At 47.0% G+C, this 67,957-nt stretch overlaps 11 protein-coding genes, 1 non-coding gene and 1 pseudogene across 19 annotated transcripts in view; 7 read left to right on the forward strand and 6 right to left on the reverse strand.

Annotated features, from left to right (window-relative positions):
* LOC101762833 overlaps positions 1 to 1,404 on the reverse strand; it is a 2,288-nt gene extending 884 nt beyond the window's left edge. For 2 of the 3 annotated variants that reach the window (XR_002676813.1, XM_012844688.2), the window contains exons 1-2: positions 428 to 1,403; positions 1 to 302 (exon numbers count right to left, since the gene is read on the reverse strand). The exon at positions 1 to 302 is cut by the window's left edge. Coding sequence is in view for 2 of the 3 variants with exons in the window: in XM_012844688.2 (XP_012700142.2) it covers positions 1 to 302; positions 428 to 1,040 (915 nt within the window). In the remaining variant the exon portion in view is untranslated. Of the gene's footprint in view, positions 303 to 427 lie in introns of all 3 variants that reach the window. The other variant, XM_012844689.2, reaches the window with a different exon arrangement.
* A 7,735-nt stretch (positions 1,405 to 9,139) lies between these two features.
* Positions 9,140 to 10,159, reverse strand: LOC101779320. The gene has a single exon (XM_004963250.1). The coding sequence runs from the start codon at positions 10,157 to 10,159 to the stop codon at positions 9,140 to 9,142; it is 1,020 nt and encodes a 339-aa protein (XP_004963307.1).
* A 2,561-nt stretch (positions 10,160 to 12,720) lies between these two features.
* On the reverse strand, positions 12,721 to 13,815 carry LOC101779710. Its single transcript, XM_004963251.3, has one exon. The coding sequence runs from the start codon at positions 13,424 to 13,426 to the stop codon at positions 12,944 to 12,946; it is 483 nt and encodes a 160-aa protein (XP_004963308.1). The 5' UTR covers positions 13,427 to 13,815; the 3' UTR covers positions 12,721 to 12,943.
* An 894-nt stretch (positions 13,816 to 14,709) lies between these two features.
* Positions 14,710 to 15,532, forward strand: LOC101780111 (glycine-rich cell wall structural protein-like). Its single transcript, XM_004963252.4, has one exon. The coding sequence runs from the start codon at positions 14,806 to 14,808 to the stop codon at positions 15,322 to 15,324; it is 519 nt and encodes a 172-aa protein (XP_004963309.1). The 5' UTR covers positions 14,710 to 14,805; the 3' UTR covers positions 15,325 to 15,532.
* A 4,357-nt stretch (positions 15,533 to 19,889) lies between these two features.
* LOC101780512 (tRNA dimethylallyltransferase 9) lies at positions 19,890 to 21,869 on the forward strand. The gene is made up of 2 exons (XM_004963253.4): positions 19,890 to 20,002; positions 20,160 to 21,869. Exon 2 carries the CDS (start codon positions 20,179 to 20,181, stop codon positions 21,529 to 21,531), a length of 1,353 nt encoding a protein of 450 aa, XP_004963310.1. The 5' UTR covers positions 19,890 to 20,002; positions 20,160 to 20,178; the 3' UTR covers positions 21,532 to 21,869.
* Positions 21,870 to 24,335: 2,466 nt separating this feature from the next.
* On the forward strand, positions 24,336 to 24,408 carry TRNAA-UGC. The gene has a single exon. It is a non-coding gene; the product is annotated as a tRNA-Ala (tRNA).
* Positions 24,409 to 27,005: 2,597 nt separating this feature from the next.
* Positions 27,006 to 28,475, reverse strand: LOC101781322 (VQ motif-containing protein 29). Its single transcript, XM_004963255.4, has one exon. It carries the CDS (start codon positions 27,777 to 27,779, stop codon positions 27,411 to 27,413), a length of 369 nt encoding a protein of 122 aa, XP_004963312.1. The 5' UTR covers positions 27,780 to 28,475; the 3' UTR covers positions 27,006 to 27,410.
* Positions 28,476 to 30,982: 2,507 nt separating this feature from the next.
* Positions 30,983 to 32,485, forward strand: LOC101780918. The gene has a single exon (XM_004963254.4). It carries the CDS (start codon positions 31,094 to 31,096, stop codon positions 32,315 to 32,317), a length of 1,224 nt encoding a protein of 407 aa, XP_004963311.1. The 5' UTR covers positions 30,983 to 31,093; the 3' UTR covers positions 32,318 to 32,485.
* A 1,098-nt stretch (positions 32,486 to 33,583) lies between these two features.
* Positions 33,584 to 35,969, forward strand: LOC101781718 (annotated as a pseudogene).
* Positions 35,970 to 37,197: 1,228 nt separating this feature from the next.
* On the reverse strand, positions 37,198 to 38,970 carry LOC101782114 (elongation of fatty acids protein 3-like). Its single transcript, XM_004963256.2, has one exon. The coding sequence runs from the start codon at positions 38,699 to 38,701 to the stop codon at positions 37,826 to 37,828; it is 876 nt and encodes a 291-aa protein (XP_004963313.1). The 5' UTR covers positions 38,702 to 38,970; the 3' UTR covers positions 37,198 to 37,825.
* Positions 38,971 to 43,866: 4,896 nt separating this feature from the next.
* Positions 43,867 to 46,570, forward strand: LOC101782523 (E3 ubiquitin-protein ligase RNF5). 3 transcript variants are annotated; one of them, XM_022825493.1, is made up of 3 exons: positions 43,867 to 44,080; positions 45,045 to 45,240; positions 45,473 to 46,570. In XM_022825493.1, exons 2-3 carry the CDS (start codon positions 45,195 to 45,197, stop codon positions 46,192 to 46,194), a joined length of 768 nt encoding a protein of 255 aa, XP_022681228.1. In that variant the 5' UTR covers positions 43,867 to 44,080; positions 45,045 to 45,194; the 3' UTR covers positions 46,195 to 46,570. The 3 variants fall into 3 exon arrangements, with proteins under 3 accessions (XP_022681228.1, XP_022681229.1, XP_004963315.1); XM_022825494.1 differs by having other exon boundaries at positions 45,045 to 45,236; XM_004963258.4 differs by lacking the exon at positions 45,045 to 45,240.
* A 335-nt stretch (positions 46,571 to 46,905) lies between these two features.
* LOC101783493 (ankyrin repeat and KH domain-containing protein 1) lies at positions 46,906 to 53,635 on the forward strand. 2 transcript variants are annotated; one of them, XM_004963260.3, is made up of 12 exons: positions 46,906 to 47,084; positions 47,182 to 47,253; positions 47,781 to 47,954; positions 48,076 to 48,204; positions 49,202 to 49,353; positions 49,686 to 49,772; positions 49,883 to 50,005; positions 50,553 to 50,705; positions 52,215 to 52,316; positions 52,728 to 52,898; positions 52,985 to 53,064; positions 53,238 to 53,635. In XM_004963260.3, the coding sequence occupies exons 1-12, from the start codon at positions 47,030 to 47,032 to the stop codon at positions 53,257 to 53,259; spliced, it is 1,320 nt and encodes a 439-aa protein (XP_004963317.1). In that variant the 5' UTR covers positions 46,906 to 47,029; the 3' UTR covers positions 53,260 to 53,635. The 2 variants fall into 2 exon arrangements, with proteins under 2 accessions (XP_004963317.1, XP_004963318.1); XM_004963261.3 differs by lacking the exon at positions 50,553 to 50,705.
* A 147-nt stretch (positions 53,636 to 53,782) lies between these two features.
* On the reverse strand, positions 53,783 to 59,016 carry LOC101784160 (BEL1-like homeodomain protein 7). Of its 3 annotated transcripts, none has more exons than XM_004963264.4 (6): positions 58,790 to 59,016; positions 57,349 to 57,425; positions 55,779 to 56,758; positions 55,202 to 55,578; positions 55,049 to 55,109; positions 53,783 to 54,764 (listed from the first exon to the last, which is right to left on the reverse strand). In XM_004963264.4, the coding sequence occupies exons 3-6, from the start codon at positions 56,634 to 56,636 to the stop codon at positions 54,117 to 54,119; spliced, it is 1,944 nt and encodes a 647-aa protein (XP_004963321.1). In that variant the 5' UTR covers positions 56,637 to 56,758; positions 57,349 to 57,425; positions 58,790 to 59,016; the 3' UTR covers positions 53,783 to 54,116. The 3 variants fall into 3 exon arrangements, with proteins under 3 accessions (XP_004963321.1, XP_004963319.1, XP_004963320.1); XM_004963262.4 differs by lacking the exon at positions 58,790 to 59,016 and adding an exon at positions 58,308 to 58,660; XM_004963263.4 differs by lacking the exon at positions 58,790 to 59,016 and adding an exon at positions 58,213 to 58,231.
* Between the last annotated feature and the right edge of the window lie 8,941 nt (positions 59,017 to 67,957).

Genomic DNA, 67,957 nt, shown 5'->3' on the forward strand with positions numbered 1-67,957 from the left:
ACATTCCCGCGCTGACGCGGACAGGTCGAGCGCCACCAGAGTCGGGATCCGGGAGATGTCGGCCGCGATCCTCTCCCAGCCGGAGACGGTGGCCCGCTCCATCTCCTCCAAGGAGGGCTCGCCGCTCTTCCTCTGCAACCTCTTCTTGCTGTTGCCCTCCACTTCCACCTCCAGTGCGCGAATCTTGCCGTTGCTGGTGGCGAAGAAGGTGGAGCACGGCGGGGTGGCGGCGCCGGGAAGGTCGTGGTCGGATGGCGGCGAGCTCGCTGAGGTCGACGCATTGTCGTCGCTGTCATCATCCCCTGTATCAGTTAAGGAAGAAAACAGAAGTGGGGTTACGAAGCAGGCCGGAGACGGCGGTAACTGGCAAGAAAATTACAGTGTTGCAGTGACAAATTTGTTGGTGGTAAAGAATCAGTGCGCTTACAATGGCTAAGCACGGGCGACTCCTCGTCGTCGGAGTGCAGGTCCAGCACGGAGACCGGGCTGAGCTGCCTCCCGCAGTCCTCCAGGGCGTCATCGCCGCCGTCGAGCCCAGGCTCACTAACGACGTCGCAGCGGTCGGCAATGTCTCCGGCGCGCGGCAGGCGGCGGAACCTCTGGCGCGCGCCGCACCTGAAACAGCCGGCGAGGTCCGCCCACTGCAGCAGAGCCTTCCTCGCGGTCTTGTAGCCACCGCCGCCGCCGTCGCTGACGCTTGGCCGCTTCCTGACGGCGCACAGCTCGCGCAGGCGGCGCCCGCAGGCCTGGACGGGCGAGCGGCGCTGCGGCGTCTTGAGGAGGAACGGCTCTTGCTGCTCCTGGAGCAGGTCCGAGAGCCGCCTGGCGCCGTAGCAGTTTGTGGCCATTGGCTTGGCTCTGGCCTGGGCCGGAGAAGGAAGGAAGGCGATGCAGAGAGCAGAGAGAAGCGCGCCTGCCTTTGTTGCAGGGGCACCTGTATCAGTGGGTAGCAGGACACGACGAGACAGAGACGATGATGCTTGCTCCCTCTCTCTCGCATGGCACAGGGAACACAAAAGTGCATGGAGCATTGGAGCCATGCATGGACTCGTCTCCTCTGGATGGCGACTCGACTCGACTGCTGTCTTCTCCTCCTCCCAGCCTACAAACACGTAAAGCTTGGTAGCAAAGCAAAAGGGTCTCTCCGCTGACTGGTGCTTCTGCAACTATATTCCACTGTGTGTGCGTGACAGAAGCGTGAATTGAGTTCCCCCTCCTAGGTTGGTGGTGGTAGTTGCAGCAGCAAAGGAAAAGCAAAAGGATTCATGAACTTTGGTCTGATGCTGATGGTGTATGCTCAACAGAGAGCAAGCCGGCCGGCACTTTGAGTGGAGTGGCGACCTCTGTTTCTTTTTTTTTTGTGTGTGTGTGTTGTGTTCTCCTATGCTGTATATACAATGCAAGTGATTAAACAGGCTTATGCAACGAACAGTCAGCGTTCAGGAGACGAGAGATTCAACAGAATTCTGGGTTCATCCGTACTACTACGAGCGAGCGAGTGATCGTCTCTGTAGACTGTAGCCTATCCGAGCAGCATCTGATCAGGGAAGGGAAGCAAAAGGCAACTAGTACTACTGAGACAGATGGGGCAGAGCAGACCCCGGCGGGGACGACAGCTTTTACAGATGGCCTGCTTCTCAGATCAGATCACAGACCATCGGGGCCAATGGCCACGCCTGCACCATGCTTGCTTCATGTCACTTGCAGTTGCAGCTACCATCAGTGAAGCAAGCCTATCACTGCTCTGTTTAGATATAGTGTGTGTATAATAATATTTATGAAAAAAAATTAAAATAATTTACAATTTGAAATGAAGGGAGTAGTTTAGTTTGCAGCTCTATAAATGAATCTGCTGCGGTTAATGAGTTGTGCACATTCAATTTTTTCTTCACAAACTTGTGCAGGCGCGGTGATGTTTGCTGCTGCTCGGCACTTGCTAGTGTTTGCTTCGTTCATCCTATCTTTTCCCCAAGCAGGCAAGGCAAGCAACGTTGGCTGCCGACTTGTCTAGTCGAATGACGAGAACGGTTCGCAGCCTGGCTGCAGAAATGAAGAGAATGAAGCAAATATTTGAATGGGCTGCTGGTTCTGAACGATCCTGCTGTACTCCGAGTAGCTGGTTTGCTGCAGTGCAAGATCTTTTCTCCACTCTCATGTCTATTCTGTCTGCCTGTCTGTCCACTGAACGAAACTGAAAGCAAGCAGCTTTCCTTCCTTGCAGCTGCACCAACCTTGGCAACCAGCTGCCAGGCTCGGAGGAACCATAGCAGAATAGCTGTGCAGTTCTAATGCATTATTAAAATAATCCAGTACATAGGCCTTGTTAACAAGTTCCCAATTTGGGAGTGGCAAAATTGACATTTTTCCATAAATGCGCAACTGTAGTATTTTGTTTGTATTTGTAAATTATTGTCCAAACATTGACTAATTAGGCTCAAAAGATTCGTCTCGCAAAGTACAACGAAACTGGGCAATTAGTTTTTGATTTCGTCTACATTTAGTACTCCATGCATATACATGTACCGCAAGTTTGATGTGATGGGGAATCTTCTTTTTACATAGTGTCAAAATTGGGAGTTTGGAGAAACTAAACATGGCCATATTGAGGTTTGTGGTGTCAGTGGCGACACCTGTGAAAAGTTACCAGGAAGTCAGGAACAAGAACTACTAGACCCTGCTCAATTTTGCACCTTTCTGATTGAATTTTAAGCGTGGCCACGCGAGGAGAGAGATCAATCCGGGCCAGGCCTGCCTAGGCTTTACTGTTAGATGGGCTTGTGGCCCAGGACGTAAATGCTACGAAGATATTTAGCAGCCCATACATAACATAACCGGTTGCAGACCCATATGGGCCTGGAAGAACCGACACTCATTCCTTCCTCTGCAACAAAGAAACATTTTGTACTGATTTTTGGCTGCCCCGTTGGAACACAGGAATGGAACGAAGCTAACTTGAGTGAGAAGTTGTCATATGAATCTGAGACAAATTCGTTTCCTCAAACTGCTTACCTATATATATTGATTGATGCTTTCAGCCTTGTTCAGATCGTCGGATTTCTCACCATTAATATCTCAATCTAATCCTTTTTTATTTGCAGGAGATTCCATATGCATGGTTCCTCCTCTTTTTTTTTTGGATGCGGACATATGCAAGAGCAATGTACGATTATTGCTAGGTTACAACGTAGTGTTAGCTCCACTAATTAGCTGCTTCACATATGTTACTGGGACAGTGGGACTAATTAATGAGAGAGCAACCTTTACCTGTGATGAAGCCACCAAGAGGAAGACTACAAGAAGAAAGCAACAAGAATTAATGGCATCTCAGGATCCACCTGAAACTGCTTGTTACCGGTAGCTATTATATTATATCCCATTATTGCTCAAGAGCATGTAGTTAATTAATGAGTGCATCATATCTATATATGCGCAGACATCATCTTACAACATGGATGATGGTAGTTTCTGCAGGTAAAACATATAACCCACAACCCGTCGCGCTATAAAAAACCACACGTCGCTCTCCTAACATCCCGTGTCTAGCAATATTGTGGTCAGTGGAAGCTGCATGCATGACTGGAAAAAAAGACTACATTTATCTTAAAATTCTCGTAACTTTTGAATGAGATTTTCGTTTCAAATTTTGTTTGTACCTTTGTATTCTACATGGCCAGACAAACAAAACTAGACCCCACTTGCATATGTTTTGAGAACATTTTATATTAGTAGCAACTTATGTGTAAATGTGTGATAAGGGTTATCAAAGAAGTTGCTACTATGTTTATCACAGAAATATGCTAAAGTTATCACATGGTATGCATATTAGTTGCTGTCTCAAAACTATATTAAATATGTTACCTGGTATGCACATAAGTTGCGATCGTAAAAACTATATAATAAACCTTTTACATAGTACCAAATACGCATAACTTGCTATTAGCATAAATATACTAAATTCGTTACATAGTATGCACATTGCTTATATAAATTATATCAACTATGTAAGTGTATGTAACAACTTGTGTGCATACAGTATAATAACTTATCTAATATGTCCAGCGGTAACTTATGTAGAGACCAATATAGGTAAATGATATGAAGGTAAAATTTATTTGTGTAGCAACTTATGTATAAGAAGTTTGCATATAAGTCGGTACACACTTAATATATAGGTAGCTACTCCACACTTAGTATAAGTTGCTAGTATATAAAAAATATTTCAAAATATATCGATCATGAGTCTTGTTTTGTAGATCTCAACATAAGGAACACAATAGTGCAAACCAAATTGAAAATGGACGCTTCACAGAGAAGTTATCGTATTTTTTAAGGCTAAATAAGAAAAAGATTATGGACCATAGTAGCCCACGTTACATAATACTAGACCACAGTAAGCCGCGTCAATCGCACGCTCATGCATACCGCGATCCGCGTGTGGTCAGCCCAACCCCTTAGCATGTACTTAACTACATGCTGCGGATCGCGTGTGGTCGCGCGCTAGCAATCTGGCGCGACCGGTCAGCTAATACAGTTGCAAATCCAACACTAGTACCAGTTCAATATTGCATCACACACGTGGGCCACCCATGTCAGACTCACCGGCGGTTTAAGGAATCAACCAAAGGCCGGAGGACGATCGATCGACCAAGGACCGCCGTAGCTTTGCAGAAAGCTACCTTGGCAAGGTGTCGATCGTCAGGCGGCAGCAGCGGTGTGATACGTCGTCGTCGAGACAGTACACGACTAGCAGTACGCGATCGATGGATCGATTAGCGAGGGCGACCGAGAGAGCCGCAATTGAATTAGGAGACGTAACCAGCTGATCGATGCTTGTGCTTTGCTTTCAACGTGGCGACGGCGACGAGCCACCTGCAGCCACCACACACTGCTTGACTATAGCTAGCTGCTGTACGTGATTGGAAATAACAACAAAGAGCCGCCATGGGCGGTGTCGATCGATGCTCCACCTTAAGCTTGACGACGACACCATGATCAGCAAATCCTTGTTTATTTTAAGAAAGCAAACCAAAGCAAGCTTGGGGACGTTGCAGAATGCTCCATGGCATGTCATTTTCCTCTCAAGAGCAAGCGAGCGTGCGTCTCTGCCTGCCCGCCGGACAATTCCGACGTCAGTGGCTGCGAAAATTCTTCCAAGTTGAGAGTGACAAGTACCAAATTACCCCCACAAGTCGAGCGTTCAAGGACGAATCAGAAGAACAATCCAGCAGTAACCACAGAATTGAATTCGTGATGAACATGCACAGATCAGATGCGAGTAGAGTAGGTAAATCTCGTAGAATTGAAGCAGGGAAACGGATTTCATATGTTTGCAATCGCCTCAGATGCATGCATTTCGGCTTAATTTCGATCAAATTAAACGGATTTCCATTCTTGATTATAACGGATAGCTGGATCGGACGTTCGTCGTGGATATAATTTAAATCGCGTTCCAATTCATTCATTCTAGGTTCCCGTTCATTCATTTTCTGCATCAGCAGTTGCTTTGCTTATGCTAGTGGTCTGGTGTATCTACAAGAATATTCTGCTCCATCAGCAGTTGCTTCCCTTTCGTTCCAGGTCACCCAGTCAAAAAGATCCGCACTTCATATGTGTGCGTGCAGCCATATATGCATGCTCCATCCATCACATGCTATACGATCAGCGAGGCCAGCGCCTGCAGCTCGAAGCCGCCGCCGGCGTAGATCTGCCGCAGCGCGATGGCGCGCTGCGCGGCGGCGAGGCGGCGTCCCAGGGCGCCGGCCTCGGCGCGCAGCCGGGCGTTGGTGAGCCGGACCAGCGCGGCGCGGGCCTGGACGCCGCGGAGGCGCGCGGCGAGCTCGCTGTTGCCGGCCCGGAGCCTGCCGGCGCGCGCGCGGAGCTCCTCCAGGTGCCGCTGCTTGCGGGCGCGGGACCGCCGCGCCGACTCCCGGTTCGAGATCTTGCGCCGGAGCCGGCGCTCGGCCGCCTCGTCGCCGGCAGCCGCGGCCGACGCCGACGTCTCCTCCTCCGGCCGCGTGGCTGCCATCGTCGTCGTCGTCGTCGTCGTCGTCGTCACGTCCAGGGGCTCGTCGGGTACGAGGCCGAAGCCGATGTCGGCGAGGAAGGCCTCGAGGGCGGGATCAGAGAGCGGAGGGAGCTGGGGGGTCATGGCAGCAGAGTGCTGTTGCTGACTACTGATTGGGCAGGGACAGAATGGTAATTAGCAGCGTATCAGAGGGGCTCGAGTGGCGAGAGAGGGAAAAGGGAGGGAACAAGTGTAGGAAGCCTCAATTTATAGGCAGATTCAGGGGGGGACTGCCCGAGTGCTAGGTGGGCCCATCTCCCTAGTGGTCCTGACGTGGCAGCTTTCTTCTTCTTTTCTTTTCTTTTCTTTTTTTTTCCTGTAAAAAGTTTGCATTGACAGGTTCACTGTCGTGGCATAGTATAACTTTGCGGCATGAGTGTGCTCAAAACCCGCGGGAAGTTAAGGTTCTTTTTTCGTTAAGAATAAAAATAAATTTGGGGTCAAACAAAACAGCTAGCTTTTTTTTTTCGAAACACTAAACTTCTAGTCAAGACTCAAAGACATGCACGAGATGGATTTCATGGTGAAGAAAGAAGAGGTTTCACAAGTTTTTGAGTCACCTGCAGGTCAAATTCGAATTGAGGTTTGGTTTCGGAATTCTAAAGGAAGAGCGGCATATCGTCGCAATATATGCTTTTTCCACAGAGGTTATCCCCGGCCCCAAATTAAAGTTCACTTTTGGTGCAACAAGATCTTGCTACGAAACAATTAAAAGCTGACGAGAAATAAACAAACCTTGTTGGTGAAGAAGAAGGTGAAAGCTTGGGTTGGTACTCTACAGGTACGTAAGAGAGACGAATGATTTGGTGGCAAAGTAAAGCAAAGCTTTGGAAAACATTTGAGGGCCGGGCAAGGTGGTGGTGATGGAGAGCGACGTGCATGCCATGGGTTGGTTGGATGCATCTCGCATGCCCAAGGAAGAACTAGCAGCTACCTTGCTCACCCCGATCGAGAGGAGAAGGCTCTCTAAACCTTAGTCACTAAGGAAGATCAAGAGAACTTCTCATCAATTTACTTGGCCCATATATTTTTTTTAAAAGAAAAGGTTGACACTTTGTTCGGAGCTAACTTTTGTTGGAAACTAGGATTTAGTTGAAGATAGCAAAACAGACATATAGTTCCATGGTGAAAAAAAAAGTTGCTAAATTGTGTTCTTTTTATAAAATTATTAAACATGCAGTTTCGCCATGGTTAGACCAATTATTCCCTTGTTTTTCTTTTGCAAAAAAAGGAACTGCTAATAGAAAACTTAAAAAGTAACGTATAGATGATTCTAGATACAAATTAATCACCACACTTAATATCGATATGCCGGTTTTATATTCTAGTCTTTTCCACAGGCAGACAGGCAAGCATGCAGTTTAATTTGTGGAATATATAGTATGTAGCCTGGCAAGATAGTAAAAATTAAAGCTAGTAAGCTTGCACAGTGATTAGTGACGGAGATCGAGCTGCAAACCTTTTTAGATATTTAAGCAACGCAAGCCGAGTGCAGCTAGCCTAGCGTGTATCGACCAGTCCTTTAGTTTCAGGTATAGATTAGGCCGCTGAAAGCTACAGGTAGTAGGTTACATATTATTCAAAGACGCAGACGCGGACACACACGACGGTATATATTCTGCTTGCATTAGACACGCAACTAACATTCAGTAGAAATATCTGCTCCCTCAGGAATAATGTGCTCAGCCACTAGAAGAGCATATAGCATATAGCAAATGTCATCAATTAAGTCACTATCCATGATCTGAGGATTAACAATGCATACTAGCTCGATCCCTCGATCGAAATGGAATATGCTCATCTGTGTGTTGCTTAGTTAGCATCGCAAGTAAGTAATCTTTCCATTTAGTTATTCATTAATTTGATGCTCGACATCTATCGGAGAAAAACTATAGGCCACAGATAATAACTTCATACTATGTGAACAGCTCTGAACGTGAAGCAGCTAGCTGCTGCGGCTGTTTGCATGAGGCAGAACAAATCCTTGAGACAGAAGGAAACTAACGGCCTTGCTTGCCCTGCATCTGGAAACAAGCTAAGGTAGCTAGCCCTAATCTAGTCTACCAAATGCATGCACGTCCTAAAAGCAACGCTGGCGAATCACTGTTCACCACACGCTACACACTAGATCCGCTGTCTGAAAGTTCCAGCAAGTGGTGGGCAAACTGGACACCACCCGGCATGCAGAATTGAAAGAGCTCCAGGATTCCTCAATAATTGCAGCCACATACTGCATGATTAACGGTAGTTTAATCGGTTATTGTTAGATGCAGGAATTAATTGGCTCTGAAACATAGGGCATGTTCGCTTCAACTTATTCAGTCGGCTTATCAGCCACCAAACAGTATTTTTCTCTCACAACAAATCAGCCGTTTCAGCTTTTCAGACAGCTTATAAGCTGAAGCGAACAGGCCCATACTCCCTCCGTAGCGGTAAAGAAAGTCGTTTAGGACAGCATTTAGCATACCAAGGAATGATTAATTAGGGTAGAGTTTTCCCCATCTACTCCTATTAAATATGGTTGCGGGTGCATTCCATGCAAGAAAATTCCCCAGCTCAATTGGTTATAACAGCGAAGCGTGAGTCTTGAGGAGCGGAGGCTGCATAGCGCGCTTTTTTCCCTGCTACGATCGTTTCTGGTGCGTTTTTATCTCCGTTGTTTGAGTTACAGCATGCCTATTTAAGCGGTTTCTTTCCATCTACCGTGCTCCACCTTTTCTCTTCCCACCCCTTCTCTTTCCATCTATGGTGCAATGGCTCAATTTTTTCCCTAGCTTTGATCTGAATGTTCCTATAGAAGAAGATGACAACGACAATCTTGCAATGACAACGGTTGTTCCAAATGGACACTCTATTTACTCGATCCAAGTTGAACAATACAACAGAGAAGCATAAGGAAGTTCTCCTATCTGATCATTAGAAAATTATCTATTGCGATATCACCAGAAACTGCGGTTTCATTACCTGAATCCCTGATCACCAATCCAACCTAGTCCCTGCGTGCGATCGGCTATCAGTTCTTCGCTTCTTCGTGCTGAACCAACGTATTCCCTGAGGACTTGTGGTGATCAATTACTAGTTCTTCGTGTTAAGGATGTTGGCCCTCATGGCCTCCAGCTCCGCCATGTTCTCGATGGCGCCAGAGAAAGACGGCTCCGGGATTGGCTCCTCCACCATTTGCGACAGCCTCATAAGGCTCCTGGTGGCCAGCAACGCGGGCGCATCCATCGTCTCGGTGGCCCTCCAGTACAGGCACTCCGCCGCGCGGGCGGCCTGCGCCTTCAGCTCATCGGAGCGCGATGGGCCCAGTAGGCAATGCGCCACGATCCGCACCACCGGCTGGAAGAGCTCCCACGGCAGCGGCACACGCCGCCATTTCTCCGCGCCGGTGACGGCGTCTGTGGCCGGCGGGAGACGCGGCTTGTCGTCGTCGTCCGCCTTGTTGTGCGTCCCCGCCCAGGCGACGCAGAACTCGCAGAAGTCCATCTTGGAGGAGAGCGGCATGCGTGAGAGCTTGCCATGGTAAAGCTCGAGGACGGCACCGACAATACGGGCGCGCCGCGTGGCGCGCATGGTGCCGTGCGGCTCGAGCGGCGGGGAGAGCACCGCGACGTCGAGCTCGGCGGGCTTGGCCTTGGGCGGCACCTTGGCGTCGTGGTATGGGCTCGGGTTCGCTAGGTTCGGGAGCGACACGGTCTCGGCCTCGCCGGCGCCGCCGCGCTGCGCCACGGCGTGCGCGTATAGCGCGAGGAGCACGGCCTCGAACCCGGCCAGCGGCTTCCGGGACACGGCGCGGCACATGTACACCCCCGCCAGCGTGGGCACGAAGCGCAGCACCGCGAGCTGGAGCTCGGGGACGTTGGCGCGGAACGCGTCGTAGAGCCAGCGGCAGAGGGTGTCGTTCCCGGCGCCCGACCCAGCCCCGCGGAGGCGCCCCGTCACGGCGCTCGCGACGTCGGGGTCGTTGAGGAGCGTATCGGCGGGGTCGTCGGCCGTGGCGATGGAGCCCGGGAGCGCGCCGCCAAGGATGCCCGCTAGGGCATCCAGGGCGTCCTTTGCGCTGTGGATGGGCTGCGGCGGCACGTCGTTCGGCATCGTCGATACGCGGCGTTGCGGAGAGGAGGGAGGCGAGGACGAGGAGGGTGTCGCAGTCGCGTGTGGTGTGGCCTCAGAGACGTACGGGAAGGCTAGGCGAAGAGATCGAAGGGATACGAGGATTGAGCGGGCGCGCGCGGTTTCAGCTTTGACCCGGCATGCTCGTCACGAGAGCGAACGAAGGACGAGCGTTTGGCCACAGGCCCACAGCATGCATGCTATGTTGGGAAGAAGGATTGCATTGCAAATGAGGGGAAACTCTTTTCCGACCGTGCATTATTTAGCCGTCCAGCATGCACGGCCTAATCTTCATCTGATGTAATACGGTAGGCAGGCGCTACCTCCTGTATTGCTAGTTTGTTATGTTTACGTAAAATCTAGACTTTAGGCTTCTGCATTGAATAACACGAAGGATTTAGAAGATTTGATTAACTCCGGTGCAAGCTCCAAATCGGCTCGCGAGTGGTGCAAGGCGTGCCAGTCAATTTGACCTGAAAATTGACAAGGTAAACATTAAATTTCTGAGCCGATCGTCAGGAAGCCTTTCGAATTCATGGGTAGGTATTCTTAGAATAAACATCACAATGGACAGATTATTCAATGTAATCATGCGGTGTAAATAAATAAAGTATTAATGGCATGTGCCATCAGCTATACTCCGTATTACATGCCATTGGCTATACTCCGTATTAAGGAGTATTATGTCGTTAGTTAAGCGTGCGGCTGTCGGACAGATGGCACGCATGCGTGGCTTGTGGCTGCTACTTGCTCTGCTAGCTGCAAAGCCTGCATTGGATCAATGGATCATGGGGTGCACGACGACGCATCTATCTATCAGTGACAGATAGATGAGATCTAGCGATCCAGCGAGCTGGGCGGCCACATGGTGCATGTGCCCCAGGATTTCGATCGGGGATAAAGCGGAGCCTTTTTTCAGCTGCAGGGAATCTAGCAAGGAAAATCCCACTTCTGTTGGGCAGGGAGGATGAACTGAGGACGACGCCGGGCCAGGTGTCCAGACAGGAGCTTGCAGTTGCGAGCACTGTTATGTATTGTCATATCTGTTCTTTCGCTCCTCTCGCATCGCATTTAGTATTTTTTTTTCAACACAGAAACAAATAATAGAGTGGTAGCTGCTGTTTGATTGAAGGAGATAATGGATGGATGCATGAATCTATGCATGTAACTGTACTCTTTCCTGAATATATAGGTTCAGAGGCTGTAGCTTTTGCCATCTTTATATTATTATTAGGACTGTAATAAGTCCGAAAGTGCATGCAGAAAGACTATACATAGTCTATAGGCAATGATCGAGCTTTGGTGGCGAGATTAATCGGGATCATGTAGGCGGCTTCCTACTGGTTCTCCACAACCACAAAGCTAATTAGGAAGATGGTAAGGATGGAAAAGCAAGGGTCAAAGGAAACAGTGAAAAATTAACTACGACACAAGTCACATGGAGGGAGCTAGCTTAAGCTAGTCCTTGTTAATCAGTACAAATTAAATGATGGGCTAAGCGATCGCAAGGGAGTACTTTCATCAGAACCAAACCCTATGTTTATATATAATGCAATCATGCATGCATGTGGCCAGCATGTATGGCACATTACTAGGTGCGACACGAAACTGCATTTGGTAATTCAATATGTACCATTTTCACCACATATTAGCCGTTATTTGTTTTCTTCTGGTCCTAGAAAAAGATTGTACCTTTTTCGGAAAAAGAAAAAGAAAAAGATTGTACCTAGTAGCTAATATAGATGCTTGTGGCAACAAAATCGTTGCATGGTTTTAGTTTCCTTGTTGAGAAAACGTTTTATTTTTGCCGCTGAGAGATGAACAAAAGTGGCCTTATTCCTTTGCTAAGTTACTAATTGGATGTGGCTTGGGCCGTCATGCATTACGGATTTACGGCCCAGATCTGAGGTATGTAGTCTATTTTATTTAGTCTTGCCTTTTCCCCTCAAAAAGAATTAGTCTTACTTTTATTTTGGTTCCTTCCATTTGCTACAAAAACAGAAAAAAAGGAGTTGTCGGGGAATACGTACGTCGCGGCGAAGCATTCATTACCAAGGAAGCTATCGTATCTGTTAATGCGCTGAGAATCGAACCATGCATTATGCAGAAAAGCATAAGCTTATTAAAGTAGCAAAACATGGGAATGTCGCCGTGTGGCGAATATTTCTGATCACCACCGGTCTGGATTTATGTAACCATGCGGCGAATATCAGTGAGCACATATACACCATCAACTTATAAATTCTCTGTTCTAAATCGTACTTCACTTTTATTTATCCTAAATCAAACTTCTCTAACTTTAACTATTTTTTAAAAAATAAAACTAATGTTACTATGTATCTCGATAGTGAACTATTTGGTACAGTAGATGTTTATATATCTTTTTCTAAAAACTTAATCAAAGTTAGAAAAAAAATTAATTTATTAAAAAAAAATAAAATGATGCTGTATGTTTCCATGTCGACCACCATTTCATTTGGGTTAGCTGTGGAGGTGGCAGTACATACTCTGTTCCCTACGTACGTCACGATGGATGGATCGGATGAATCAATATTCAGTATTGTTTGAGTCAAGGTCAAGAACAAATGTACAAAACATCGATGCATGATCGATCCTGTGCAACGAACTGCATGTATATATGCTATAAATATGTCTGACTCATTAACACAATATCCATGCACGATGGTACAGAACAAAATAGCCGCTACTGGTACGGTGTCTATCTCAACAACGGAGAAATGGAAGTATGGAACAAAGAGCTAATGATCAGTTGACAGTCCTAGTGCTGTTGGCGTCGCAGCACCCGAGTCCTCCGCGCCGCTGCTTGTTGCCGCCTTTCCCGGCCGACGACGACGCCCTCCTCCAGCCGCGCGGCACCTCGGCGGCGGCGGCGGCGGCGGCCGTGTCGTCGTCTCCCGATGCGGCGCCGCCGCTGTAGCGGCCGTGGCGCATGAGGGGCGCGGCCTCCGCGGCGTCGACCATCCTGAAGGAGTCGTCGTGCTTGGTGCGGACCTCCACGCAGGAGCACCGGTCCAGGGACGCGAAGAAGGCGCCCCGGATGCCGCCGCCCACCACCTCCGCTGCGCGGCACAGCGGCCGGCCGCACCCGGCTGCTGCTGCTGGCCCGGTGGCGTGGGCGCCTGCCGGTGGCGCCGGGAGCCCGCGAGCGCGGCGCTCGCCGCCGCGGCGGAAGGCGAAAGGGACGCAGCGCGGCGAGGAGGAGGAGGAGGAGGAGGTGAGGGTTGCCATGATCGTTGTCTGCTGCTGCGTGAGGAGGTGAGGAGGAGGAGGCGAAAGGGACGCACTGGCCGATCAATGGAGTTTGCTGTCGATCAGACGATCACTTGCTGGTTGCTGCTTAAAAAGAGAGGATAGGGAACGGAACGAATCGGCAAAGAGGACGCACATTAGTGTCGACGCGATTACTTTTTTTCTTTCTTTGCTGGCGCTGCGTCGTTTCCGATCCTGCCCTTGGGCAATTGTTACACTACTACTCTCTCGCTCTCTCCTTCTCCTATGGGCCATGGGCTTCATGTTAATCTGTCGGAGCCGGAAAAAAGGCCTGCCCCGCTCTGAAGAAGATAGATGAGATGATGATAGATGGGTGCGGTCCGATTTGGGCCGATGGAGCCCAAACCAACGTGAGAGGTCTCAAAAAGGAAAAAGGAAGAAAGGAAAAGAAAAGAAAAGGAAATGTCTTTTTCTTTAAACCATTGAATTGAATGTGTGTGTATACGATGGATAGGTGAGCTGACAATTGCAGCACCCATTTACATGAATACATGAACCTTGAAGTCGACGATGTGTAAATTGCAACAGGTATTTTCGGGTAAAGGTCACATCAAACGGCTGCCAATGTCTGGCTAATATGCTGTGGTTTGTACTAGTACGTGTGTGTGGCCAAGTCAGTCGACCTATTGCTGCCAATTAGTTGGCTTGTGTGGTTCGTCCAATACTATGATGCATGCATGATGGCCAATTGGCAACCAAGCTGGCTTGCAGCATCAGCAGGACTCAGCAGCAATAATTCCTGGTTTACTTTACACTATTACTACTGTTGTTCATTCCTCCGTTGTGGCATGCACACTCGACTGCATATGCTGTCGGTAACTTTGACTTTGCTCAAGAACAAGCAACTGGCATCCATCGAAAATGGAGAAACGCAGAGCTTCCACCATCGCATGCGTGCATGCCAGTTGCAGTAGCACGTTCAGGTGAGAACCCTGATGGAGCTAGCTCTGACCACCGATCCATTCATCCAGCATATATCCTATTGCCAAAAGTTGCAAAAGTCTCCCCCGTCGATTCAATTGGGCCGGCCCGGTGGAATCAACGAATAAAGGAGGAAAAGTCCTTGTATGTAGCTCATGAGCAAGGGCCACCTCATCCTCATCCCTTGCCGATCATCGCCGGCATGCATGGCCCTTGCACTGCACTGCTGCTGCTATAGCTTTCTACACCCAGCTGACAGCTCTGCGTAACTAACCACAGTGTCGCCATCGCGTCATGCCGCGTCGGCATATATAGCTAGCTTAGCTAGAGAAACCCATCGCCACTCCACAGATCACAAGTTCTAGTACTCCTACTACTAGCTTAGCATACGCGCCACAGAGAGCTAGCAGACAGCCATGGCCGCGCACCACCGCAGCGCGCGCGCACTGCTCCTCCCCGTCCTCCTCCTGCTCCTGGCCGCCGCCGTCTTCGCCGCGCGCGACCTCGACGGCGCCAACCCGCTCCCGGCGCCGACCGACGGAAACAAGCCCGAGCCTGCACCTTATTACGGCGGCGCCATCCCTGGCGGCATCCCGCCCGGAGCCTTCTACTACGGTGGAGGCCCGGGCAACGGAGGCGGGATCTACCGTGGCGGCCCGGGCAACGGCGGCGGCTACGGAGGCTACCCAGGCGGTGGCGGGTTCGGCGGAGGGTGGGGCGCGGGGTACGGCGGCCCCGGCGGCGGGTACGCGCACGGCGGCGTGGACGTGCCGACGGTGGTGTGCCAGGAGAAGGGACCCTGCTACGGCAAGAAGGTGGCGTGCCCCAAGAGGTGCTTCTGGTCCTACAGCCGCTCCGGCAACGGATACGGCGCCGGCGGCGGCGGAGGGTCCTGCACCGTCGACTGCAAGGACAAGTGCACCGCCACCTGCTGATTTCCTCATCGATCGTATCATGGATGGCCAGAGGCATTGTAGTACGTACGATGGAGATAGCTGCTGGAGTGCTAGATGATCTATATATCTGTGGCATGTATGACGATCAATATATAGTATAATGCTCCTAAATAATTGCAAATGTTGTGCGTGCAGTGTCCTTTATCTACTACTATGTTCTAATGTCCCTGTAATCGGCGAGCTCTCAGAGCCTCATGTTACTGTAGCTCCTTTACTGTCGCAGCCAGATGGGCCCCCTATCGGAAGTACTCCCTCCGTCCCACTGTACTTTTAGAATTTGAAGTCCTAGCATTGATGGCAAATGACAATACTACAAGGTAAGGGATGGCAGTAATCATTGCAGCAGTATATAGTTTGAAAAACAAATTGGAAAGGCCCACGTTTACAATCTGGAATGTCAAAAATCATACCATCTAGAACGGTTATACTCAGGAAAGTGGCGTCAGATTCAAAATTGAAGTTGTTGATGTGATGGTAGAAGTACCCCCGCTATATAAGCACATCACAAGCTCCAGCAACCAAATAAGAGACATCCACTCCATCCTGGCGTCCTACAATCCACTTCATCATCAACCATGGTCATTGATCTAAACACAGTACCAGATAAAGGAGATAGACATCTCTTACCTGATCTAAATGAAGAACCACCAAGTGTCTTACCTGATCTAAATGAAGAACCACTAGATGAGCAAGAAGATGAATCCATGTCCTGGAAGATGAAGTCCATGGTCTCGAAGAAGCTATCTCAATGTTGATGCTTTTGAGCTACAACAACCAAATGAAGGTAATGGGTTATTTTAATTATATCAAGATAATGCATCAAGAAGATGCAGGAAAGACCATTTGGATCCAGCAAGATAATGCCCCTTCTCACGTGCTAGTGCATGATGAACAATTTGCTACTGCTGTAGCACAGACAGGGCTGGACATACAGATCATCAACCAACCTCCAAATTCCCCAGATATGAATGCACTAGACCTAGAATTTTTTACTTCTCTTCAATCATTAGCCTATGGTACAATCTCTAGGAACATGGATGAGCTGATTGAGAATTTAAAAAAAAATTGATTAATACAACCCATCTACTTTGAACAGGGTATTCCTAGCACTACAATGAGGTGATGAAAGATGGTGGCGAAAACAGATACAGGATTCCTCACATGAACAAAGATGGGCTCGAGGCACTAGGAACGTTGCCTAAAAGTCTTAGTGTTGACCGCCAGCTATATGAAAATGTGATGGAGTCTTTAAGAAACTAATTGTATTGATAATGTTGTATAAAACACTACTCATGCATATAACACGAGTACTTTTGTAATTAAGGATTAGGCACAACATGTAATTAAGCCACTAATTGTATTGCTTCTGCTATATAAACCTCCGCTTTTGTAATTGCAGCATAGGGCGTCCCCCTATTTCATTTTATAATTATGCCATAACATTCCAAATTTATAAACCATAAACCAAGAGCATGATTAATGGTTCCACTTAAGGCACATATAAATATAGACATTAATTAGCACACATAAACAAGACGACATACACAATTTATATTTGAGGATCACATAACAGTTCCACTAACACATATAAACATAGACATTCATTAGCAAATATACACATTAACTTGCACATATGAGAACTGTTGGCGCTAAAAGTCAGCCGATTGACCCTCAGTGTCGGACACACGACCCGGGAGAATCTATTAGCTCCTGTTCGGGTGATCGCCCTGGTGCGGTTCGCGCAGCGTGCCAGTCAATCTGATCTGTTGATTGACAAGGAGAGAAACGTGTCAAATTTCAGGGGTTTCGATCGGCTAAGATTCCGATCTGTCTCGAAAAGCGTATCAGCGAATCGGCCGATTTGCTATGAAGATGACCAGCTATAGAACAGCCGATAATTACGCAGCGATTGTAAAGAAACTACTAGAGCAGACTAAACAACGCTACGAAGCAACACTTGAAATAGATCTAATCGGCTGTATAATGATATACACGAATAATGACAATAAAGCCGATAGTTCAAATCTCAAGCTGGATAACTGGTGATAAAATTAGAACAATAGATGAAACCTATAATTCTAGTAGATATTGATAACTGGTGAATAAATCTAAACGAAACGACAGCGGTGCGCCTAAAGTTAAAGTTTAGATATCACTCGATAGACGGAACTTACAGAATCGACTGGAGATCGTGTCGATGCAGCCCTGCCAACTCGTACGAACTCGTGAAAGAAAAAGAAGTATTGGCGAAGTCGCCAACTTGAAAGTAAAGTACGAGGAAAAAGTAGATTGTTGTATTGATTGATGTGTTGTTTACAAATCTCTAAAGATGGCTATTTATAGCCTGTTACAACTGATTTCCTAACCGGCGGACAGAGGCGGGAGCGGCGGGCCAGGGCGGGAGCGGCGGTGGGACAGGAGCGGCGGGCGGGAGCGGCGGGCGGAGGCGGGAGCGGCGGGGCGGGGCGGGAGCGGCGGACGAAGGCCGGCGGCGGCGGCGGCGGGGCGGGAGCGGCGGGCCGGCGCGGAGGAAGCGGATCTAGCGACGGGGGAGGGGAGAGAGAGAGGAGTAGAGTGCATTAAATGAGGGCAGGAGGTGTAAAGTGCACATTTTAGTCCCCATAAGCAACTCTTGTGTTGCTTATGTGCTAAAAATAAGCAGCCCGATAAGCAACTCAATAAGCAAGGATGATTGGTTTCATAAGCAAATAAGTTGCTTATTTTAAGTTGCTTATGCATAAGCAACTCAAACCAAATAGGCCCAAATGCATATAGTTGTTGAATGACTGCCACAGTTGCCTCCAACGTTATGACAACAAACACATACATGATTTAAACATACAATATAATTGCAGCATATGTAATTCAATAATTCATTAATAAACAGAACAGCACCTTTTAATCCCAAGCAACTTGGATAGGCTAGAGATGAGACCCAACATGAGCCACCAACAAAAAGGAAAAACTTAACAGTCCAAGCTGAAGGTATGAAAGTTCGGAAGGTACCTTCAGCCTTAATTTCTGATCTCTGTATCTGTTGTCTTCAATTGAGCCATCAAAATCCGAAATCTCTTTACTTTCAACAATGAAAGCAAGAACATACTTCTTGCGATCCTTCCTATGACGAGCAATCCAAATATCATCTCCCACAGGTAACTTTCTAACCTAGATGACAAGGTTGAAACTGAGAAATCAACGACACTTTCTCTAGCACATTACACAAACAGATCAGTCAAGCATTACACGTCAACCTTTTTTATGTTGGAAAAGGAAAAAAATACAACATTCATAACAAAATCAAAATCCAATGAGTTGCAAAATTGTCCAGGATGCGACATTAGACACTGATGCCACCTACCACATTGACACAAGGAACAAACGCCGTAGGCTGAAGCATGAGAGCAATTGGGACAGACAAAAACTGAACCAAGTCATCTTATTATTTCTACAAATTTTTTCTTTATTTTATGCCATTTGCCTTTTTCATTTCTCATTTTAATCAAATTCTATTTTTTTCAGAGTTTTTGTTAATTGTCAAAGATCATTGAAACTGATGAAACTAGGATTCCAATGGCATGTTTTTGAAACAAACTATGTAGTAGATGAATAAATGTAGGGGAAGGACAACGAGTAGTGGCAAACAACAGTTTAATGTCATATATGAGATATCCTTAATTAGTAGAACTATATCCCTACTTTCATGTCTATGGCAGAGATAAAGTAGGATGATGATGAAGATTGTGTATAACTCTGATTCCTACTAACCTCGACAGGTACGTGGATCTAGGATCGAATGATATCAGCAATTTGTGAACAAGACCTGCATAAAATGGTGACAAACATGAGAACCAAATCCCATGCATCGAATAAAACTCCAATAACAAGACATTCAAAAGTTATTGCAGTCATAATAGTATTGTCATATCCGGCCGCTTAGGGATAAAGATTATCGAAAAAGGGAATAACATTACAGTTTTTTACCTAATAATCTATGAACCTATGGGATTCAAGTAACATATTAGAGTTGTTAAAAATAGTAGGGTTAATCACACCGGCCATACCAACCTTGCCGTGATGATTTGAATAGATTTTGAAAAATGTGCTGCAAATGGCCACTTTTCTTTTAGTATTGTGCATTGGTTGAGATATCCCAACTAAATATCTAAGATAACTGCAAGTCTACAACAGTAGATACAAAATTTCTTTGCGAGCGGGATATGATGATACAAACCTGAATTTTTCACGATTATCCAATATGAACACAACTTCATAAGCTTCAAGAAATTTTTCATTGGATTGACGAGGTGGCGTAGCTAGTTTTTACAAGAAATCTTTTGCAATCAGATCACGGAACGTGTTTGCATTTTCCACTACAAAGAGCAACAACGCCATTCAGCAGGAAAGTTGCTTGTGCAAAAGGCCTTGTTGCTCACAGCGGGATGGGCCGTGTTGCATTCGGGGCTTTCGGTTGGTGGGCTGGCCAGCCATTTGGGCTGTTTGATTTCGTGCAAAGATTCTGTTGCCTGCGGCCCATGGCAGTCCTCTCTCCCCACCACCCACCATTCATCTACCCTCGCGTTTATCTCTCTCTTCCCCTTCCTGGCGGCGACGGCTGGGCGAGCGGCGCCGCCCTTCGCCGCCGACGAGCATCCACCAGGTAATCCCTTCCCTTCCACTCCCGCTGCGCGAAACCGACCACCGCAAACCCTGCCCTAAACTATTTGCATTCGGATCTGACCCAATCACATGCAGTACTACACCCACTAATTCGATTTATCTGTTCAGTGGCCTGAAATCCTCTGCATCCTCGGCAGGTACTCTTTTCTATCTACCATGTGCTGGGAAATGAGGCCGCAGCTCGGGACTACGCGGCGCGCCATCTGGAGAACCTGGCCCGTCCTATGCTCACACCACAAGCTGCCCACATCTTCCCACTCCGCAAAGAAGGTCTCCATGGCAACCGCCTCTCTGCCGCCAGCCGAGAAGAAGAGGACGAAGAAGAAGGACACGGTCATTGTCATCTCAGGCCCGACCGGCGCCGGGAAGAGCAGGCTCGCGCTGGAGGTGGCCAAGAGGCTCGGAGGGGAGATCATCAGCGCCGACTCCGTGCAAGTCTACCGCGGCCTCGACATCGGTTCCGCCAAGCCGTCCGCGGCGGAGATGGACGCGGTGCCGCATCACTTGATCGACATACTGGACACGACCGACGATTACTCGGCTGGGTCCTTCTTCCGGGATGCCCGCAGAGCGACGCAGGATGTTCTTGACAGAGGCCGGGTGCCTGTTGTTGCTGGAGGGACTGGGCTCTACCTGCGGTGGTACATGTACGGCAAGCCAGATGTCCCGCAATCGTCCATGGGCATCACTTCAGCTGTGTATTCTGAGCTCGTCAGTTTCCGGGAGAGCGGACAGTGGGAGGAAGCGGTGGAGCTAGTGGCCCGGGCTGGTGATCCCAAAGTTTTGGACTTGTCCGTGAATAACTGGAAAAGGTTGAGCCGCAGGCTTGAGATTATCAGGTCATCAGGCTCCCCTCCGTCTGCCTTTGCCTTGCCATACAATTCATTTCATGAGCAGCATGACCCCGAGCTAACCGAGTCCTCCGCTGACGGAAACTGTGAAGCCACGAAGCTGGATTATGACTTCTTTTGTATATTCCTTGCGAGTCCACGCATCGAACTGTACAGGGCACTTGATTTGAGGTGTGAAGAAATGCTGGCTGACACAGGAGGTTTGCTTTCAGAAGCATCATGGCTGCTTGATATCGGTCTGCATCCGAATATGAACTCTGCAACTCGGGCCATTGGTTACAAGCAAGCCATGGAGTACTTGCTGCACTGTAGGCAGAATGGAGGTGAAAGCACCCCGCAAGAGTTCCTCAAGTTTCTTGCCAAGTTTCAGAGTACGTCTAGGAACTTCGCAAAGAGGCAGCTAACCTGGTTCCGCAATGAGAGGATCTACCAGTGGGTCGATGCTTCACAACCCTTCGAGCCAGTTGTTCAATTTATTTGTAATGCTTACCATGACCCTGATGCAAGGGTGGTTCCTGAATCACTTGAAATGAAAAGGGAAAGTTGCATACACAAAACCCAGGATCTCAAAACCTATCGCTCAGTGAACAAGGTGTTCCGTGGGGATGATAACTGTTCTCATGTTTTGGATTGGATTAGGAGAACACAGGGGAAATGAGGTCTAGTTCTACTCTCTTGTCATGTTTTTTTCCACCTTGAAAATGTCCTGCTTTTGGGTGCGTTGACCGTTTGGCGGAGGATTTTTTTTAGGGCAATACATAGATAATTCAGGATTTCAGTTTATAGGTTTAAATTTAGTTTTTCATCAGAGTGCAAATGCCTTGGCAAAGTGCCACATTGGAATGAAAAGTCAGGTTGCTTCTTTGGAATCTCCCTCTTTGAACTTTGTAAGGAGCTTGGATGCTATTTTCTGGGGTGCACTGAATTTCGTTATTCCTTTTAGCTGGAATTGAATAGCATACTTTGTGAAATTGAGATGATATGTTTTGAGTACTATCCATTTTATTCCCAATGAACTATACTACTATATGTGCTGACACTTCTGATTTTGCAGTAGTACAGTGCTGCTAGCTGTGCTATCGGCCATGCATTAAGCAATGTAAGATACATATTTTGTCATCTGGTACTGGTTAAAAGAAGAAATATAAAATCCAAATTGGCAGATGTTTCAAAATGTCTTCTTGAACTCTTCTTTTTCCCTACCAAATACAATTTACAATTGTAATGGAGAAACCAAAGGTTTCTTTGGAAAAGAAAAGGTTTATTGAGCAATCACATTGAGGTTGTCTGATACATAATGTTACAGAGCAAGCTAACACGTATCAGACTGATGCATCCTTATATGATCCCAATCATGTAGTGCCAGTACTAAATTAACTAGGTGAATCAACCTTGGAATCTTATATCTCAATCAATGTACAACATATAGAATATCTAGCTCTTGTATGTGCTGTACATTGCAATGAATGGCAGTTGTGTCTGTGGAACTTCCTGAAGAGTTAACATAGCTCTCTGTTTAGAGGGTCTGTGCACATTTCAGCATAACAAACTGTATATCTAACACTAATGGCATCTAGTTTGTGTTTAGACTTGATTTCTGACCTTCAAAGACTGGAACATGTAAATAACTTCTATTCTGATAAAATGAGAAGGCAGAGGCACAGAGCACCTGCCATTTTCCCCTCAAAGGGGGAAAAAAGTAGACCTGAAGATATTGGTTAGAGAGACAATGGGTCAACTGTGTATGGGTTGTGAATGGTAATTTTGTGTTATGTTGAGCCTTAAAAATTTACCCCAAGACTGCAGCTGGCTGCAGGCTGCTGCTAGGTAAATAAACTCATTCGGCATGGAATAGAATATGCTCAACACTATATAACATGAATAAATTACATGTTTTGCTCTTTGGTGCTGGATTAGCTAAGTATCAATGACTAATCTACTTCCTCTAGCCAAGTACCCTAGTTGCTTCCAACAACCAGCTAGAGAAAACACTGACTCTTAGTTCCAGCCTTGTGGAGGAGGCTGTGCAACAACTCTCCTTAAGCTGTACCTTCAGGAAAATTCAGTTTCCAAGGATCTCTATGTTGGTGAGAGTAGCAATGGTCTTGGATTTAATCATTATATGTGGATATTTTGCAGCAGTGCCCCTTATTTTCATCTAGGTTACTTCTTAATGTGTTTATTTGAATTATCAGACAATAAGCGTTTGATCCATGACATCCAATGGTTATGAAATATCTCAATTATTTATTTTATGCAAAAGCTTCACGGTAGACCTACTATTTTCTCATACCCATGTCACAATAGCATCTTCTTAGTTCTTACCCATGTTTTCTAGAGATAAAGTTTTTATTAAATTGAGCAGATCTCTTGGAAGATCCTAATCGGTGTTTAGTGTTATTGTAGCTGCTGTTGGTACAGACTGCATCATAATTATGGCCTTACCAGTAATAGAGCTAAAGTAATCTGTCTGAAATGCCTATCTGTATATGATTCTAACAATATGTGGCTTTCTGGGCTTGTATTGCTCTGTTTGGTCTGAATGCAGTATAGAGCCCAATCATTGCTTCAGCTTGGCTTAAAATTGTTATAGCTTTAAAGTCTTTTGGCCATTCAAGTTTCTTAGTAAATCTACAGGTAATCAGACTTACATTTTTTTATAAAGATGGAAGTAATCATATCAGTGTTTTTAAGACTGCCGCAGAGAGATTCAGTTTGGTGTCATTGATCCCTAGCTACCTTACACTGAAGTAGCTGCTGAAGGTGCAGCTACATAGTAAATCTTCTCATTTATTCTATGATACGACTTGAGCTTCTTAATGCTAACATGGACTTGTTGAATTCTCAAAAGGCTATTGACAAAGCAACAGGCTACCGCACTGCAAATCAGTATCACAAATACAAGGAAAGTTTTCAATCATAAGTGCTGCTAAGAGGTCTTTCGATATAAGAAACCTGGGACTGTTGGTGTCAGAGCTGGAGCTGCTGGCGGCCCAAACAGAACGACTCTGGTGAAAACCTCTTGTCTGCTGGCGATTGTTGTTACTGTTTGAGCTGAGATGAAGGCTCGTGTTGTTTTGTTTTAACTAAGGAGAGAGCCTGCGAGCTCCAGATGTGATGACCAGATTTGCACCTTTTGAAGTTGAACTGGATTTGTAGTGACTGTACTCTGTCCTGACAGGGCATGGGTAATTCTGAGTAATAGAAGCCTTCTATTATCAGAGACAGATGCTTTATGATTTGAACAGAAAGATGTGTGAAGCCTTTTGTATGAAATTGGTGTCGATTGCCTGGCCTCAACTTATTTCTAGCATGTGCTTATAGACATGAAGTATTGATAAAAAGCACCGAACCGCAACATTATCAGAGATGGGAGTGTGTGGTAAACAAGCATACACTGGTGTTGATTGATTGCGTGCCTAGTATGTTTATTACAGCAGGACGAATTGCATAATCAGATTCGGGGATGTAGCTCAAATGGTAGAGCGCTCGCTTTGCATGCGAGAGGCACGGGGTTCGATCCCCCGCATCTCCATCTGTCTTTTCTTTTTGGTCATGCAGTGAGTTTTTTTTTTCCATGCAGTTTCTCTGATGGGAGCCGGATAGCTTGGAAGATTCCGACGCCGCCTCAGCTGCGCCGCGCCGCGCCGCGCCGTATGGACTATGGCAGCCATGGCTCTGAAAGTCTGAATCCACTCTAAAATGTCTGAATGCAAGAGGCACCCACCTTCCATTCGTCAGTCATATTCAGGGGCTGTTTGGATACAAGGTGTTAAACTTTAACAGTGTCACATCGGATGTTCGGATACTAATTAGGAGGACTAAACATGAGCTAATTATAAAACTAACTGCAGAACCCCTATACTAATTCGCGAGACGAATCTATTAAGCCTAATTAATCCATCATTAGCAAATGGTTACTGTAGCACCACATTGTCAAATCATGGACTAATTAGGCTTAATAGATTCGTCTCGCGAATTATACTCCATCTGTACAATTAGTTTTGTAATTAGCTTATATTTAGTACTCCTAATTAGCATCCAAACATCCGATGTGACAGGTGTTAAAGTTTAATAGGGTGTTCCCAAACACCCCCTCAGACGAAAACGAAAGAAGATGAGGCGCGTGGTCAGCAACTTTGACAGGCGTGCGTGTTGGCTTTCATCTCATCAGTCAGTCGGTGGGCCGGCCGGTCAACACGCACGCACGCACGCGGGCATGTTTGAACCACCATCACCTCACCGGATCACGCACGTCAGTCAGCTTCAGCTACCATTCCATACGTGACGACCGACTGAAGCTGTCCATCTCGAATCAACAACATTCAGGCATTCCACTGTACCCATTCAGGAGAAGAGATCGCTAGCATGACTGATGAAGCATCAGCAAGCTAAGATCCTTCCCATCTCCTGCCTCCGCATCAGACCAGTTCGTCACTGATGGCGCAGATAGCTCTACTGTACAGCGATCGATGTCCTCTCCCAGTGATTGCTACCTGTGTTGCGTGTGAATACAAAGAATAATCCAAAGAGCACAATATCAATCTGTTTTCCATTCAGCAAAATCGATTCACAATTTTTTTTAAACAAACCATGCAGAAGAGTTGCCGATTATATTAAAAGAAAAATAAGCCCAGACACAGCAAACAACAAATAACAACACCGGCCAGTTGGATTAGGACATCAACACGCGCCGCGCAGCATTGCCGGTTGGATTGGGATATCAACCACACCGCACCAAGCAACTTGTTACTCAACTCAACAAACATCATTTAACATGTTGGATTGGGATATCAATCCGTGCCACATAACCTCATCATCTTGCTGCAACTCCACCGCCAGCGGCCTTGGCACCTCCGCAGCATCTCCAGCAACCGCTCCACTGAAACATAAGCCCTGCAGCGCCTGCACTACCACCACCAGCAGCTCTCTCTTCTTTTTTCCTTTTTTTTTGCTTTTTTACTTTTTAGGAAAGAAAGAAGAAAAAGAAATGACCCACCACAGTCAGGTGGCATATGTCGAACCACCATGCCAAAAAAATTTGATGTCGCTTTCAGGAAGGACACGATGCTAATAGCGCTATCAACACCGGCTTAGGAAGGGTTAGATTTTCACTCGGATCATCCTAGCATACTAAGACGGGACCGTGAGGTTAAGAGAGTATGCCTCCAAGAGGAGAAAGTGACGGCTGCCATCCAAGCTTTCGCCTCAATCTCAACCGCCATCCACGAGAGAGTAACAGGAGCATGGAGCATGGCCTGCCCACGCGGACCAGAGGTGCATGAGGCGGCCAACGCCGCCAGCCCCGCCACCACGGCGCTGCTGGCACGCCTTCGCTTGACCACAGCCAACCACGCCACCACGGCATCGCTGGAGTGCAGCCGAGCAAGCCGCTGCCGGCCACGCCACCTCGACGCCACCTACGCACCTCCGCACGGACTCGGCTGACGACAGCGCCGCGGCCATCGCCTCCGTCGCAGCCCCTGGTGCCGCCCGTCGCTGGCTCACAGTCAAGGGCTTCGTGTGCCGTCCCTGCCACCCCCGGCTGCGAGACACCCCGTTGGGTCGCGAGCCGCCAGATGGGCAGGAAGGGGCGGCGGCGCACCGCTCGTCGCGACGCGGGCGCACCGCGGCCGCCACACTGGCAACCATGCCATCCACCAAGAAAACCGGGCTGCAAGCACCCCGCACCACAGGGGACGCAACGGATGGAGCCGCGCAAGCCCCGGCCGCCGTCCAGGTCCAGCCATCAGTGGAGCCAGCACCTCCGCCGGCCACCGCAACCCGGCAAGAACCACGAGCTCCGCACAGATCCGGCATCCTCTCACGCGGATCCGGCCATCCCCGAGGAGGATCTGGCCGGCAGCCATGTCGCCGCCGCCGGAGCAGGAAGCGAGGAGGGGCTTCGGAGGAGGGGGAAGAGCGAGGTGGCCCCGCCGCCGCCTTCCTCGCTGCTTGCCGGGCTTCTGACGAGCAGCTCCGGCGGCGGCGGAGGCAGGGTGAGAGGGAGCGCGCGGGTTGGACGGGGGACGGGGGAGCCGCCCCAGAGCGGACGACGCGGGGGCGAGTCGGTCTACCGTTCACAATCGATCCACAATTCAGACACCAATTTCATGATCCTTGTTGCAAGGGGAAACGGAAAAAAAAAAGTTTGTTTTCAGCAGGTGGGCTACAACACCTTCCCACATAGAGTACATTAATCACACCTGTTACAGTGCTACGACTGTCTATGAAGTATGAACACTGGTACTGTGGTAATTAACAGAGCTAAGTATACGACTATGACACTATTATTGAACATCATCTATGTGTCTGCCTGTCTGCCTGTCTATTGCAGGGTGGCTGCTGCTACGACTTGTAATAATCCAACAACGAACGGCTAATAAAAGATTATGCTCCATCGCTACACTTGATTGTGCAGTCGATTCCCTCCCTTCCTTCCTTCCTTGCAAAACAAACTAACCAAGATACCAAGAAGAAGAAGAAAAGGAGAAAGCTTTGTCTTGTTGCATCCTTAAGTCATCACCGGCTGACTGACTAGATGAGGCCGCCGCCGCCGTTGGCGCCGTCCACCCCGGCCAGCGGGAACGAGAACCACGGCGAGCCGTAAAGCTGCTGCTGCTGCTGCTGATCCCCTGAAGCACGGACGGGCACCGGCTGCACCGCCGCCACCTGATGATGCTGCGGCCGCATGACGTCGCCCCTGGCCGCGGCCGCGGGCGGCGCGCCGGTGAGCCTCTGCACGAGGTCCCGGAACTCCCGTGGCTCGACGCGGTACACCTTGGGCGGCGGCGGCGGGGTCGCGGCGGAGGACCCCCCGCGCCATGGCTTGGCGGGCGGCTTCTGCACGGCCCTCAGCGCCGCCTCGTGGGCCGCCGGGCGCCGCAGCTCCGCCTGCAGGTCCATCTGATTCCGATGCTGGTTTGGAGGTGGCAAAGGAAGGGTGGGAGAGAAGCAGAGAAGGAAGCAGAGGATCGGAGCTCTAGCAGCAGCTAATGAATGAGCAAAGCGAGCGAGGAGCGGTGAGGATGAGGCCGGGTGGAGAGGTGGAGATGGATATATACGTGTGCCTGCCTGCCTGCCTGCCGTGGTCTTGCTGCCTGCGCGTGGATGGGGATGGGGATCGTGGAAGAAGACGACTAGAGGGGGTGGAGGGCGTAGTGGTGGCGGGCGCGGCGATGAGCACGTGGTCGGGGGCGGTCAATGCTGGGAGGCGCCTGCCCGCCCGGCCGCTATCAGCATCATCATCATCATCAAGCTGCTGCTGCTGCTGAGTCATCAGGTCCTTGGATGCATCACCACCTAGACCTAGGCCTTACCGACCGCCGCCTGCAATAGGCCAAGCTTGCTGCTCTATTGGCTTCTTATCCTCTGCATCATGCTACGTGGATTTTTTTCATTTCAGCAAACTCAAGAACAAGCAAAGAAGATTCCCTAGAACAACAAGGCTGGATTGTTGAGCACGCCACACAGCAGCCAAAGAGTGACCTTAGCCGCCGTTTCAGCTGCATCTCGCCATCAGCCAGTCAAGCAGAGGTGACTACATTCCATGGATCGGAGAATTTAGTTACTTGCTTTGTTCCATCATCTGAAGAAAAAGTTAATTGTTCTCACGAAATACAGTGTTTCACTTTTAAGATCTCGACAGCTTTGCAATACAATTCTACAAGATGCTTTTCCACAGGAAAAAAAAAACAAGATAAGGCAGTGGCAGTAGATCGATCGATCAGAACTGGGTTGGGCCTACAATATGCACTCAAACAACTCCTCCATTTTCTTTTTTGAACAAAAGAGCCGAAAAAATGATGGAGAATGGTGCCCCTTTTATGAGTTTGTCGTCTGAAGACGAAAACAAAAAAACAAAGAAATTCGGCCTGCCCCCGCTCTCTCTCTCTCTCTCTCTCTCTCTCTCTCTCTCTCTCCCTCCCTCCCTCCTCCTTGTGTTGGCAATCACATGATACACGTGGCTGATGGGAATCGGAATTTGCATCGCAGGGCAAAGTAAGGCCCTGTTTAGTTACTCCCAACTCCCAACTTTGACACTATGCAAAAAGAAGATTCCCCATCACATCAAACTTGCGGTACATGCATGGAGTACTAAATGTAGATGAAATTAAAAACTAATTGCACAGTTTTGTTGTACTTTGCGAGACGAATCTTTTGAGCCTAATTAGTCAATATTTGGACAATAATTCACAAATACAAACGAAACGCTACAGTGTGCTACAGTGCTGTAACAGTAATTTGGCACCTCCCAAATTCCCCAACTAAACAAGGCCTAAGCTTACAGGTGTGGCTACCAACTGGCGTTGGTAGGTGCATGCCTGCTCTTTCGGACCACCAACATGTTGCACGTGTTGTATATGTTTTGGATCACTGGCATGCGAATTCGGACTCGCGTGTTAGTTCAAGTAAAATCTATTAGCGGACATAAACTTGTTAACTGTAGAATAAAATTGCCCATGACATGGAGCCTGGGAAAAGGCAGAATGTCCGGTCTTGAAATAGGAATACCAAACCAACGTGTAGTGCGGTTGGTCATATTGTTGTGCCGACCTGGGAGATGAAGAGAAGATTTTGAGTCGGTCAAAGTCAAACCGACCAGCAGACTGGAGACTCATCCGACGTACGTCACTCGAGTCAAGAGGCCCCAACCCAAGACGCACGGCCACACGCCCGTGTGCGCGTGATGCGTCGGTCAGGTCCGTCCATTCTGCAGGGCATGCAGTCAAAGAAAGACGCTGGCTGATTCCGTCCCTCTAGGTCACTCAGGAGCTTGGGCTGGGTTGAGCACACAACCGAGCAGCCACGCGGCTTCTTCTTTCGTAGCTACTCCCTCTATCCTAAATTACTATTCATTTTAGCTTTTCTATGTATATAGTTTTTGTTACGTATCTAGACATGTCATGTGTCTAGGTGCATAGCAAAAACTATAAATCTAGAAAAATCAAAATGAATAGTAATTTGAGACGGAAGGAATACGCCGCTGACCAAATTAGCCGACCACGACTTCTTCTTCTTCATTGTTGAATGATGTTGATGGCGACCACGACTTCTTCTTCTTCATTGTTGAATGATGTTGATGGTGCCTCAAGTGTGCTAGAAGATATTAGACATCTGCCGTGCGTTTAATTCTGCTGCTACTACTGAACCTCTAAACCAAATCTTGTTCTAGATAAGCATATGTAAATCGTAACATACAAGGACAGAGCTAGGATGGAAACATTAGGGGACCAGCTAAGTTCATTCATAGATCAAACACTAAGCGTGCAGCTAATTTCTTCTTGATCTTTAAAACTTTTATTCCCATCAGCCTTGCCTCACAACACGACTTTACCATCGCAGTCGGCAGCAAGTTGGTACTTCGTCACTCACTCATGAGGCATCCATCTATTAAGTATATTATTATAAAGGAGGGTACATACTAAGGTCGTATTTGGTAGGGATTCAGATTCACGAAAGAAACGTTTCTCTAACGAATGAGAACACTTCGTAGAATCGTTTGGCTAAATGACTTGGATTCAGAATCTTGAAAGGGAGATAAAAACATTGTTTTGTATGAAAAAAATATATAGAAATGGATAGGTGGTACAAAAAATACTGAGACTTTTTTGGGTGAAGGATGATACAAATGTGACCCATTTTAAATTGTCGCACTTTAAGAAGATCAATATAAATGTTTCTAGATAAGATGGAACAAACAACATTGTTTGGGTTGTTGGCCGGGTTCGGGGGATGGTTGTGCGCGCGCAGGCCTGCTACACATTCAGGCCGGTCCGGGCCGAGATGATTGGCCCAGTTCCTCCGTACTAGTACGCGCGCGGCCGGTGGTCGGTCAGAAGAGTCCGTCCGTCCGTGAGGCGACGAGAAGTCGACGACGGGGTGATGCATGGCAATGGCCATCAGGCCCACCCAAGGAGGGTACGGCAGCCTGCATTCATCCTCCGACCGTGGCACTTGGAAATTCCATTCTCCTCTCCTGGTCTCGACGCATCAGTTTCAATTGTATACGGAGTAGTGGTATTTTGGATGCATGCATGCATGGGCTCCAAGTTGAAACTGCATGCAGCTTCCTTCAAAATTCTCTGCACGTACGACGCCGCCGAGCAGGACGCGATCGAGGACAACCATTGAATCAAACTATACCTGAATCAAAGTCTGAAACAACCATACATTGCTATTTCCTCCATCCCAAGAAATCTCACTCAGCTGAGATCAGGATGCTCGGAGGAGTTGCGGACGACAATGGCAAGGACGGCGGCAGCAACCCGGCTCCCACCCGGCCGCCGCCGGGCAGAGCAGCGCTGCCCACGCAGCTCCTCCGCCCGCTCCTCCTCGTGGCTTTGCTCGCCACATGCTTCCTCGCCGTCGTGGTCCTCCTCGGCGGCTCCGCCTACTCCGTGCTCCCGCGTCTCTCCGTCCCGGCGGACTCCGCCCTGCACGCGCCGCCGTCGTCTTCACTGCCGCAGCGGGTCCGGCTCCGGCAGGCGCCGCTGGAGCGGTGGACGCGGGCGCCGTCGACCGCGTGGCACGACATGACGGACGAGGAGCTTCTCTGGGCGGCGTCATGGCGGCCGACGAAGACCGGTCGGTACCCGTACCGTCGGGTGCCCAAGGTGGCCTTCCTGTTCCTCACGCGCGGCCCGCTGCCGCTCGCGCCGCTCTGGGAGAGGTTCTTCGCCGGCGCCGGCAGGGAGCTCTACTCCGTCTACGTGCACGCGATGCCCGGGTACCACCGCCCCGACGACTTCCCGCCGTCGTCGCCCTTCCACCGCCGCCAGGTGCCCAGCCAGGTGGTCGAGTGGGGCGAGGTGAGCATGGTCGACGCGGAGCGGCGGCTGCTGGCGAACGCGCTGCTGGACCCTGCCAACGAGCGCTTCGTGCTCGTCTCCGAGTCCTGCATCCCGCTCTTCGGCTTCCCCGTCGTGTACGACTACCTCACCCGCTCCCGCCAGAGCTTCGTCAGCTCCTACGACGACACCGGCCCGGGTGGCCGTGGACGCTACCCCGGCGGCCTGGCCCCCGAGGTGTCGCTGGAGCAGTGGCGCAAGGGCTCGCAGTGGTTCGAGATGGACCGCGCCCTCGCCGTGGTGGTCGTCGCCGACGAGCGATACTACCCCAAGTTCCGGGAGCACTGCATCCCGACGTGCTACACGGACGAGCACTACGTGCAGACGGTGCTCTCCATCGAGGCGCAGGGGAGGGTCGCCAACCGCAGCGTGACGTGGACGGATTGGTCCTGGGGCGGCGCGCACCCGGCCACGTTCTGGGAAGCTCATGTCGACGAGGCGTTCCTGAAGCGGCTGACGACGAAGGCGGGTCAGGGGAACTGCACCTACAACGGCCGGACATCGGAGCTGTGCTTCCTGTTCGCGAGGAAGTTCGCTCCCAACGCGCTGCAGCCGCTGCTCACCCTCGCGCCCAAGATGCTTGGATATGGCTAAGTGTTGCCTTGTTGGTGACCATCGTCTCAGCTCGTCGATCTCCAATGACCTTAATTGCTAATGTTGGTATACTTTGCTTAATAATCATGGATTTATAGGTATAGCTCCATCACTTTTTGGGATTGAAAGAGTAACATTTTACATCATTCAAGCGGTAATCTTTGCATCGGGAGAGCCGAGTTTGTGCTTCTTCTGGTAGAAGAAGGAACAGGGCATCTTAATGGGTCAGAGGTATTTCATCGCCTTATCTGACCCGTAATCGTCAGCATAGTCTAGAAATCTCCAGGAAAAGGAATGACCGAATGAAGGAAGGGGTCGCCGTAACCTAGTCCATGTGGGTCCCACCACACAACGTGGATTTGGACAGGCACAGCAACCTTTCAGTTCACGACATCAGCCTCTTGAACCCATAAACTGATAACTCCCCGGCTAAGTCCCGTCACATCGGATATTTACATACTAATTAGGAGTATTAAACATAGACTATTAATAAAACTTATTGTACAGATGGAGGCTAAACAGCAAGACGAATCTATTAAGCCTAACTAGTCCATAATTTGATAATATGTTGCTACCGTAATCATTGCTAATGATGGATTAATTAAGTTTAATAGATTCGTCTTGTCATTTAGCCTCCATCTGTGTAATTAGTTTTATAATTAACTCATATTTAGTCATCCTAATTAGCCTCCAAATATTCGAGGTGACACGGACTAAATTTTAGCTCCAGGATCTAAACACCCCCTTAGTTTATTGATTTCTCCTTCTCCCCTTCTTTGATCTTCCTTTTCCTCTAGGACATCGGTTTAATGCGGATTATCATGAATTAAGGGAGATTTTTGTATGAAATTCAACTATATTCCCTAGGCCATGTCGGAAAAACACTTGCATCCGTAGCTTACACCTGTTTTGGACCTAATACCAGCCTTCCAAACATGCCCTTACCAGTTTCAAGTTATTCTCAGATTGACCTAGTTCTAGATCTTCTTTTGTGTTAGGAAGTTAGTTCTACAAATTGCTCGTGTGCAGTTCATGGTCTTCTATTAATGTATGAAATGAAATGAGCAAAAAAGGCAACCATGAACGTAGACACAGCATAAAAATTGGGAATTTGGGGTGTGTACATGTAAAAGTCTACAAAAATATAATACACTACTAGATGATCCCATCCCCTGCCGAAAAGCCTCCCAAACCCAAACGGCAGCTCTGCTATTGGCGCGTGCCATCGCTGAATTCTGCACCGTCCACCGTAGAGGCGGAGGATCCTACCAGCGCACCCCCTCCTGCTGTGTCGTGTCCGATTGTCTTTGTCGCCGCCGCCGATGATCTGAGCTGCCCCGCCGCCGCGCCGCGCGCGAAGAAGAAGACGAAACGGAAGAGGTGGAGTTCCTGTTCCTCCTTGAAGCATATCCAAGGTCCATCCCATCCGACTCTGCGATTCCTCCTTTTTCTGGTGACTTCATCTTCTCCGACCGGGTAAAGCTCAAAAAGCTGCGTGCGTGCGTCATCTTTATGCGTTTCTTGCGGCGTCGCCAAGGAATCCTCCTGCTCCTGCACACCCAAACGGCTGCCAGTTGCCAGCTTGATTACTGCTAGTAGCTCCTTCATACTGCCGATTGCTCCTCCGATCGATTTTCCTTTTCCGAGAGAAAATCGTTACTAGCTTGATTCCATCAGAAACCGCTGTTCCATTGATTGGCTTCAGTTCAGCCAGGGACAGCAACCGCTGCTCTGTTATTACCGCCGATCGATCAAAGTTTCCGTCTTTCGATTCCACATGACCGAATTTTCGTCTAGAAAAATCTCCCCTAAATTTGTTGTTCGACTCTTGTTCAGATGATCAGCATGGTCGGAGGAGTTGCGGCCGTGGACGGCAATGGCAAGGACGCCGCCAGCTACCCAGCTCCCACCCGGCCGCCACCGCCGCTGCCCATGAAGCCGAAGCTCCTCCGCCCGCTCCTCCTCCTGGCGGTGCTCGCCACGGGCTTCCTCGCCGTCGTCGCCCTGCTCCTCGGCGGCTCCACCTACTCCGTGCTCCCACGGCTGTCCGTGCCGGACGCCCTGTCCGTGCCGTCGTCGCGGCAGCGGGCGGCCCAGCAGGCGTGCGCGGGCGGCGGTGGGAAATCGCCGCTGGAGCGGTGGACGCGGGCGCCGGCGAGCGCGTGGCACAACATGACCGACGAGGAGCTGCTGTGGGCGGCGTCGTGGCGGCCGAGGATCGGGCGGTACCCGTTCCGGCGGGTGCCCAAGGTGGCGTTCATGTTCCTCACGCGCGGCCCGCTGCCGCGGCGCCGCTCTGGGAGAGGTTCTTCGCCGGCGCCGACAAGGAGCTCTTCTCCGTCTACGTGCACGCCACGCCGGGGTACCGCCACGATTTCCCGCCGGCGTCACCCTTCTACCGCCGGCAGGTGCCCAGCCAGGTACGCCACGGTTGACATCTGCTCGCAAGTTCTAGTTTTGCCTTTGACGATTCAGCCAAGCGCGTCCGTCCGATCGACGGCATGCCGGCCCGTGTGGCAGACATGTGATACCCTGAAAATGACATCCATTTAAAGGTCTAGTCTTTCTTTCCTCCACGAGATGCGGGTCAATATGAGATGCCATCACTAGGAACCTTCACCTTTTAATTTGCTATGGCTACAAACTTCATTTCGCTTTCACTTTCTAGTGCCATAACCACCAAGATCAAAAGCAAAATCCGAATTCCAAAAGCATAATTTTGAAAATTCCAAACTAGATTCACCACACCAGCTCTTGTAAGCAAAGTGATCGATCGATGTACTTGCAGGTTGCTCGGTGGGGCGACACGAGCATGTGCGACGCGGAGCGGCGGCTGCTGGCGAACGCGCTGCTGGACCCCGGCAACGAGCGCTTCGTGCTCGTCTCCGAGTCCTGCGTGCCGCTCTACGCCTTCCCCGTGGTGCACCACTACCTGACCCGCTCCCACCAGAGCTTCGTCGGCGCCTTCGACGACCCCGGCCCGCACGGCCGCGGCCGGTACCGCGCCGGCCTCGCCCCGGAGGTGCGCCGGGAGCAGTGGCGCAAGGGCGCGCAGTGGTTCGAGCTGGACCGCGCCCTCGCCGTGGACGTGGTCGCCGACGAGCGGTACTACCCCAAGTTCCGGAAGCACTGCCGCCCGCCGTGCTACATGGACGAGCACTACCTGCCGACGGTGCTCTCCGTGGAGGCGCCGGGGCGGATCGCCAACCGCAGCGTGACTTGGGTGGACTGGTCTCGCGGCGGCGCGCACCCGGCCACGTTCGGGGAAGCCGACGTCAAGGAGGCGTTCCTGAAGAGGTTAACGACACCTGGGAAGGATCAGGGGACGTGTACCTACAACGGCCAGCCGGCGGACGTATGCTTCTTGTTCGCGAGGAAGTTTGCGCCCAGCACGCTGCAACCGTTGCTCACCCTTGCGCCCAAGATGCTAGGATACGGCTAAGCGTTGCTCACCATCGATCACCTCTGCAGATGACCACGATCGATGTGCAGTGAATCGCATCGCTAATGTTGGTATGCATACTCTGCTCAGTGATCACCGATGTATAGATGTAGCTCTCCATCACTTACAGGCCGTGTGCGTACATCAATTTTTTTGGACTCGATGAGATTAGAGGAATAAAACTTCACATTATTCGTGGTTTTGGCTAAACTAGATGAAGCAACTTGGGCCTTGACATGTGCTGAGTGGTTGCATCAAGTCCAGCCAGTGGTCAGATGCACACACAGGTCCAAGTAAGCACGCGGCATCTTAATGGGCAGGGCCGATTTGGGCCAACGCGTGCTCCAAGCAGCATAGCCCATCGTCGATGCAGAGGCCTCCTGTCCTCCAGGTCCACCGTACACTTTGCCGGCGTAACGTCGTGAGCCGTGGCCGCCGGCCAGGCATGACTCGGTCAGTGACATGACACGATAGGTGCGTGGAGAAGCAGCCACCATCGTCAGATATCCAATTCCTATTCCTTGCTGGTTAAGAAAGGCAGCCTAGCTCAAGCCTGGCAACCGTTTGTCTTCCGTTTGTGTCGGTCAGTGGTGATCAGCGTCCCAACACTGCCCCTTTCATCAGAGTAATGAAATGAAATAGATGATCAGTGTCAGAGGCAAAGCAATTCTCCCAGGAGGAGAGCAGGACACGTCGATGCAGGGGATCCGGGCACGCAGCCATGCTTCTCGCTGCTGCAGCTCCATTATCATTTTACTACTCCGTACGTACTATAAAATGGCTCGATGCCTTCCAGCACAGTTGTTTACAGTGCTCAGACTTCTGACGGCGAATCAGGCAGAGTGACAGATGCAGGAAATGGAAATGTTGCTCTGCCCTGCTCCCTGCTCCCCTCCCCTCCGCTGAGCAGAGCCGAGCCGAGCTTCACAAGTTCACATGTTGCTCTGCTGCGGCCATGCCATGATGATGCCCAGCAGCACCAACAATGGCCTACTATATCTCCTCTGTCCTCGCTTGATTCTGGTGGTTGCAGGAGCGTCCACGACATAGGACAAGTGAGCTCAGAGCACTAAAGGACACCGGATGTACTGTTGCTCTGTTAATACTCCATTACAAGCTGGAGTATAAGTCTGTAACCAAAGGCATGTGAATGTGATGAGTAGCTCGTGTTTGTGAAAAGGATACTCTTCCGTTAGCAAGATACCGAGGCAGGCACAGATTCCTTGGTCTACAGAATACTGTAGCGTACCCATTTGCCCTGGGATTTTGTTTCTTCCATGCTTGAGAACAGGGCCACCGTGCTTGTTTATTCCTCATACTATGTGTCGCGCACCTTGTTTTGCTTCACGAAATGAAAGGTTATCACCATTCCGTCACATTCAGCAAGATAGATGCAGGTACCATGAACATCAAGTACTCAAAGGCCACCAACTGAAAATGATACTGCAATCCCAGCTTTATTGCCATATCAACAGCAGGTTTTTACTTCAGAACCATGGCTGATCATCACCAACTTGGGACTGAAAATCGCATTACTTACCGGTAGGCAGTCAATCGGTTGTGCAACCCATCGGCTGAAACACCCTTGTCCTGTACTGTTACTAATACCATTTCGGGCGTCTCAGAAAACGAATTTTTTATCAGTACCATCTCAGCTTCAGCTCATAGTCGCCGGAGATGGTACGCGACGCAACCTACCCACCCAGCCATGAAGTTTCACTCTTTATCAATCCTCAGGCTGCACAACTTGGATCAAGAATGACACAGGAGCGGTTTGGTTTGCAAAAATTGTTTTTTCCCCCTCTTCCATTCCCTTCTTCCATGAACACAGAACGGACTAGTGAAAAAAAGAAAAAAGAAAAAAGAAAACTAAGCAGGGATGCCCCCCTCCTCTGGTTTGCAAAGCTGCAAGCAAAGAGGATGTATTGCTCATCCCTTGTTATCTTGTTGTTGGTGGTGTTTATCCCCCCTCCGATCGTCGCCTGGCCTATTTACAAAAATATTACAGGATTGGCTGGTTGATTCCTCGCATCACCTGACCTGGCATCGCCACCCATGAGATCAGATTAGAGCTCCTTCTTGCTGGCGCGTGCGGCGGTGGCGCCGCCGTCGTCGTCGCAGACGCCGCGCTTGCCGTAGCAATGCAGGAAGACCCAGAGCAGGGCGGCGTTGAGCAGCGTGTTGAAGACCCAGGCGCCGATGCCGCTGCACCCGCCGCCGACGGCGCCGAAGTGCATCCACACCACGCCCACGTGGCAGGCCAGGTTGCATCCGAGCAGCGCCAGCTGGCAGGCGAGCGCGACGGGGGCGCCCCTGGCGGCGCGCGCGGCGGGGAGCCCCGCGCCCACCCAGAACCGGAACCCGAACGCGACGGCGTGCGCCAGCGTCGACGCCAGGATGGCGAGCACCTGGAACGACTGCGAGAACTCCAGCCACAGGAACGCCATGGCCACGGAGGCGGCGTGCGCGAACACCCGCGCCGACGCGCCCCGCCGCCGCCGGAGCACCGCGAACACGCCCCGCGCCGCGTGGAGGTACCGGGAGAGGTAGTAGGCGTAGGACCAGAAGAAGACGCGCCCCGAGGAGCGGGTCCCCGGCGGGAAGCAGAGCAGCCATCGGAACGGCGTCGTGGGGCTCCGCCCCCGCCACGACCACCGCGTGTCCCGTATCTCCGCGACGGCGGAGAGCAGGGTGCCGGCGAAGATGGCCGCCGACACGGCCGCCATGAGGAGCGTGTGCGCGGCGGGCACGGGGCCGAGCGGGAGCGGCTTCCGGCGGCGCAGGGCGGCGCCGAGGAAGGCGTCGAGGGCGAGGCAGAGCGCGACGTAGGAGGCCAGGAAGCCGAGGAGGAAGGCCCAGGTGGAGAACCACAGGTGGGTGGGGCTCCACCGGAAGCCGACGATGGCCGGGTGCTCGGCGAGCCAGTAGGCGGCGGCGGCCATGGGCGGATCGCACCCCCGGCGTCCCCCGATCAGAGATGACGGTGGTTGCGCGTGTCCGGTGTGGAGGATGGAAAGGGATTTGGGGAGGAGAGGGATGGATATATATAGCCGGCCGCCATTGCAGGAGGTTAGTTGGTTTCCTTCCTTCCTTCCTCCCTTGTTCAGCTTCAGCCTCCGTCTGTCGGTCAAGCCCCATTCTTTTTTATTTAGAAAGCTGATTTTTTTATTTAGAAAGCTGATATTTTTATTCGGTTTCTATCTTCAGTTTTTGACTTTATTTTTATTAGTACTGAATGCTGATGATTAATCTCTAGAGCATCTTGTTTCTCCTCTTTAGACCAAGGAAATGAAGGTCTAGTCTTCTTCTAGAGGAAGGAGGCCAGCTATGAAATGTGCTAAAAACTCGCCTATTATTAGAGGATCATTTTAGGGCCACACAAGAGAAGACGGTTTGCATGCTATGCCGGCTCCGTTGGAGCATCCTTCATACATTTTTGCTTCGTTTCCGGCCACAGGGTCATGAGAAGTTTGTGTGTCGCCATCCAAAGTTGCCTGTCGAAATGGGACACTCAAATCTTGTCTCTTGAGACAACTTCTCCTAATTGGCAATTGAATACCTTTGGATATCTGTAAGGCTGTGTAACTGATCAATTCCTACCCTGGGCATCAGTTGGAAAATAATAAGGGCCTGTTTAGTTGCCCGATTTTGGACAACTAAAATCACTGTGCCAGCACTGTAGCATATTGTAGCGTTTCGTTTGTATTTGTGAATTATTGTTCAAATATTGACTAATTAGGCTCAAAAGATTCGTTTCGCAAAGTACAACCAAACTTTGCAATTAGTTTTTGATTTCGTCTACATTCAATACTCCATGCATGTACCGTAAGTTTGATGTGACGGGGAATCTTCTTTTTGCATAGTGTCAAAGTTGGGATTTTGGGTAACTAAACAAGGCTGACAACCGTACAGGTTTCAGTTTTTTTCTTAACAATGGAATGAGCAAAGCAATAGAAATGTAATTATTTAATTTTTTGAACAATGACTTGGCCTCTACCGTCCACTAAATCTAGAGGAAAGCTGAATCCAGATGACAGAAGAGAAAAAGGCCAATAGAAATTTCATGTGGCGTCAAGAGACCATCATTCACTTGAATCTTGAGAGGCAAAAAAATGAGAACAACAAGCCCCGAAGGCTGGTGCTTGTATATTGTTTAAGGAATCCAATCCAATCCTTTTGCAGGTGAGGTGAGAGTGAGAGGATGTGGTCGGCGGTCGGCACCGTTGCCTGCATCATACAACTATTTCTATTTTGTTACCTAATCTCCTGTCCTCGGTTTAAACAAACTGCCAATCTCGGTGCTGATTAATCTAATCTATTCGCCTGCAGCGGCGATACGTGTGTCTTTATTCTAACTAATCAATCCGGTGTCCTGGTTTACTCTCCACCGCATCCATCAGTTTGCCTGTCCTCTCTGCTCAAGCAACTCTCAGGCAGCATTGGAATGAAAAACAATTCTTCTGTTCTAGACGCCTGACGCCACACCCGGACAGACATAGAACTTGTCAAAGCATGCATGAAAATGATGTGAAATGCAATGCCCATGAAATCGAGATAGAGGTGTATTTGTCGTATGGATATTTGACATGTACATCCATCCACCTCCAGAAAAAGGAGAAAAGGACAGAAATGAAGGAGGGCATCAGGCTCTCTCCACTCTCCGGTACCACCAAGTGCTCACCATCACTTGTGTCCTTTGGTCATCTCTTTGTTGTTTTCTTCCCTTTTATCTGCAGTGCGAGCCATCCAACTGCCTGCATGCCAAAGTCAGTGTTGGATTTGGTTGTGAAGAAAAAGAGGAGCAAATGTTATTGTGTAGTTGTGGATGCACGAGGCTGTGGTCGACTGGTCGGTCGCCCGGCCCTTCCAACCAACCAACATCGCCGTTACGTTCCAGAATTTGTTTGTTTGGATATATAAAGGTTGCTGCGTGCAGCTTCAGTTCACTGAAAAAGTCTGAAACCAAAGCAAGTTTCTTTATTTGCGGGCTTCATTCCCTTTCTAGAATCTTGGTTGGTTGCTTCATTCTTTGCCACTCTAAGGCTGTCAGCATATTTCAATTGCATTGGGCAGCATAATGAAGTGAAGAAAGATTGCGATGCCCCAGCTAAGCTTCTGGGTTGGGTTTCAGTTTTCATGCATGAAATCCATGTAGTGAATAATTAAAAGAGCATCGGACGATGTTGCTGCTCTACCAACCTTTCGCTTTTGATGACCCTTTCTAGGATCGAGTGGATGGAGAAGCATATTGGAATATTGTTAGGTTGGTTCCTGAATATCATCTTCCTTTTAATATAATCGGCAGGTAGAAGCACCTGGATCGTTTAAATAAAAATAATGTAAATAAACTAGTATTACATTAGGATAAATCAAGCATGGAATGGAATTTATATTTACACATGCATGGTAATACATGATGTCTGTACGTGGCACAACATCGATCTCAAGAGACAAAAATCTCAAGATGTTTAACGCAGATAAAAGTAGCTAGTCAGACAGGGCGGAATATATGAAGAAGAGAGGGTAGAAATAAAAAGCACATTAATTATATTGCTGTCCAACAGGAGGAGAGACTCCACTACCTGCTGTACGTACTGTAGTCTATAGGTTCGTTCCTTTGGAAAAAAAGATAGACATGGCTAATTAGTTGAACTATCAGCAGACACAAAAAGGCGTCTTAAGATGGATTGAGGAATTTTCTTTTGTTTCAGACCGTGCTAGCTGGAGCTGCTGCGGCATCTTTCGTATCACATATTCCCTCCGTTTCAAATTATAAGTTGTTTTAGTTCTAAATTATAAGTTATTTTAATTTTTTAAATGCGTAGATATTAAGATGTATCTAGTCATGTGATATATCTAAGTGCATAGCAAATTCTATAAATCTAAAAAAGCAAAACGACATATAATTTAGGACAGAAAAACTACGTCACGTAATAGAGTATATATTCCGTGCAAAGGGAACACCCGGCACCAGAAAAAAGCAAAAACAAAAGGACGCGCGCGGGTGAAAAGCACGCGACGACGACCCATCGTATCATTTTCCTTTCCAACAGGAGATCGGTTAGAGTCAATCTTCTAGTCTCAGACAGGTTCCTTTCAGAAGGGGGGAGAGAGAGGGGGGTAACATGAGACCGAAAAAATATAAGGACTTGTTTAGTTCACCCTCAAATTCTAACTTTAGCAAGAAGATTCCTCATCACATCAAACTTGCGGTACATGCATGGAGTACTAAATGTAGACGAAATTAAAAACTAATTGCACAGTTTTGTTGTACTTTGCGAGACGAATCTTTTAAGCCTAATTAGTCAATATTTGGACAATAATTCACAAATACAAACGAACGCTACAGTGTTGCTATAGTAATTTTAGTACCTCAAATTTGGGCAACTAAACAAGGCCTAAAAGGAAAAGGAAAACAGAGGCGATGAGGTCAGGGTCGTGGACAACGTGTGAGACAAGGAAGGAAGAGGAGGACTACGAACAGGTAGCAGCAGTACACCCCAGGCGACTCGATCGATGAAGATGGTGTGATGACCAGACCTACCAACTGGCTGGTGCGTGAGCCACAGCTGACTGACTAAGGGGGTGTTTGGATGCGGGGTACTAAACTTTAGAAGGGGTCACATCGGATGTTCGAACGCTAATTAGGAGGATTAAACATGAACTAATTATAAAACTAACTGCATAACCCCTATACTAATTCGCGAGACGAATCTATTAAGCCTAATTAATCCATCATTAGCAAACGGTTACTGTAGCACCACATTGTCAAATCATGGACTAATTAGGCTTAATAGATTCGTCTCGTGAATTAGACTCCATCTGTGTAATTAGTTTTGTAATTAGACTATATTTAATACTTCTAATTAGTATCCAAACATCCGATGTGATAGGTGCTTTATGAGCCTGTATCCAAACAGGCCCTAAACGTGCACCATCCGTTAGTTACCAAGTACTCCTACTATTCAGGTTGCCATTGATCGATCGGAGCTGCAGGTCGTAACTGCGCGCAAAGATGGTGTTGACAGGTTGACACAGTGCGACAATTGTAATACAATACAACCAGTGGTGATGGATGAGATGGATGGACTAGCAATTACTACTCTTATATTGTGTATTGTTTGTACTTAAGATTATTTTAGAATATATTTATTACGAATCCCAACCATATAAAATTTACATTATAAAATAAAAGATTAATAGTTAAATTATTGTTAAAGATCGTAAAGTTTGAATTTTGACAAATAAAAATGGAGGGAGTATTGCTAAGTGACAAGGACAGCGACAGATGCTGACTGCTGAGTGATGTTTTCAGTGTGTTAATTTGGGCATGTGTTCCACGCGATTCTTTGAGAGAGAGAGAGCTGTTATGGTAGTATACTAGTAGTGCCACGCGTGCGGAGGCACTTGCCGTCGTCAAGCGAAGCTACCCGGCCGGCACTTCGCCTTGGCTAGCTGCTCCTACTTGTTCAAGAAATTATATAAAAATAAAAACTAACAACGCGTAGACTCGACTCGTGCGGCGCGTTTTAGGCCTGGTTTGGTTCGGGTTGCTTATTTTTAGCACCCGTCACATCGAATGTTTAGATACTAATTATAAGTATTAAATGTAGACTATTTACAAAATCCATTACATAAGTGGAGGCTAAATGGCGAGACGAATCTATTAAGCCTAATTAGTCCATGATTTGACAATGTGTTGCTACAGTAAACATTTGCTAATGATGGATTAATTAGACTTAATAGATTCGTCTCGCCGTTTAGCCTCCACTTATGTAATGGGTTTTGTAAATAGTCTACGTTTAATACTTCTAATTAGTATCTAAACATTCGATGTGACACGTGCTAAAAATAAGCAAAATGAACCAAACGCCCCTTTAGTTATGTGAATGAATGATTCGTTGGTCGTGCAAGTGCATGCGTCGTCGTCACCAATCTCTCTGGTGGCCCATTTATTTCAGGCCCATTTCGAGAGTGATGAGCCCGCCCAACCCACCGCAACTAATAACTTTTAGGGAGAAGCCCATCCAGCCCACCAAGAAAGAGGGCCCGCCCGCCCAACGTAGTAGACTAGTGAGTGGTAGTTAATTAATGGCGGCGTGTTCCTGTCCCGTCCCCGTCGGCCGCGCGGCTCTGCTGCTGCAGCTGCCTCCGCCTGCCTGCCTCGAAGCTTCTCGCCTCCTCCACCCGTCCCGTCCCCTTCCCCTCCACCGCGCCTCCTCTCCCTCCCACCGCTCGCGCCAAGCTAGATTTGATTCCTAGCCACTTTTAGGATCGGATCAGATTTTCCTCTCCGCCCGATTCGATTTCACCACGACGAGGTAACTCTTATCTGTCTTACTACCAGTTCCATTCCATTGCAATCCCACTCATCTGATCTGATCTCCTACCCGGCGCTGTTCGCTCGGCGATCCGCTTTGCCCCCGTTAGCTAGCGTAGCGTACTGGGATTTGCCTTGCCTGCCCCCATGGATTTGTTTGATTCTAGTTACACGCGGTGCGCGGGTTTTGCTCCCTTTCAACTCAGATCGCCTTTCCCTGACACTCGCATAGCCTGGCTCTCCCGGCAGCATTTGTCTTCAGTAGTTATATATGCCCCGAATCCGTCCGATTCCTCCTGCTTCCTCTGATTTAGCCTTCTAGGCAAGGTACTGCCAGCTTCAGATCTCTATGGCTCTCGATTCACCGGAGCAGTCAGCTGGGGATTTCCCCATTTCCAGTGTACTAGTAGCGACTACTTCCTGTTTGCTTCCTCCACTCCTTAAAACAAGCGCGGCAACATTTTTTGGTTCATTATCCTATATATAGGAAGCGCTGATAGAGTAGCTAATTGCAACTGATTGCAGCCTTTGGACTTCGGTGGTGGGTGACCGAAAGCTCCCCTCCCGTTTTCAGGGTCACAGAACTAATGACTTCCTAGTTCCCTATTAACCAGTGGTGGATTACTATGCTATCCCTATGAACCTTTTTTTACTCGTTTTGGGCATTGTCACGCTCTCTAGTTTCCACCTGTAATGAAATGAAGGTAGAGTAGTGAGTAGTGACAGGGAACTCTGAAAACAAAAGGGCCTGAAACTTGCTCAGTTCTTCACACTCATCCGGCCACCTGTATATATGAACCAAAAACTACTAGAAACATGGAAATGTACATCTTCCTTTCTACCTCTGATAATGCACTCTGGGGAATGCTATTACTCGATGGAAATATACTAAGAGCCATGGAGCTCCTGGCCCTCCAGTACTAGTACATACTGACATGATGGATGCCAAAACAATTCTTTTGCAGTAAACATTCCGATTGCTTTGACTGGGTGCCTTATTTCTCGAAATAGCTATCGTTGATGGTACTGTCGTGGAGCAGGCTGCCTCTATCATTTGTTCAGTCTGGTGGTGTTATCTTGAGAAGACAGAATACAGGAGTCGAATCCAATGAGTTATGCCTATCTTCATCGTGGTTAACCAACGGTGGCAACTGCTTGTAGGTAGCGTTCCTGAGAAACAAAATATTGTAGATGTTAAATCCCAATTCAGAACTAACAAATTTTATAGATATATAGGGTGGCATGTACAGAGAACGAATATGTTGAAAATTGGCTGTCGCTGCGAATAGCATACATCAACCTGGCAGTATTTATTGAAAATTACAGTCAGATTCTTGTTTCGATGCATATACTTCGTGTTGCTGACAATTGTGGCAATTTTCATCTCTTTCAGCTAATATCATTCCGAGAACACCCAATATGGCGGCAAATGTTGGGGAATCGACAAGCGGCAGCAGCAGTGGCGCTGATGCTGGGGGTAGCTTCGAGTGCAACATATGCTTCGAGCTGCCACAGGAGCCGATCGTAACGCTCTGTGGCCACCTCTTCTGCTGGCCATGCCTCTACAAGTGGCTGCGCATCCACTCGCACTCGCCAGAGTGCCCAGTGTGCAAGGCTGTCGTCGAGGAGGATAAGCTCGTTCCCCTGTATGGCCGTGGCAAGGACCGTGTTGACCCAAGGTCAAAGAACGTCCCAGGGGCTGACATTCCCAACCGGCCAGCTGGGCAGAGGCCTGCAACAGCTCCGCAGGCTGATCCTAACAACCACTTCCCCAACGCCAACCCAAACCCGTGGTTCATGGGCGGAGGCATCCCGCTGGCCAATGCGCGGTGGGGGAACTACACATTCTCAGCCGCGTTCGGGGGTCTGTTCCCGCTGCTCAGCTTCCAGGTGCATGGGTTCCCTGATGCAACAGCCTATGGTCAGCCGGCTGGGTTCCCTTATGGGTATGGCCACGGCCACGGGCATGCGTTCCACGGTGGGCACGCTGGACATGCTCATGCCGCAGCTCCCCGGCACGGGCCGCATGGGCAGCAGCAGCAGGCGGATGTGTACCTGAAGGCGCTTCTCATCCTGGTTGGATTTCTCGTGATCGCAAGCCTCATCACGTTCTAGGCTTGCTTGTTGGTGTCATATTGCTGGTCAGCCTTGCTGGTAATAAGTGGGAGATACAGACAATTGCCGATTCTGATGTTGTTGTGTGCATTTACCTAGCTTTGCCTCCATACACGACTAAATCTGAATTGAGTGGTGCGTTTGCATGGAAGTGTTGATAGAGAAATTCGTGTACATACTGTTTGGATGTGGTCCTGTGGAGCACCTACAGGTATACTGCGGTTTTGATTATACAATGAATAATTTGGAACCTCTGTAACTCTGTTTGTTTGAATGGAATGTAGCAAGGACATTTTACCCTGCGTGTATACCCCTTGTACTTTGGATATCTGTAAGTTGAGCATTAGGCAAATGGTCATGACTTGTTTGGTTTGAACTTTGAAGAAGGAATCAAACTTATCCTGTCTAAATGCAATTTGAAACTGAATGCGGCCAAAAGCTTCAGTTGAGTTGGAGCAAATTTCTGCTGCTACTAGGAGGAGGGAGTTTGGTTAATGGGCCCTCACCGTACGGTTGGGCTGGTCTTGGGCCTCCAAAATGGAACGGAACGGAACGGGATGGGATGGGGATTCAAACGGGCAAGGGAACCGCAAAGCGCAGTAGTAGGAACTGAAAAGCAAGCGGGTGTCAGTGTACTGGAGGGAGCACGTGTCGACCTCCCATTGCGTTCCTGCTCTCCCCTCCCGCTTCTTTACCATCCCCACTCCCCCGATCCCACCCACTCTACTCCTCCCACTTCTCCGATCGATTCGAGGCCGCCGCGGCTCCGCGAAGCGGAAGAAACCCTAGCCGAACCCACCGGAGAGGAGAGGGGAGGAGAGGCGGAGCATCAAGCATGCCGCGCCGGCATGTGTCGCTGCCCGACGCCTTCAAGCTCGTCCTCGGCAAAGGTTGGTTTGGTTGGGTCCTCCGATTTTGCTTCCAAATAATCCCCCCGCTAACCCTCCATGTCACTGCTGCTGCATGTGCGATTCTGTTTGTGAGCAGACCAGGACCAGTGGCCTCCGGCGGCTACCCTCATCGTCGCCGCCTACTACGGCGACATCCGCCGCCTCAAGGGTACGTGCGTAAACCCCTTAATTCCTCCCTCCACCACGGCTCAAGATTTTTGCCTTTTTTATTCCCCAAAAAAAGGATTTTGCCTTTTGCGTGCTCTGGATCTCTCTCTCTCTCTCTCGGTATCTACAGTAGTAGGGAAATATGTTTGGATTCCATCTCTGTGTTACTGCATTATAGGGTTTATTTAATCATTACACTGATCGATGCATGTACTGGGACTTAATTTGAAGCACCTAGCTCAGTAGATCTCTACCGAATGAAATGAAAAAATTGTTAACTGTGTACAGATGTCTTTCTTTTGCTCATATATGCTTGCAAATCGACTTGTCCTGCTACAAAAGCTGCTTGATTTTGCTACCTAAAGCTGTGGATGCTCAACTCGGTCTCGTTCATCTCATCATTTGAATAAAAACGGGATTTTGTAAACAAAATGCTAGTGTTTCCTGCTTTATATGCTCCTACCATGACCCATTCCTAAAATATCCCTCCTTTTCTGTCTGTTTTCTTCATTCTTTTGATAACTGAAGAGATTGCAAAGAGCATGGACGTCGAGGGGAAAGGGCTTCAGGAGACCCTGGCCCATGCCAACTTCCTCGGCACGTACGCCCTCCACGCCGTCTGTGACAGCGGCAACATGCCTACCCTTCAGTATCTGGTCGAGGACCTCAACATGGACGTCAACAAGCCTGACACTATGGGAGGTGAGCTGCCATATAATGCACATGTTTCTATTCACTTCCTGCAAATTTTACTCTTTGAGGTGACCACATTCTCTGATTTCGTTCGACTTAAACCGTATGGGATGTGTGCTCTTTTTCCTAGATTTGACGCCAGCAATGCATGCCGTGTTATACGGGAAACTTCCTGCCTTGAGGTTTCTTGCTGATCATGGTGCTAATCTGCATCAACAGCCTAAGGGAATTACTCTTCTCCATGCAGCTGCAGAGGGAGGTATGAAAATAAACAATGCTTGACCGCTGATGTGTTCGTAGGATTTGGACATGATTATTGTTCATTTGCCACCTGTTTCTTCCTGCTCAGTCCTTAACTGTGGGAAACGTTTGTCCTTTCCTAAGTGCTGCAATTTGCTTTTGATGGAAATTCTCTAGTTGTTACCATCGTCTTGTTTCCTTTTTTTTTATGTTGTTAATACCTTCCAGCATCATAATTTGTATATGATAGAGCGACTTTACCTTAGATGTAAATGGTGCTGTTATTGTACGATTATTTGTCCAAGGACTATGCTTGCCTATATGAGAAAAATGCTTCTACCTTATGGTTCTAGTCGATCAGTGGAGGATCCAGGGCCATGGCTGCAGCCCTGGTCCAAGGCAAGAGAAACAATGGAGATCCATGACAAATTATACAGATATGAAAGGTGTAAAAGACTTGATCTCGTATTAATATTGGATCAGCCCGGGGCCTAGCCTATTCCTGGCTCCACAACTTGTCTTAGTCCTGTACTTTTCCTGCTATAAGTTAAAACAAGCCCCACTTATTCACGAAAAAAAAAAACAAGCCCCACTTTATGAGCTGTTGATATCAATCAACATGTGCATGTTAATTTGTCTTCAGGAACTGCTCTTCATGTTTGTCATAGCAGTTCACATTTTGTGCCCTCAATTATGTAAAATTCCCTGTTCATCATCTAGGTATCTTCGATCGTAGCATTGTATTTATTCAATTAATTTATGTATCTTCCATCAAGATAATTTTTTTTCATGTGTTTTGTTCTAGCCACTGAAGCTAGCTTTATCTTTGCTTCGAAAAAAGTTCCCTTTCTGTGGATGATTTGTTAAGCTACTAGGATAACCATAAATTCCCATGTATTTCCTTCAGGAACTGTGAACTAAAAAATCTTTGCTCTAACTATTAAAACTCTGTTGCCTAGGAACCGTTTATTTATTATACATCACTATGACCATCTGTTTTTCATACGTTTTGCCAGGGCGGCCTGAAATATTCAAATTTCTGCTTTCTAGAGGAGTTCGTGCTGATGTGGAATCAACTTCCCCGTTAACTTCCTTCACGCCACTGTTCCTTGCTACTTGTGGAGGATATGCTAGTATTCTGGAGATTTTATTGGAGCAAAATGCAGATGTAATATGCTAACTACACTACTTTTATTCTGACAGCTCTCAAATTCAGTTCTGTTCTATTTTGTCCTGAAAGCTGCATGGTTCGCTACTCTCTTCCATTTTCTGTATTCTCATTTTCTCAGAGCTTTTGATGTGTGAGCCATCCCAGATATGGGTAACTGGACACCAAGGCATAAGCAGTTCTGAGGTAGAATAAACAAATGAGAGCACATGAGGAACATATAACCTACATCCTTCCCTTTTGCCCTTAACACCCCCCCCCCCCCTCCTCTCTCATTCTCTAGCGTCTGTCATTATTTTGGCATTAATTCAATTTTCTTTTGGTTCTTTCAGCCGAACGTGCGTATGGGTGATCAAGTTACACCTATAAGCTTCGCATTAAGACACTCTTCTGTGCCTTGTTTGAAGCTATTGGTTCAGGTAAGTTGCTATCTGTATATCGACTGCAACAGGATTATTCTGTCTGTGGTAGTCATCATATTGTGGGGAAAGCGTATGATTGGTTTGTCTTCTTTAATTACATTTGGCAGGCTGGAGCTGATGTGAATGGTTTTGGATCTTATAATCCTTTGGCAAAAGCTGCAAAGAAAGGTTTAACTGAAGCTATCAAGTGCTTGTTGGAAGCTGGTGCAGATCCAAATGTTCCTGACTCAGTAAGAACTCGATTTTGTCGCATCAGTGCATCACTCTAGCGATATGCTTGGCTTTATATCTCCAATAGCACTGTCTGATACACATACACAACACTTGGATGATGTAATACACAACTATGATGCCATGCAGTGTCTGGAAATTTCTCTTATTGTGGTAAAAGTCTATATGTTAAAAGTAAATAATAGGCTGTGGCTTGACTGCTCACTTACCTTTTTTCTGCATAATTATTTTGGCATGTCTTCTGTTATGATATGTGAAGTATATATAGATAGTTGTGACACAGTAGGCTTACTTATTCTGTTCTGATTGTAGTGAATTAACAAATTTGTGCATTGGTGTATGGGATGAATTTAGAAGTGCTTGTGTTCTGGACTAGTAGTAGTAGGTACTTGGTCAGGCAATTAATTTGATGCTGTTCATGGTTTGGTATTGGTTGTACAGGGAGCATAATTCTTCTAAACATGGTAGCATTTAATTGGGAAGGGCCGCTTTGTTTTTTTTCTCTTTTAATTTTTGCTTCCCTCAATTTGTTTGTTTGCTCAACAGTTTGGCAGACTGCCAATAGAGTTGGCCGCTGAATATGGTACATGGGAAGACGTTGAGCTTCTATTTCCTGTCACTTCCAAAATTCCAACAGTGGCAGATTGGAGTGTTAATGGAATAATTAGTCATGTGTACCTGGAAGTCATGCAACTCCAGGTATGCCTTTTTAACAATATCATGCACCTTTTCAGTAAAAATAATAAATATCATGCATCTTCAGCACTTCTTGTCCAAAATCACTCCCTGTTCAATGTTGGTGATAACATATAGTGCAAGAACTCGAGAAATTAGTGTTTTTTTCCATTGAACATCGATTGCGTTATGCATGTTTGTTTGCTGCGTGATGCATCTGCATTGCTCCCTAAACTCCTTTCCTGGATGGCTATTTGATTGAATGATGCTTTCTTGTATAGATCATTTAGTTCAAATGGTGATTCCTTATTGTTAAGGACTTAAGGCAATGCATTCATAAAACATGTTTCTCATATTCCGTAAGGTAGTGTTTGGTTCTGGGGTCGAAGTGGGTCGGCTAACCCACTTCGACCCATGTTTGGTTGGAGTAGAGGTGGGTTGGGTTCGTCCCAGATAGGGAATATTCCCCCAATATCCGGGTTCAACTCATCCCTCTAAATCGGTGGGATCCCTCCGACCCACTTGAACGGCGTCCGCTCCGTCTTCTTGTTCGTGCGCGCGAGGACGGCGGAGCCGTGTGGGTGCGGGCGTAGCGGACACGGGCGCAACGGAAGATGGTGCGGCGGCGGTGGCGGCTAGCGTGACGGCGGCGGCTAGCACGGTGGCAGCTAGCGCGGCAGGAGGTGGTGGCCGGGGTGGAGAGGGGCTGGGCGAGGCGGGGTCATCAGGCGGGCGGGGAGGAGCGGCGTCGGGCCGGGGAGGATCGGGCCGTGGAGGTGCGCCGCCGGCCAGGGAGGAGCACCGTCGGGCCGGGAGGAGTTGGGTCGGGAGGAGACGAGGCGGGGAGGAGCCGGCGAGCGGGAGGAGCTAGGAGAGAGGGGGTGCGAGGTAGAAGAGGGGAAGGAGGAAAGAGAGAGAGAGGGGATGACAGGTGGGCCCCGCAGCTGACAGGTGGGGCCCACAACTAACGGTGTTAGAAGGACATCCATCCTAACCCTCTCAACCTTCTCAACCAAACACGGGACTGGGTCCAACCCATCCCTCTTCACCCCTCTCATCCAAACAAGAGATGAGTCGGCTCCAACCTAAAAAAGTGGGTTAGCTCCAACCCAACCCACATGGTCCCAAAACCAAACATACCCTAACTTCACCTTAGGCCACCTCCAACAATTGAGCTAGCACACTAGCTCTAAGCTTGTCCATCTCATAAAAATGATAGCTAGGAGATAACTTCTCCAGTGGTTTGTCTCATAGCACATTGCTCAAAGCATCTTGGGTCATACATCCTCTCTCACATCCATAAAGTTTGGGGTCCACTTTCTTTCTATGAGCTATCTCTTGAAGAAGAGATAGTACACTCTCTCTCCTTGCCTTCTATCTCTTCCATGTATGCAACATGATAAGTTGAACTCCTATGAGGTAGCTGTGGTGGCATTGTTGGAGGAGGTCTTAATGACTTGTTACACCACTAGTTTTCTACATGCATTGGATGCTTGGACCTATTTCTGACTCAATTTATTGTGGGTTGATTAGGATGATGAGTTTGTCAAAAAGAAAAAGTCTGAGCTGAAAAGACAAGGAACTGATGCTTTTAGGAATGAGGATTATTTAAAGGCATTAGAGTTCTACACACAGGTATATTCTTAGACATCATTTTCATTTGGAGGTCCATTGATTGCAGGTCTGTCTTTGTCTCATAGACTCCATGTATGGTCTCTGTTCATCTTGATTCCCTTTCCCTTCATTTATGTGATCTTACTATTAGTTGACTTCAGTGATGCATGAACGTTCTATCATTTTACAATTTCCCCAGTTACCTCTTTATACTACCCATGTTACTCTTTACAAAGTTTAAAATCATTGTTGCAATACAAGAAACCTGCTCCCATTTCATTGGGAGGAATTCTATTGAGTTGCTCTTTTACCCAGCATTGCAATTTTGGCCATCTTACCCAAGGAGCAAATGGCAATTTGTTGGTCTAAATTAACTGGTATTTCTGGTATGTGGCAACTAAGGAAAATTTGAAACTGTTTGATTCACTGCAGGCATTGAAGGTTGATCAGTTCGACGCTACATTGTTCTCAAACAGGAGCATTTGCTGGCTTCGCCTGGGTGATGGAATGAAGGCTTTGTATGATGCGATTGAATGCAAAAACCTGCGCCCGAAGTGGGCAAAGGCCTACTATCGCAAAGGAGCTGCTCTGATGTTTATGAAGGTGCAACAACAAAATAGTAGAGTCTGACAAATCTCATTGTTCTTTATGTCTGCTGTTTGAGTTGACTATGCACTCGCCTTCCTCAGGATTATGACAGTGCTTACGATGCGCTGTCCCGTGGCTTGGAATTGGACCCTGAAAGTGAAGAGATGGAGACATTGCTTTGGTAGGAGATCTGATCCATGTTTTCCTCTTTACTTTCATTCAATGATACGAATGTGTCGGATAGTATGTAACTAGCAGCTGATGCTCTACTATGTTTTAAATCAAAAACACCTCAGCTGAGTTTAGCCATCATTCCCTTTGCTTCATGTTCTGATCAACTGGTGGTTGTTGCAGGGAGGCGATGGAGCTGAAGTAGTTACTGCTTGCAAGAAGCTGATGCAAAACTGGAAGCTCTTCAATTTTGTTCTCGTAGATGGATCATGGATATGGACACAAATGCTCTTTTGGATGGTTCCCTCTCTTGTTTACGTCTAGCTGGGTCGCTAGACTTGAAACAAGGACACCCTTTTTTTTTTGTAATGCTCAATTCAGGGAGGGTAGCGAGAGTTTATACCAGCATAGGTCACTAATATCTTGGAGTCGCCTCAGATACAGCATTCTCATGTCCTGTTTGTGTACGGTAGCATGCCATTGCAAGTGTGTTTGATGAAGCCGTTAACTGAAGATCAATGTCACAAATGCTTTGACAATTGAAACGCATGTCCAGCATTCAATCCCAGTAATGTTGCTTAGTTGGAGCAAACTACCAGCAGGAAGTGTGACAAACCGTAGCCTTGCGGGAATTTTCAAACATTGCACTGTGCCTCCTTCAGCTGAGACAAATTCACAGAAACGTTTTCAAATTGAGTACTAGTCTACATGGCAAACTCCCATCCAAATATTCTAATATAGTGCTTGATAATAATGAGTAAAACAAAGAATAACAGCAGCAGCAGCAGGTAATCATATACCAATTCCTGGACCCTAAGTAACCATTACTTTACAATATGCTGCTTAAATCACAAGCTTTTACACGTATAGTATAGTGTGTTTCATCTTTACAAGATCCTTTTTTACCCTATCACCCCCACCACCTACACTATATTACATTTCCTGCTATACCTCCAATCTGTGTCGAATTGAAACTACAGGCTACGACCCAATGCTCCTTTTAGGCATATATGTTATTCACCCAGCCAAGCCAGGTGTTACAAATGTTCAGAGGTATGGCATTCAGGCCACAAAATCATGCAGAAGAGGTGATTGCTCGAACCGTTGCCGTTGATCCATCTGGTTCATTGATTCATAGTCTGAAGACGCGACGCTCACACCGAGAGGAGCGGTAGCGTTGTAGATGTCATCGTCTCCGACACCAGGAAAGCTCTGCTGGGCATTAGGAACTGAGAGGCTGCTGCTGGAGTGCTGCAAGCCCAGTGTCAGCGATACGTTGCCGTTTCCATATCTCCCAAGCTCTGCCAGGTGGTAGGCCATGAACCGGGCGTTCTCATCTTGATGATGTGCGACGGCGTTGTGTAGGAGGAGGCCACCATCTGCTTCGTTCGATCGTTGGTCTTTCAGCATCAGGTTCATGAAGCTGTCGTCAGGGTTGGGCTCGTTCTGGAATCCAACAGGTGCTCCGCCAATGTTCATAGTCCCTATGCTGGCTCTCGACTCGCTCAGCTGGCTGCTCTCACAAACTCGAGGTGTAGAGCTTTTCAGGTCCTCCTTGTCTTCAGAAGATGCCATTTTGCCCTTGCTTCTTGGCGCATTGTCAGAGGAAGAGTTGGAGTCTTGCTCGATATCTCCAATCTCGTCTTTGTACATGTCCTCAATCATCGGTTTCCAAAGACGGACACGGGCATTGATGAACCAATTTGAAATCTGGAGAGACATGAAAGTATAGTCAACAGATAGAACTCTTAAATAAATGAAAATATAGGGCCTTAATCTAGTACAAATATGAGATATATTCCTGGTGAACATGCATCAGTAAAATCATTGAAGTAGCAACAGTTCAATGACAGGAACGTCAGAGGACAGAATAACAATTATGCTGAACAGCCTCTGGAATTTGAGTACAGGTTTGAGGCGCAGCAATCAGCATAACTATTTCTGCCATCGGAACATAAGAGATGGATCAGGAAAAGATGAATAAGAAACATTACCTGACTCCTTGTCAAGCCTGTTTGCCTTGCTAGCATCATTTTTTCAGAGTCTTTAGGGTACCTGCAAAACAATGTCATGACAAATGATGAGGAACAAGGAAAAAAAAGAACAGAAGGAATATTGGATAAAGCGCCACAGGGGAAGCAGCTTACGGGTGAAGGAAATGCTCAAAGAGCCAAGCACGAAGAATGGTTACAGAGTTTTCAGGAAGCCCTCTCTGTGGCCTCCAAGCATTTTGTGGAATCATGCCATACTGTTGGAAAGCTCGTTGTTGCCTTAGCTGCTGATCAATGTACCGTAGACGAGTTAATTTGCCCTCCTTTCCAGATGAATTTTCCTCCTCACCAAGCTTCTTCCTGATGACATTGATCTGATCATTGATAGCATCCTTCAGGCACCGGAAGTGTCGTGAGATTGTCTGGAGGGCAACTGCAGTGTAAGGCTTGGCAGCTCCAGGCCCAGCTACCACATCAAAAGATGAAACCACACTTTGCATTTGGTGGTAGTAGTGCTTGTACTTCCGGTCCACCTAAAATATATTTACCAGCATTAAATAAACACTATGTCCAAAATCTTAAAGGATGAGCCAGGATGAAACGCTACGTTTTTTAAACTCGACCTAATCATTTAGATATAGACCTTTTTGTGTACTAAAAATGAATTGACGCTGATTGTTGGAGTTTATTTCAGAAGAAAAGTGCATGATAGCAGACAGACAGTGTCACCCACCTCATCCAACATAGCCATCAGCTTCGCCATCTTGTTCTGAAGCTCTTGCTTCTCAGCAGTAGAAAGCTCAGGTGCTGCATTGGCAGCAGACTCCTGCGGATTAGAGCCCTCACTTTTTGCCCCTCCCTCGGTCTCTTTGCCATCTGTTTTTCCAGCTTCGACTTGTTCTTTCTGAGCTTTCTGCTTAATATTCTTCCAAACGTTCACAACCTCATCAAGCAGTTCTTGTGCTGCTTTCAGATACCTGGAGTTCCGGATTGCACGTGACGCCTCAGACTGCATACTCTTCATTCGCATGTCATCAACTCGAAGACTGTCATGGTAAGAGTGCGGCGACAACATGTCTGGTTTGACAGACCAGTATGGTAAGGAAGGTGCCAGGATTTGTGTGTTGAGGCTCAGAGATAAACCTTGGCCTTGCACTGAGGGAATGTTCGATGAGCTGTGGTTGTTCAGAACACCAAAATCAAGCTGTGCACCATTGTGGGCATCATCATGGATGAGATCAGCTGTGCTGCTTTGTGATCCATCCATCATATGCATCAACATCTCATTTTTCATATCTTTGACTGGACCAAAAGAGCGCTGCCCCTGGTGGGAACCAAGCATGTCGGACTCCCTTGCAGATGAGTCTTGGGACATCACTGAAGGATGGCCAGGGTCAGGCATCTCCATGCAATTCTGCTGAGGATGCAGAATGCCACTGAATTCCGTGTATGGTCCGGAAGTAGAATTGTTCAGATAAAGCAAGTTCCCTAGAGCTGATGGCATAGGATAGGATGCATTGCCCGGGTCTCTTGAGTACATGTTCTGTGAGTCCCTTTCACTACCTGGGCTTGAGTAATAAGTAGCCATCATACAGTTTTGGCTACTCACTGATCAAGATTACTCCAAGAGATATGTGTATGCAGAACCAACTTGGATATTGACTGATGAATCAAGTTTCAGCAGAAGACCAAAACCATTCACTTACAGCTCGCCTGCAGTTGAATGAAGAGAAGTGGGTCAGGTAAGAAGCCTAAACATAATTCAAGATTTATAAAGGTTTATTCTTTATTGCAGTATCAAAAGGCACCCAAGTTTCATGAAGTAGAGCAGCAAGATGTTAGCAAAGCAGTTCCGTGAAATAGAAATAATGACTGCAACAGAAACTTTGCACGCAAAAGGTTTACCAAAACAACATACTTAGAGGCCGGTCACAAGTGAGATATCAAATAGAAGCTCATGCAAATTTTGCTAGAGAAGTGGGATAATATGAACTGAAATGCAAAGAGCCGCACAGGTGGTCCTCTTCCACTTTTAGATTGGATCAAGAAAGTACTCGGCTTTGTGCACTGCCCGCTATCATGATAAACAAGAATATATGCTTGTGAATTCCATTTGTTATACCGAGATGAACAATTGCGCATCACAAAGAAACCAAAATCAAATGATTGGACTACAATATTTTTAAAACACGGCTGGATATAACCCTGTCTCCATGGAAACCACAGTATCCATTAAGAAAAGTAGAATTGCACGAATAATTTGTTAGAGTCTTGAGAGAGCACTAGTCAATTTTCAGTAATACCTTGTTCAACCAAACTGAGATTCCTCAAAGACGCTTCACCGGTGGACTACCAATACGAACAAGCTTTTTTGATCAATCTGGAAGAAGAGATAAAACTGCTTAGCATCCTAGACCACAGTTAGGATAGAAAAATCTTTGTAGAGACTAATATTTACGACATAAAAGAGGTGAAACCAGGAGAAAACTCCAAGGCAAAAACTTTGCTGTTACAGCTTGTAGTACAGAATAAAAGAAACAGTTAGTTCTGATCAAAACACGTAATATTTCCTTTGCAGAAAGAACACTTGTGGTGCAGTAACTCGAACACGCAGCACAAAAGGGATAAAAGGAACAGAGCTTTAAGAGCTTGGCATCGAAAGAAGAAAGAGAAACTTCGTAGGATTATGTCGCAAATCCAATTCCAAAGGCTAAACAAGCTCAAATTATTAGCCAAGATACTCAAAGAATGAGTCGGTTGTCAGTTCGAAAAGAGGAGGTAACAAACACAAATTCGAAGGAACGAGACCATGAGTAGTGAATCGAATAAAAGACGAGCATCTGTAGTAGTTAGTAGAGCAAGAAAGGGAAGAACTTTGATGAGCGCATGTCACCTCAAGGTCAAAAAGGAACATCTTTTCTCTTGGGGAGCTTTCGCTTCTACAAGAAAACCCAACACCAGCTTATCATCCGTATCCGACCAAAACCGGCAAACAACGAAAGGAGCTCGATTTTTTCTCCAAATTCAGACAGAATAAACAGCAGCACACCCTACCAACTCTAGTAATCCAAGAAAGCAAGAGCAGCCCGGGAACCGAAAACAGCAAGAGCACCAGAATTCAGAGAAATTTTCATCGGCCAACCGAAGCAAAGAAGAGCTAGACATACATGCAGAGACCAAGCAATTCTTTGCTGCTGCCGCAGCAGGAAGGAGGAGGTGCAGATGGTACGAGAGGCAATAAGAAAATGGGAGGGAAGTCGACCTGAGGGCGGGTTGTGCTCCTCTCATGGGGAGCAGAGCAGGAGCAGGCAACAAGGCAGGCAGGGATTGCCTCCACAGCAGCAAAGCTGATCCTCTTGAGGCTGAGGGGAGAGGGGAGGAGAAGAGGAGAGAAGCGAAGGGGAGGGATGAGAAAGATAATCAATCCTCCCAATATGGGGACAAAATCAGATCCCAGGATTAAAATAACAATTCCAGAAAGAAAAAGGAGCCCCTTCTCTCTTTCCCTCTCCCTCTGCTGCTATAGCTCTGAGCTCCTCTGCAGGCAGGCTGCTCTCCCTCCCTCCTCTCCTCTCCTCTGCTCCTTCCCAAATAAAAAAGGGAGAAGAAGCTGAGCTCGCACCACCCACTAACAACAGCACCAAATACGGAATAATGGTGCCTCAAAAAGAAATTTTTTTTCCTCCTCCTATTCATTAATTGGTTGTTGTTGGGCTGAGCAGGATTATACTGGCTTTAACTAACCTCTCCCCCTTCCTACTGTTTGCAGCTTGGAGTTATTTGCTGGTGTAACCACCACAGGAGTAGGAGCCTTCGGCGGCTACTTGCCGAATTGTTTCTTTACGACAAAGTCTAGGCATCTCCCTTGTGCTGTCAACTAGGTTAGAACTGGATTTGGAAGTGTGTTATGCGGTAAAAATCCAGGCTTTGTTTCAGATGAAAACCTGTTGTTGATGGCATTGCTAGTGCATCTGGCTTTTGGGGGTTGGGTTTGATGCCAGCTAGCTGATGGGGGAGGATACGCAGAATCATGAGACCATTTGAGGACAAAGGCATGGAGGCAAGGGGATTCATCACGTGTGACATCAACGCCCCAATGAGAGAACCCCAAAACAATTAGTGGTGGGGCCCATCCCTCTCCTCTTCCTTTCCTTTGCTTGGGTCATTGGGTGGTTCATGTGGTCCACGAGCTTACGCGATGGCACGGGTCCACCAACCAAACCAAACCAAACCTCCTCATTTCCTCTGCACCAAATTGCAGAGCTGGCTTATTAGCTGCCTGGTTGCGCAATATTGATGCAATGTTGAATCGGAGCAACACCCTAGCAGTAGCAGTAGCAGCTGCAGTGAACATGAACATGTTTAGGCAAAATTTGCATACGCAAGGGGAGTAGATAAAAATGTGTTCACAAGAAAAGAAGTATCATACCTTACCATAATGCTACAACAAGAAAGCCAACATATTCTGCAGTGAGAACAAGAAAGCTAACATAACATATACAAATAATTAGTAGAGAAGCACAAAAAATTGATGAGCCGAAGGATAATCAATGTCAAATACCCCAAAAGAGGCACCTTTTAGTTCCTCCCCTAACTATTGCATATTTTTTTCACCAATTTTACCTTGTGTTGAGGTCATACATACGAAATACTAGTACTTTTTCACCCTGTGAACACACATCTTAGCAATGATACCTATATTTAATGACCTTAGTACACCTGAACTGTAACTTGGACATAATCCCGAGGCATCTGAATCAGGACAGGGATAACGCTAATAATTAAGTAGTCTTGCTAACGGTGGTTAAGTTCCTCTCTTCAAATCAAAGGTTGCATTGGGAAGGGCTTGCTGTGCACACATTGAGGTTGGGAGTGGGTGCTGTGGTTAGGGATGGTCAGATGGATGGATGGATGGATGCTCTTCATCTCATCTCCCTAACAACCAGTGGGTGGACCTAATATAAAAACAATCCATCCAGCCTTGTCTTAGACTTTAAATTACAAATCCATCCATCCACCCCCTACCTCTCTACCTGTAGTGAGTGCATGCCTTCCTTTTTATCCTACTGGCTACTTCTACCATCTACTCCCTATCTTTTTTACTTTCCTGTAACAACCCACTAATTAACCCCTTTTCACCTTTTAGCTTGCTTCATTGTGACGAGGATATGTAGCATATTTTAAACATGGCAGTTCAATCAAAATATCTGGTTAAGAGGAGCACAGTTCAAATAAAATTTCTTACAGGAGTTACTATTTTTTAGTTACTCTAACTGTTTCTTAGTTACCCAACCATCACCAGAACAATCAGATCATGAAGAACTTCAGAAAGAAAGAAAAAACAATATAACGTGAACAACCAGAGCTCATGTTTACATCCTAATTGTTTCTTTGGTCCTATTACTTGTCAGAATGAAGGTGATATGATACAGTTATTTGTAGTACTAGAACACATAAAAAAGAGGGGGAACACACAATAATTAAGCAAGTAACCGAATAATATGCAATCTGCTGGATGGAAAATCTTAAGTGGTGCCTTGTTAGACAAGAGAAACACATTGATTGGCTGTTTTGTTTTTTCAGGGAAATCCAGTCATCTTACAAGTTGAAGCCAAGTTCAGCAACCATCCCACCATTGATATCTTATTCAAATGAGTGGGCTTAAGATAAAATTATCAGCATGATTATTTTGATCGATAGTTTGTTCTTTGGCTACCTTGGTAAGCTCTCCTCCTTTTGGTGTAACTAATGGCCACTTATGGTATTCCCACAGGCCAGGTGTATTGTATATAGCCAAGAACGTCCATGAAACTGCCAATGAATTTCCAACCATGGTAAATTATATAGTAGAGAGGGAAATAAATTCCCTCAGATCATAAGGTGCAGCGATAGAATCTAGTTGTCGAAGAGTTATATATACTCTATGGCAGTTACTATGATCTACCTTTTGAAATTGTTGCGAATTAATTTTCGCTGACAAGCTGGATCTATCAACTGATAAGGTGGAAAATACATATAGGGACTTCCAAAATTGCAATTCCGTAAATTTGCACGAACTTAACACATTATACAGCTCTTTGATTAGCTACTAAGCAGTGCTCATATCGTGGTGACGTGTGGTGATCAATTATTATTATTAGCCACACCACACAATGACAATGGTAGGCGAGTAGGAGTTGCTGTCATGGTCCTTGAATTTAGTGTGGGGGCTCTTGATCTGTTCCTGCTTGCTTACTCAGCCTTCCTCCCTCAACCATTTCTTTTTTCCTAACGCATTTGTATTTGTTATTATATTATATATACTTGTCGTCCTCTTTGATTGCTTTTCAATCACAGAAGCTTCTCTTTGAATTAGGTGTCCCGGGCGTGCCACGTGGCCACCGATTACCGGACAAATCAACCTTGTCAGCTTTTAGTACTATTGTTAGTCTCCGAAACCAATGATTAAATTACTATAAACTTACAAGCTGATCTGGACCTGCTTGTTTGTTTGGTTTCCATGTGCGAAGCAAATCTTGCTCTATGTCTCAGAAAGATCTGCATAAGAATCACAAAAACCTACGCATGAATAATTTAATTGTTGTGGATATGCTTTCTTTTCTTATCCAGGGTTAGTAGCTTACATTTTCACCTTGTATCTACCTGCTGTATGTAAAGTTTCAATGTGATGCTAAAAGGGCTTGGACTGTACGCGAACAGAAATCAAATTAATTACGTGAACAGAAAACATTCATCCGTCTAAAGCTTCATACAAATATCTCGAGTGATTCATGGTGTGTAAGTTTGTAGATGGCTCCGGTGATGTGTAACACACGGTATAGACAAATTGACATTAAAAATCTCGCGGTAAAATCCAAAGTCCACATAAGATTAACTTAAATTGACTTAACCAACTGGATCACCATCACGATGGTATAAAATATTTTTTTCCATCTTAACCATGTCATCATCCAAACTACCAGCAGTTATATATTGTCACTAAACTATAGTGGCTTGTAGGCCGGAGGATCAGAAGGCTCTAAAGAATGCACTGATTGTGCTCTTATTCTAGGGCACACCTGGACAAACAAGTCTTGTCAAATGCTGATAAAACAAATGCTTTAGTGTTTGTGCCACACAAGCAAGATCCACTTCTTTATATGGTTGCTATTAATTACAAGGGAAATTTCTTCCCATGGAACTATTAGTTGTGTTGTTTAATTCAGCTTGGCATCTCTAGGTGAGGGTATATCCATCCTTGAATATGCAATTATGCAGAGAACAATTAGCTAGGGATCTTAGACTGTGTCAAACACTTAAATATATGTCCAAATTAAACAACATCATGGGGTATATTAAATCTAAAGAAGCGTCATCGAGAGGCTAATCCTATTTCATTTCAAACAGCTTTTTTTTATTGCATCCTTCCCCATGGCACCAATTTTAACTTGCTGCGCCTTCATTCTCCTATGTTCCATGTAAGTGTACCTAGCTAGCTAGAGAGGTGAACAAATTAAATGATCCATACATAGTGCAGCTAATAAGTTTGATTCCCCTAAAAACCTTGACAGGGCCTTCATCTATTAATAATAATTTCCATCGACTTTCACCATCTACCATAAATGAACTATATATGATCCAAATAAAGTGCATAACAAAAGATAGAATTAATCAGATAGAATTGTTTTTAGCTTTATGAAAGGCGAATTGCTATACTTAGACATTGTCACCATCTACTTTGTTCACCTTAAAAATATTTGTGAAAGGGAGATGCAAGCATGAAGCCGGGCAGATCATGAAGGACCTTTTGATGACTCATGATTGGTGCCAGCTACATTCCTCCATCCATCTACATATACCCATAAGCTGGCAAGTTTTCAGGTGTTAGAACAGCTGCTAGAAAGCAGTACATATCATGGTGCGTGTACATGTCAAATAATCATGGACGAAATGGACCTAACAATTCGGCGTCTCTGTCGGTCGCCAGCGGATGCGGATGCATGCATTTTGGGCACAAAAAATACGTGGAAAAGTTGCCTCCGGATAGAGACCAAGATGACCAGCAGTTCCGGCAACTCTTAGCTAGGCTTATTAGACAAACAGCTAGCTTTTTCGTTGCACCGACGGTGATGGATATGATGCATGTAAACGAATGCATGCAAACGACTGAACCATCAAGCCGACAGCAGCAGGCAGAGCTATCCTTGTTCATACCACACGTACTATACCAGTCAGCCATAAGCCTAGGAATAATGCAGCTCGATGCATGACCCATGACGAAGGTTTCAGACCCAGCACATCCCTCTCCATCGATCTCTATCTTGTCTCTCTCTCTGTTTTTTTTGGAACAAGCACATCACGTTATTTAACTATAAATACATGTATTGCATTTCATGGAACTAGAGTAGTTTGCCAGTTTTGGTAAGCTAAAGCAACATAATCGATCGATTTCCTTGCACTTATTTGTAACAGAAAAATTATCTAATAAGCATGTGAGTCAGGAAGATGAGACTTCAGAATATACTACATGCATGCCATTACCCTCAAAGTCAGAAGGCTGCTGCCCTGCATAGATAGCAGCAGTACACTAGGCCTGCATGCCTTGCAAAGGACAAGGAGAAACCCTAGGCGCTTTGCACTTTTACATTGGTCAAAGCTTCCCTCTTTGTGCAGAGCCAGGAAGAAAAGCAGGAACCTAGGCAAGTACAGTATACACAAGGAGGATATGGTGCCACTGTTGCTGTGGCCTGTCAGCATTTACTGCTCAACAAGTTTGCCTTGCCAGTTGCCCATCCATTAGTCTATCACATGGAAATGTTTACATACTAATTAAGGATTAAAGATGAGCTAATTATAAAACCAATTGCACAGATGGAGCCTAATTCGCGAGACGAATCTATTAAACCTAATTAGTCTATGTACTAATTATGCCTCCATCTGTACAAATAGTTTTGTAATTAGTCTATATTTAATACTTCTAATTAGTATCTAAACATTCAATATGACAGAAACTAACTTTAGTCCGTGGGGGAAAAAACCCCAGCCTGCTTGCCTGCCATCTGTCTATGAGTCTGTCCTATCTATGTATCTATCTGTGACTAGTGCTATCATCCATCAATAACCTTCGTAGCCTTTTGGTTGGAGTGGAGCAATTCAATTGGTCTCTTGGTTATTGCACACATTTGGCACGTACCAAAAGTTCCATTTCTATGCGTGAAATCACTTTCAAGCTCTGAGAACAAAACCAGCAATTATAGCAAATCACTCACCAAACAACAAACATTTTCACTCCCGTTTCTACGTTTGAAATTGGCCACCAAACATTTTCAAGCTCTGAGAACAAAACCAGCAAATTCTTTGTTCAAGACATGTATAGGACTTCGAGGAGTATCTACCAGGGCATCCATATGTAGCTTTGATCCACTGGATTAGTATTTTCCTTTTCCTTTTGGAAAATGGTGCCTTGGGTCCAAGGGGCATTTAAAAGCCACAGTTTCAGTTGGTCCAATTAATTATAGCACCTGATGTGAAACCATAGTTTGGTCTGTTTTCATTAGAAACCTAATAATTAGGTTGTCTTACTACCTCTCATAAGAACAGTGCATGACCATGCTGTGTATTTCACTTACTTCTTAGAAAAAATAAACCAGAAACCAGAAACAGGGTGCTGCACTGCAGGATAACAGAAAACTTTGGGTGTTATATTTATGTGCTCCCAGACCTTTTGCCAGAAGTCAGTTCAGATGATCAGAGAAAGAAGAGGATGCAGATGCACTAATGCACCCTTGCAGCTTTGCTCTGTTCATGGCAACATTCCGTTATGTTAATGCAGAGGAGTAGGGAAAGGAATTGCAGCAGCTAGCTACAGTATGATCCATTGCAATCTGGCTAGCATTGCAGCATGTGCCGCCAAGACCTGGTATTGGCAGACAATGCAGAGAAAAAAGGTCTCTTGATGCAGAGATGCTGACTGGTTCACGGGTCCCAATTGACACAATCAATGGGCCCGTCCTTGTTACTCTGAACACGTACCCGGGCTACAACCCTAGCTAGATATATAGGCAGGCAGAGGCCGGGCATGCCATGTGTAGGTAGGTTCAGCCTTCAGCAAGGCCAGGCACCAGCATGATGGATAGGTATGGTTCACTGCATGCATGCATAGGCAGAGAAATGGACAGGGCAGCATCAAATCTCTCTAGGTACAATGAAAAAAAAGTTGTCTTTCTCTAGCCACACATTCAAATTATGATAGGGCCTGTTTGGCAACCACCTATTAAAGTTTAACACCCGTCACATCGGATGTTTGGATGCTAATTAGGAGTATTAAATATAGGCTAATTATAAAACTAATTGCACAGATGGAGTATAATTCGCGAGACGAATCTATTAAGCCTAATTAGTCCATGATTTGACAATGTGGTGCTACAGTAACCATTTGCTAATGATGGATTAATTAGGCTTAATAGATTTATCTCGCGAATTAACACAGGGTTCTGCAATTAGTTTTATAATTAGCTCATGTTTAGTTCTCCTAATTAGCATCCGAACATCCGATGTGACACTGTTAAAATTTAACACCTCGTATCCAAACACCCCCTATGATTAAGAGGAGGCAGTTGAGAAGAATTACCAAAGCCGGCCACGAATTAGATATAGTGATTATCTCTTGCATGATTAGGTAACTGCTGGTACTCAATTGTCCAATGCTACAACCAGATGGAGCATCTATTGGGCAAGGCTCTGGTCATGCTGCCCTTCTCTCATTTGTTTGGATACTAGCCAGCTAGAGTTTATATTGTCCATTTGTCGATGATGGGTGTAATGTTCTTTCTGCAACTTTGCTAGGAACTTGTATAATCAAGTGTGCAGGGTTTGGTTTTGACCAAAAGTATGTGAATGAGCTTGCACAATACATTTGATTAGCACCACTTGCCAGCCCCTGCGTCATCTTAGTTTTAACTTATCGAAGACATAGTATATTCACATATGTTGCGAAGGAGGCGACTACCGTGTCTGATGAACACGTATGGCTCCCCAGGCTTTTGAAAAAACATGCCTACGCTTTTGAATGCTTAACCATGGACGCATCAAAAGTGGACAGGCAAATCCTCGATCCTACAATCTGAAGATATCATATACGACTACATAAGCAGATCATATCAATTTCATAAACATTTGGAATAATGATCTCAAGGAAGTTTGCATTGTGATTCTGCACGCCACATGTGTATGATTTCAGGATTAAAAGTGTGCGCTCCTACTTTTGTAACCTGTGCGTGTATGACTTCAGGATAAGCAGAGCTAACTCAGACACCATTTTATTTCAGGATAAACAGAAGCTAGTACTTTTTTTTTTCCGAAACATTAAGCTAGTACCATAGTAGTACTGTGTTCTCGTCAGCCTTGGTGACTAATAATTAACAAGTGCATATGTAGCACCGTGGACTGCAGGATAATGACCTCTCACTTGTACTGATGACATCTTAGTTCCGGATGCAAAGTAGTTAGAGGTTGGAGGCCGAGGATTGATTATTTCCTTGTGAAAAATATGCTCATTTTGTATTGTGAGCTTCTAACTGACATGAAAACAGTTTTATAGGATTGAAGTTAAGCACTGCAGATTTTTGAGCTCAATATGTATCGTACAGGAAAGGAATACATAATAGATGCATGCATGGGCCACAATGCAAAAAGATGAGCTCTTGTGCTTTCCCTAGGACAGAGTACAGTGCCTACCAATTGTGAGCATATCAGTACGAGACCAATCACAACTAACACACCAACTAGAAAAACCAGTACTGCAGGATACAGTTGGGGATCGAAAAGCCCATGCAAACAGCTCCGATCGCCCTGGACATCATGGAGATTAGCCAATCCTGGTTGCTTTATTTCAGCCGTCAACTTCTATGGGAGAACGGAATTAAAGAGCCTTATGATAGATGCCTGTTAAGCCGGCTATGAGATGATTGTGAATGTGTTTATGATGATAACATTATTGAAGCTAGCGTCCATGGACCATAGCCGGCCGGCCCCTTAAACTTGGCGTGAGGGAACCGATCACATTAGCTAGCGCGTAGAAAATGTTGTGTGGTCCGTGATTGTCTCAATTATTGATAAGAATCTAGCTGCACCAGAACATAAGTCTCATCTCATCTTCTTTCTCAAGAGAAAAGGGAAAGGGAAAGGGAAAGAGGAGGCATTGGTCAAGCTAGTATCATCATGAGAAAAACCTTACAGTTAAGCCCATCTGGCCCACGAAACCTAGAATGATCACATTTTGTACCTTCTCTTTTCTTACTTTTTGTCATTTACTGTTTTTTAGTTTAATTGGCTGATTAATTATTCATGTTTGAAGCTAGCAGTGACAAGAGCATATCCCTATCCTACTGCACTTAATCTAAAAAAATTCCTATCCTACTGCAGTATTATAGATTCATTTCAAGATGGAAGGGAGCAGTACCTCGTTGTGTTGTATCAGAAGAGTGGAAAGAGGAATCCATGAGTTCAGGTTGTTTCTTCTGTTCTGGGCTGCAGATCATCGGAGGATTAGGATTGCAGCTGCTAGTCTGTTCAATGCACATAGCTTTCGCAGCAAAGCCTGAACTTTATCTCGTAAAGCATTTGTGGGGGTGATTCAAAAGCCAAGGTAAAGCATTCGGGATCATTGCAAAACATGTCAGGAAATCCTGCTTTAATTCCTGTGGCAATAAGTAGCATCCATGTCGGCAGTAATCCACTTGGTGCTCCCCAAACCGTGTAGGATTATTTATATAGCTGCGTGCCATGACACGCTGCTGAGTGCATTTGCCAATCACAGTGATGCAATGAGACACCTCGTATTCAGAAGATTGTCACAATCTTTGCTCAGGTAGCCCATCTACGCCACAGAATATTGATGAACAGTGTTGGTTATCTTCAGGGACAGCTGATTCT

This window comes from Setaria italica, chromosome III (assembly GCF_000263155.2).
Source record: "Setaria italica strain Yugu1 chromosome III, Setaria_italica_v2.0, whole genome shotgun sequence".
NCBI lineage: Eukaryota > Viridiplantae > Streptophyta > Magnoliopsida > Poales > Poaceae > Setaria > Setaria italica.

Excerpts from the sequence above, each read along its gene's own strand:
- LOC101779320 (XM_004963250.1), bottom strand. The coding sequence starts at position 10,159 with ATGCCGAACGACGTGCCGCCGCAGCCCATCCACAGCGCAAAGGACGCC.
- LOC101779710 (XM_004963251.3), bottom strand. The coding sequence starts at position 13,426 with ATGGCAACCCTCACCTCCTCCTCCTCCTCCTCCTCGCCGCGCTGCGTC.
- LOC101780111 (XM_004963252.4), top strand. The coding sequence starts at position 14,806 with ATGGCCGCGCACCACCGCAGCGCGCGCGCACTGCTCCTCCCCGTCCTC.
- LOC101780512 (XM_004963253.4), top strand. The coding sequence starts at position 20,179 with ATGTGCTGGGAAATGAGGCCGCAGCTCGGGACTACGCGGCGCGCCATC.
- LOC101781322 (XM_004963255.4), bottom strand. The coding sequence starts at position 27,779 with ATGGACCTGCAGGCGGAGCTGCGGCGCCCGGCGGCCCACGAGGCGGCG.
- LOC101780918 (XM_004963254.4), top strand. The coding sequence starts at position 31,094 with ATGCTCGGAGGAGTTGCGGACGACAATGGCAAGGACGGCGGCAGCAAC.
- LOC101782114 (XM_004963256.2), bottom strand. The coding sequence starts at position 38,701 with ATGGCCGCCGCCGCCTACTGGCTCGCCGAGCACCCGGCCATCGTCGGC.
- LOC101782523 (XM_022825493.1), top strand. The coding sequence starts at position 45,195 with ATGCCTATCTTCATCGTGGTTAACCAACGGTGGCAACTGCTTGTAG. Across the intron at positions 45,241-45,472 it reads ACGGTGGCAACTGCTTGTAG|CTAATATCATTCCGAGAACA; the intron begins GTAGCGTTCCTG and ends CATCTCTTTCAG.
- LOC101783493 (XM_004963260.3), top strand. The coding sequence starts at position 47,030 with ATGCCGCGCCGGCATGTGTCGCTGCCCGACGCCTTCAAGCTCGTCCTC. Across the intron at positions 47,254-47,780 it reads CGACATCCGCCGCCTCAAGG|AGATTGCAAAGAGCATGGAC; the intron begins GTACGTGCGTAA and ends TGATAACTGAAG. Across the intron at positions 52,899-52,984 it reads CTGCTCTGATGTTTATGAAG|GATTATGACAGTGCTTACGA; the intron begins GTGCAACAACAA and ends CGCCTTCCTCAG.
- LOC101784160 (XM_004963264.4), bottom strand. The coding sequence starts at position 56,636 with ATGATGGCTACTTATTACTCAAGCCCAGGTAGTGAAAGGGACTCACAG. Across the intron at positions 55,579-55,778 it reads TGATGGCTATGTTGGATGAG|GTGGACCGGAAGTACAAGCA; the intron begins GTGGGTGACACT and ends AATATATTTTAG. Across the intron at positions 54,765-55,048 it reads CAGGCTTGACAAGGAGTCAG|ATTTCAAATTGGTTCATCAA; the intron begins GTAATGTTTCTT and ends ATGTCTCTCCAG.